Below are 71,889 nucleotides of genomic sequence, written 5' to 3'. Positions count from 1 at the left end.
ACTGAAGCATAGGATAAGGAAGGGCCTTGCCCAACATCATCTGAGAATCCACATCTCCTGAGTTCATTCCTCCAAGGTCACTTCCTCCAAACCAAGACCCCCATCCTGCAGCTACTGCAGCCCCAGGGGATGCACAATCTTGCGCAGGATCGGGTCCTACAGTTTTTGGCTGGATAATATTGTTCTATAGAGTCCTGTGGAAAAGAAAACCCTGCCGCCACCTGAACTCTGGGTCGCTCCAGCCCCACCAAACCAACATGGGATAAGTTCCCTTGGTCCTTCAGGGCACTGGTGACTGAATCCTGGGCTGTCCTATGCAAGGTAGATCTGAGCTAGAAGAGTGAGTCAGGTTTCCTTTCAGTCACACGACTCTATGTTTAAATGTTTGTTCTATTGAGGTAAAAGGTTAGCAAAATATACATATAAGTACACAGGCCCTGCATTATCCCTACTGCAACCCAACAAACATTACTTTGCTTTTTCATTACCAAGGATACAAAGTTTATGAGAGAGTTGTAAATACTGTTATATTAACCTCACATTTCATGATTCTGTCGAGTGATAAGGCAGCATATACTGACCTTGGGGCATGCCGCCTTTACCCCATTTCATATCCAGCCTTGGGATATAAACACCTATGAGCCATCACTGGATTTTTTTTCTCCTTGAGAAATTCAAGCACTTTGCAAACCAATTAAACCAGATATATATTTAATTAATAGATGTTAAGGTCAGATTTAAAGACTCCAAGTGATGGAGACCCCACTATGTCCCTAGATCCATTGTTCTGATGGTTCCTCACTGATAAAAATTTCTAGTCTGATTTTTGTCTCACTTCAGCATCTCATTCAGCCATTGTCTCTTAGATTAAAGAGCCCTAGATCATCAGCAATCTCCTCCATAGGGACAGGATAACAGCAAGCGGCTAAGGGCCGAGTTTCCATGGGAGTTTGTAGAAGAGCGTTTGAAGCCTTTATCGGCACATTACAAGAGTGAACAGCTATTGTGACCTGCACCAGATATGCCACACTCACTTCCTGCCTGAGGAGACTCCATCTGCATGAGGTGTGAGGCTGGCAGCTTGATGGAGGAGAAGGTTTGTGGTCCGGAGGAACAGCTGATCATGTTGCAAAACACCAAGGTTATGGCGAAATTCCTGGGTACTCAGATCCAGCCAGCACCATGGCAGATACCACACTGGGAGGCTGTGGAGTCCAGTGACCAAGGGAGACAAGAAAACAGAAAAGATGACTGGAAATTTGTTATCTCTGGAGGTAGGAGAACCCCAAGGATCTGCTCACAGCTGGAAGTATCAAATCGCTGCCAGGCGCAGAGTAAGGCATCTGAAGAGAGCAACCTCCAAGAACGAACCAGAGGGAAGGACCTACAGACATTAGAGAAAAGAACTGAGAACTGCTGCCAGCTCAGGCTAGACAGACCCAGACAAGCCCAAGAGAACATCCACAACTGGCCAAAGGAGACAGACAGTCCTTAGTGGGGACTGTATGCTAAGAAGAATGGACAGGGCATTCTGCAATAGGTAGAAGCACGGCAGGACAGCTAGCTGCCTTCCGTGAGCGAAGATGAAGAACGCCACCACCAGAATAAACTAGATTCTGAGGTCAGCAGGAGAGACCCCTTCTGCAGTGACCTACAAAGACGCCAATTCAGACACACTTCTGCAGATCCTGGAACGTGCCTGCACAGGCTGGAGGCAGGGCTTAAAAGGGGGAGCAGAGCATCTCAGAAGGGGGCAGGCAGCGGAAGGGAGCAGACCTGTGCTCTGAACTCTTGGGAAGGGGCATCCCAGGAACTCTTGCAGCCTGAGGCTTGGAGATACAGACCTAACCAAGAGGGACGGGGGACTTTTGAAGCTCAGAGATTTTAATTTACCCTGCAGGAAGAGATGCTGGTAGGAAGCGATCCAGGGAGGCAGTTGCATCACACTCCAAAGTGCCGATCTCAACAGCCTACCATTGGGCCCTGGATCAGAGTCCCGTGGAGAGGGTGGGCCCGAGCTCCCCTACCAACCCCTGAAAAGGTGACAATGACAGAAGTCTATCCCTTGGTGGGAACCTAACTGGGGATGATCCTGAAGGTGCAAGGGTCCAGAATCCCAAACCCCAACCCAAATGGGAAGCCTGGGAAGAAGACAACTCAGCACACCTGGCCTGACCACTAGGTGGAGCTGCCAGCGAGTGTTCCCCTTCACATGGTACAAACCCCCAGATATGTAAACCAGACTCAGTGTTATGCATCTGACAAATCCAAGCACAAAGGGGCATGTAAGGAGCACATGTTTAATTATCTCTATATTAATGCCCGGAGCCTGGGGAATAAACAAGAGGCGTTGGAGACACTCAGGTAGGAGAGAGGACACACGACATGGCTGGTATTACTGAAACTTGCTGGCTTGGATTTGTGACTGGAACGTTAAAAATCAATAGTTAAAACTTGTTCCGTCAGGGCAGAATGGGAAAAAGGGGAGAGGTGGTACTTTACCTCAAAGGCGCCGTTACCTGTCCCAGACCATGCAGAATCACAGGACCACAAAGGCTAATGGATTAAAGTTCTCACTGATAAAAGTAAAACTGAGGATATGGGGGGGGGGTGTACTGGTGGGCATCTGTTACAGACCACCTAATCTCACTAGGAAACAGAACAAACTGCTTCTTAAGCATCTGTCAATAACGTGTAGGAAGAAACACTGTTATTATGGGGGACTTCAACCTGGGAAACACTTGCTACACATTTCCTTTGGCTGGTAACAAAACTTCCTTGGGGTGTATAAAAACAATAGATGATAATTTCCTAACACAGAGAATCCTGCTCCCAATGCAAAGGAACTCAGTATGGAACCTCGTTCTGAGGGACAAAGAACAGTTAATCACTGAGCTGAACATTAGCAGTTGCCGAGGTACCAGTGATCATGATCCAGTTGCATTTACTTTGTGCGAACAGAATACGGCACCAATTAGGGTCATGTGTACTTGCAGTTCTAGAGGGCCAATTTCCCAAAGCTTAAAGCAGCAGCTGGCTTAAGTGAGTGGGACCATGAATATATAGTGGGAAACGGTAACGAAAACTGGGAGGTGTTTGGGGAGAACTTACTTGATGACCAAAAAGCTACAATTCTGCAGACACAGAAAAAGTGAGAGTGGGCCAAAACCCAGCCTGGGTCAAAGGAGATGTGGGTTCAGCGATAAAACACACAAAAATCAGTATATAAGGGGTGGGGGAAAGGGGAAGTAACTGGCAATGAATGTAAGTTACAGTTAAACAATGTCGGTATCCTGGATTTCCAGGATGGTCTGTGCCCCCCGGCCTTTACACAGCCATGCTTCATTGTGCTGGGCCTGAGGCCTCCATTGTTTGCCCCATGGCTCTGCTAGTCAGAGATGGAGCCCTTGGGCTCCAGCCCCCCTGTTGTCAGAGGTGCCACGGCTTGTTGGAGGTGATTTAATTATGTTGACAGAAGAGCTCCTCCCACCAGTAGAGAGCGGCTACAAAAGTGATTGTACAGCGGCACAGCTGTATCGGTACAGCTGTGTCACTGGAAACTCGCTAGTGTAGACATGGCCTAAGTTCCGCTTCCAGCGAATGGAGCGTGTTAGATTTTTTCTGCTAGATTGAAGAGCTGATTGTTAAATATTTGTTCCCCATGAAGGTAACTATAGCGTGTAATCAAGGCATCCTTTAACCTTCTTTTTGGTAAACTAAATAGATTGAGCTCCTTGGATCTATCATTGTAGGCATGTTTTCTAATCCTTTAATCGTTCTTGTGGCTCTTCTGAACCCTTTCCAGTTTATCAACCTCCTTCTTGAAATGGGGGCAGCAGAACTGGATATGGTATTCCAGCAGCTGTCAGACCAGTGTCAAATCCAGAGGTAAAATAACCTCTCTACTCCTGCTCAAGAGTTTTCTGTTTATGTGTTTAGCTCTTTTGGCAACAGCATCACACTGGTAGCTCATGTTCACTTTATTATCCACCTCTGCGCCCAGCGAATCCCCGTCCTGTAAGTGTGGCCTACATTCTTTGCTCCTAGATGTATACATTTACATGTAACCATATTAAAACGCATCTTGTTTGCTTGTGCCCAGTTTACCAAGAGATCCATATCGCTCTGTATCAGTGACTTGTCCTCTTTGTTTTTTACTAGTCCCCTTATGTCAGGGTTCCCTCCCCACTCTGAACTCTAGGGTACAGATGTGGGGACCTGCATGAAAGACCCCCTAAGCTTATTTCTACCAGCTTAGGTTAAAACTTCCCCAAGACACAAATTCTGCCACCACCAAGTGATTTAACAAAGAATTAGGGAAAGGACCACTTGGAGTTCCTATTCCCCCAAAATATCCCCCCAAGCCCTTACACCCCTTTTCCTGGGGAGGCTTGAGGATAATATCCTAACCAATTGGTTACAAAGTGATCACAGACCCAAACCCCTGGGTCTTAGGACAATAGAGAAATCAGTCAGGTTCTTTAAAAAAAAAAAAGGTAAAAATCACCTCTGTAAAATCAGGATGGAAAATAACTTTACAGGGTAACAAAAGATTCAAAAACACAGCAGAACTTCCTCTAGGCTTCATTTCAAAGTTACAAAAAACAGGAAAAAACCTCCCTCCTGCAAAGGAAAAATTCACAAGCAAAACAAAAGATAATCTAACACGCCTTGCTTGGCTTTTACTTACAACTTTTGTAATATGAAAGACTGATAGGATAGTTTATAGGAGAAGGAGTTTTCTGACCTGATGCTTCTCTGCTTCCCAAGAGAACACACAAAACCAAAGCCTTCCCCACCCCAAGATTTGAAAGGATCTTCTTTCTCCATTGGTCCTTTTGGTCAGGGGCCAACCAGGTTATTTCAGCTTCTTAACCCCTTACAGGTAAGCAGGAATTCTAGGCTACCCTTAGCTGTATGACACCTTAGTTTTGTGATTTTATGTTTCTTCTTGGTCATTGATAAAAATGCTAACTAACGTAGGGTCAAGAACCGATTCCCTGTTTACTGTTACATTTTGTGACCTATTAGTTAGCCAGTTTTTAATCCATTTAATCTATGGCATGTTAATTTTATATTGTTCTAGTTTTTGAATCAAAATGTCACACAATACCAAGTCAAATGCTTTACAGAAGTCTATTACATCAACACTATTATCTTTATCAAACAAACTTGTAATCTTGTCAGAAAAAGCTATCAAGTTAGTTTGACAGGATCTATTTGCCATAACCCCATTTTGATTTGTGTGACAAAGTGGTAATTTTTTGTAATATTTATATAAAGCCTATGTGTGCCTCAGTTTCCCCTATATGCTGCATTGTTACCTAGTGGGTGGAAAGGAATTGTTTGCTCTCTGGGCGGGCTAAACCAGAGGTGTGAGTGTTGCCTAGCTGTCTGGGCCATGCTTCCCATATCAGTGGAGCATCTCAGAAGAAAATGCCAAATCCAATTGCCAGGACACTGATGCCTAGCAACCAATAAGGCAGGGGGATAAGGATGTGACTGGTTCCCCCCAGCTCTTTGAGGTGCTGCCTGGAACTGGGGTACCACTGACTTTGCCTGACCCACCAGCCTTGACTCCCTTTCACCCTGTAGTGCTGTGACAAGCTGCAGACATGCTCCCGGCCCCACACTTTCACCACCACACAAGTAGGGACACACCTAGCTGCAGAAACACACAGACACTGAAATCATCTTTGCATGGGAAGGCTTAGCTAAGGAATTGCCCAGTACTCAAGTACACACATCCCTCTTGAGGGTAAACCCAAAATTGTTCCGTCTTGCACTGCAGAGATAACTGTACAGCATAAGCTCATGAAATTCACCCCCTCCCTCAGTGTGGAGAAGGCTATACACAGCTTTCTGCCCCAAGTTATGATTTCCACACACTACTTTTAGACAAAACAAGTTTATTAACTACAAAAGATAGATTTTAAGTGATTATAAGGGATAGCAAACAGATCAAAGCAGATTATCTAGCAAATAAAACAAAAACGCAATCTAAGTTCAATATATTCACATAATTGGATATGAGCAGCAAATTCTCACCCTAAAGGCAGTTTACAGAGAGTCTTGAAGACATGCTGCCCTTGCTTGCAGCTTAAAATTAATAGAATCATAGAAGATTAGGGTTGGAAGAGACCTCAGGATTTCATCTAGTCCAATCCCCTGCTCAAAGCAGGACCAACACCAACTAAATCCAACTAAATTCCAGATATTCCAGACACAGGGAAGGCAACACTCTAGCCTGGGTTCAGCCCTTCCCCCTAGTTCAGTCCTTTTGTTTCTCAGGTGTTTCCAGCAGCCTTCTTTCTTGGGCGGGGAGTCAGTGAAGAACGAACAACGATGATGTCACCCCCCTGCCTTAAATAGTTTTTGCATATGGCAGGGACCCTTTGTCTCCCAGTTTGATTCCCACTCCTGGTCAGTGGAAAAACACTAGTATTATCATGAAGTTCAGTACCAAGTGACTTGGTCACATGTCCCTGCAGCCATAACTCAGAGACTGTTTGCAGCGTCCTCAGGAAGGCTCCCTGGCAGGTGACTAGCATCTTCGAAGACCTATTGTTCTCCCTAATGGCCTTTCCCAGCCATCCATCTAGACTGATTGCATTCTGCCTAGTGGGTATTCCCCAGGTGTAAACACATTTGTAATAGATGCATAGACAATATTCCAAACTTCAGATACAAAAAAGATACATGCATACTAGTACGATAATCATATTCAGTAAATCATAACTTTTCCAATGATCTCTCACATGCCTTATCTTGCACAAAATACATCATAATTATGCCATACTCACATCACAGTAATATTACTATAAAGAATATGGGGCGTCATGCCACAATGAACTTCCCCACCTCTTCTTAGGGAGGCTGAACAGCTTCTCCCCAGCTCAAGAACAAAGGATTGGAGAGGTAAGAGGTGTAGGTTAAGGGTGGGCTGAGGGAAGCAGTCGGGACACACATCTGGGAGTCGAACAAAGGGGGTCAGACAGACATGAGAACATCCATACTGGGCCAGACCAAAGGTCCATCTAGCCCACTATCCTGTCAATGCAGGTGCCCCAGAGGGACTGAACAGAACAGGTAATAATCAAGTGATCCATCCCATCGCCCATTCCCAGCTCCTGGCAAACAGAGGCTAGAAATACCATCTCATAATAGCCATTGATGGATCCATCCTCCATGAATTTATCTAGTTTTTATTTTTTGAACCCTGTTGTAGTTTTGGCCTTCACAACATCCTCTGGCAAAGAGTTCCACAGGTTGTGCATTCTGTTAAGAAATACTTCCTTTTGTTTCTTTTAAACCTGCTGCCTATTAATTTCATTTGGTGACCCTAGTTCTCGTGTTATGAGAAGGAGTAAATAACACTTCCTTATTGACTTTCTCCAAGCCAGTCATGATTTTATAGACCTCTATCATATCCCCCCTTAATCGTCTCTTTTCCAAGCTGAATAATTCCAGTCTTATTAATCTCTCCTCATACGGCAGCTGTTCCATGTCTCTAATCATTTTTGTTGCCCTTCTCTGAACCTTTTCCAAGTCCAATATATCTTTTTTGAGATGGGGAGACCACATCTGCACGCAATATTCAAGATATGGGCGTACCATGGATTTATATAGAGGCAGCAGGATATTTTCAGTCTTATTATCTGTCCATTTCCTAAGAATTCCCAACATTCTGTTCTCTGTTTTGACTGCCGCTGCACATTGAGAATCCACTTTTCAGAGAACTATCCACAATGACTCCAAGGTCTCTTTCTTGAGTGGTAACAGCTAATTTAGACCCCATCATTTTATATGCATAGTGGGATTCTGCTTTCTGCCTTTTCTGTATTAGGATTGATTATTCTATTATTTCCCTGTAGTAATGGTCTGGATCAGGGTTCACTTCCCAATGTTTAGTCCTCTCTGCACAGCTCTATAATATGCCTCTTAAGGAACTGGTTACATGCCACCTCCCTCACTGTTTTCTGGAACTAAGCTTGTTTCTACTGTTGCGGTCACTTCTTGCAAAACTTTGCTGTTGCATTCAGCGTCTCAGCTCTCCCGCCAGCTGTCGCTGATTTACAGGTTGCTCTGACCCAGCCATTACAGTCGCTCTGGGACTGCTCCCTTCGTTGTTCTAGGCCTGAGGCCTCCACATTTTGCAATGTGCTTCTCGCCGGGGCTCCCCAGTGAGTCCAGCTGAATGTAGACCCCTGTGAGAGACTCGACCCCTTTGGCAACGATGCAGCCAGCAGGGATTGGCAGTGACACTGCATGGCCTGTTCAGACCACGCCCTCGTCATTGGTCACCTGGACTCCAGGACCAAGGGGGGCAGGTTTGTCCGGGAAAGCCAAACCGAGCTCAGAGCCTGTGTTGGCAGCATCCCCTGCCCCTCTGCTCCAAAATCCCTGGATTTCAGCTCTCTCTGCTACACAGCAGTCATCTTAACACCCCACACACCCACTTGGTCCCTTTCTCTCAGGTGCCGTCCTGCTGAGCACACACGTTCTCCTCTCCTTGACAGTTCATTCAAACCAACCCAGACCTGCCTGCTTATGACCCACACCCCTTGTCTCACCTTGTCCCAGAGGAAATATTAACCCCTTTACACCCAGGCTGTGGCAATACACAGTGAGTGGGGAAACGGAGTCATGCATATTGTTCATAAAAACATTACAAAAATGTCCACATTCTCCACAACAGGTGACTGAGAAGGGAAGTCAAAGGAACCACTGAAATATCAATGGCCAATACGGTTAATGCCAATAACGTCGAGGAAAAAAAAACACACCTTGTGATGGTACAAGTCCTTTGCTAGATGTAGACGGTTCAGTGTCAGGACCCCTGAGCTCTGCTGCTGACTGGTTGGGTGACCTGGGGTAAATCCCACAGCGCCTCTGAACCCCACTTCAAAAATAACCAGAGTTAAAGACACAACTCCTATCAGAGCCTTGCCAAACAGATTTCACCGGACCAAATCACAGTCAGTTCTCTTCTCCACTTCCCAGCCCTCCAGAGACTGACGGGCTGCGGCCACAGACAGAGCAGGAGGGACCGAGATGCCACCAAGGCCTCAGGCCCCTGCAGTGGCAGAGAATTGTTTGGGTGAGACAGGTTCAGATGATCCTAGCAGGATCCCTGCTCCATGCTGGAGAGGAAGCCGAACCCCAACTTCCCCTGCTCCCCCAAGGTCCCTGCCAGTCTGACTTGGGGCAAAATACCTTCCTGACCCCAAAACTGGCAATCAGTGTGACCCTGAGCCTGGGAGCAAGAATCACCAACTGGGCATCTAGGAACAAAGCACTTACTGTAACACCTCAGGGCGGGTGGCAGGGATAGCTCAGTGGTTTGAGCATTGGCCTGCTAAACCCAGGGTTGTGAGTTCAATCCTTGAGGGGGCCATTTGGGATCTGGGGCAAAAATTGGGGATTGGTCCTGCTTTGAGCAGGGGGTTGGACTAGATGACCTCCTGAGGTCCCTTCCAACCCTCATATTCTATGCCCTGGTCCATATCGTCCTGTGTCCTTCCTTCAGCTGTGGCCAATCCCTGATGCTTCAGCGGAAGGCGAAAGAAAACCAAAATGCACTGGGCCAATTGTGCATCTGCGGGGAAAGTATTCCTCCCTGACCCCTGCAGGTGACAAATTGAAGCCCTGAAGCATGAGCATTGATTGTAGAAATTGTCTAAGTGTAAAGCTGTGAGTGTTCTCAGCATGGTGAGGGCCATGCAGCGCTTCCTCTGCTCTCCAAGCCAGAGCAAAGAGTATGGTATTTTATCCTGGTGCTGGAGCCAGAGATACAGGACAGGGGTGGGGTTATTATAAATGATGTGAACTGCGCTTACACCACACAAATCAGACAAGGCCTTGCCCAAAGAGCTCGCAGACTGAATGAGGTAAGAGAGACAAGCAGCACAAATCCATCCCACCTTCTTCTCTGCATTGGGTGAGAGCACAACACGCTCCCTGCACTGGCCCTGTGGGGCTGCCAGGCTTGGTTGCCGGGCTCCCATCTCTTTCTCTTGCCCTCTCTGGCTGCGTGTGGAAGCAGGATGCTTGTGCACTAGGAGACCTGTGGGAACAGATTTCCTTCTGAGAGCAGTAATGCTAATCCCCGCTAGGATGTTGCTCTGCCACCCGAGTCTGTCCCCTAGCAACAGGAGAGACAGCAGTGGACATTGGGACAATCCCCAACATCAGCCCCCCCATGGCATCACCATGGCAGTCCCCACCCTTCCAATTGCTTCTGCCTGCAGGCATTGCTGAATTTCAGCTGCTCTCTCTCCCTCAACCATGCTATGGGTCTGTTTGCCCCGAGCCCTGTTACGAGCCAGTCCGTCTCCTCCCCTTTACAATGAGTCTATTCTGATTCCATTCCAGAGCCACTGACCTTGGGGCCTGAACCCCCGGCCCGGGCCGGGATTTTACACTTGGCAGAAAAGCTTTGAGCCAGGATGTTCCAGTTACTTCAAAGGCAAAAGTGGCTCCAGAGTGGCAGGGTCAATGAAACAAGGTCTCCCCTGCTCTGAGCACATTCTAGGGTCACTCGTCACATCTCTCCTTTATCTTTATCCCCAACCTCCTAACCCTTATCACCTCAGACCTGTTGGGCCCAAACAACAGAGCCCTGGGCCCCAAAGCCCCACATCTATCAGAGATTTCAAACCCAGACTGGGATCTGGGTCCCAATTGACGCGATCTTCACTATGAGGTGAACCACAGCCCCAGACCCCGGCAATTTGGGCTGTTAGAGATGGAGCCCAGATCTGAATTCGGTATCTTGGCCATCTCTTACAGTGACCCATAGCACAGGGTGGGACTAAGGGGACCTTATGGCCTCTTCTTTCACGCACACACACACACACACAGAGGGAGCCAGGGAGAGCTGAAGAATGGTCAGTCACCTCAGTTTACCCCGTCACGCTGTGTGGAGAGGCTCACAACTGTGAGTGCTGACCTCCAGGGCAGTCTGTCAATAACAGGGCAGACACCCCATGCTGGTGCTGTGTTCTATAATTAGATTTCACCAAGCCAGTAACAACTGTGAATTCCTGGATCACTATACCAGCCTTACCATGGAGTCACAGACAGTCCCCTTAGACTCTCCAGTCTATCCTGCCACCCAGACAAACTGGACTTAGTGATAAATGCTCACTTACACCAAAAATCGCACCACATTCAGGTTGCTTCCAGTCCCAAGGCACCAGTCACTTATCCCAGATCAGTTGGTACCTTCAATCTTCTACCAAACACAACGCCCGCAGCCAGTCCTATCTGAAAGTTTATTAACTAGGAAAAAGAAAGAAATAAACAAATGAGTTGCAATCTAGATCCTAAGAGTGACAGAGTTGTAGTGATCTGTCAATTCAAAGTGTCTTTGAGGGCGAACTCAAAAGGCAGCCCCTGGTGATTTCTGACTTCAGTTTGGTGTCTCCAGCCCTGTCAGAGTTCAAACAGTGAATTCGGAACTGTTTAAGAACACTTTGCTAGATGCCCGAAAAGCCACAATAATGACAGATGAACATACTGGTTAAAAAAAAAAAGACCTGGTTTAGAGGGGAAGTGAAGGCAACTATATACATATATATCTCAAATAAATGGAAGAAATGGGGAAGTTGGTAGTAATGAATATAAATCAGAAGCTAGGAATTGTAGAAAATTGATAAGGGAAGCAAAGGGACACAAGGAGAAATCTTGTGGCCAGAAGAGTTAAGGACAATAAGGAGTTTTTTAAGTCTATTAGGAACAAAGCGAATCCTAACAATAGTATTGGTCTATTACTAGGTGGAAATGGTAGAATTATCAATAATAACAGAGAAAAGGTAGAAGTGTTCGATAAATATTTCTGTTCTATATTTGGGAAAAACACAAATGATGATTCATTTCATATGATAACACTCTTTCCATTCTACTAGTATCTCAGGAGGATGTTAACCAGTAGGGACTCATGTTTAATCAGTAGGTCTGGATAACTTGCAAACAAGAGTATTAAGAAAGCCTGCTGAAGAGCTTGCTTTAATGTTCATTTTCAACAAGTCATGGAACATGGAGAAAGTTCCAGAAGAGTCAAAGAAAGCCAACACTGTGCCAATATTTTAAAAAAGCAAACAGGATGACCCAGGTAATTATATACCTGTCAGTCTGAGATTGATCCCAGGCAAGATAACAGAGCAGCTGATACTGGAATTAAAGAACAGTAATATAAGTAACGTCAATCAACATGGGTTTATGGAAAACAGCTCCTGTCAAAGTAACTAGATATCTTTTTTGTTGAGTCTATAAGTTTGCTTGATAACAGCAGTAGTGTTGATTTAATATACTTTAATATTCTGAAAGGCATTTCACTTGGTACTGCATTCAAACTAGAATGATATAAAATTAACATGATGATACACATTAAATGGACTAAAGCTGAATGAACTAACTGAAAGTTACATTTTGAGACTATATATGGTGAATCATCATCAAACAGGTGATTCCAGCAGTGCACCACAGGGGTCCGGTTTTGGCCCCACATTATTTAAGGTTTTTTTCAACGACTTGGAAGAAAACATAAAGTCACTGACGAAGTTTGCAGACGACCCAATGAGTAGGGGATATTTATAACGAACTACATTCAAAAAGCGACATAAAAAGAATTAGCTGCAAATGCGAGCACCAAACAGGCAATGGTTAATTAAGGTTACCCCCGCAACTTTAATTTGGCCCTTGTGCATATGCATTATGACACGGCTTTTAATGCCATGATCGTTCACTATTACCCACAGGACCCTGGCCCCAATACTGGCATTTCCACACTTTTGAGTACATGGCTTTGCAACCTGAAAAAAACAAAATACCACCAAGTGGAGCCAAAATAACCCTCCTTGTGGGACCACAGGAGAGTTGACGCATTTCAATATACAGCATGGACCTCTGCCACTTGAGCTAACGGAGGAACTGGTAGAAGTGGTCGACTCTTATCCTCTCTCTGCACCAGCCTCTAGAGAGGGATGGGACACACGCTTTGCCAGTGGGTTCACAGCTATTTGCCTGACAGCGGAGGAATGCTGAGAGGCAGGGCTTGTCTAAGACGGCGGATTAGTCCACCCTAACGAGAATGAGTGTGGCTTGAAAATGCCTGCGTACACACAACACAAACCCTTAAAGGGCGCTAACTCAGGAATCCTGGGCTCTGTGCCAGCTTTGGGAAGGGCATCTGTTCCGGGGGCTATTGACTCTGCTACCCCCTCCCCCACCCCACCCCTTCTGCCCCTGCCCCTAACATCTCCCTCCTCCTCCCCCTCTCCCCTCTGCGCCTATGCGCCTAGCCCTTATCCTTTTCCCCGACTACTCTCCCCTACTTCTCAGCCCCACAAACAGCCAGGCCCGCTGTGTTCCCTTCTCCCCTCTTTCTCACCCCTATGGTTAGGCTGTTTCCTCCGTCTCCGGGGGAGCATTGAGTGCACAGGAGAGACAGTCTGGGGCCCAGCACCACAGCATCCCCCAGCAGCCAGGAGGAGCCATTATAGGAAAAGCCCTGCTCATCCTTGTAGCCTGTTTCTGGTGATTTCTGGGCCCGTTTTGCTGTGATGCCCTGCCCTGCTCTTTGCACATAGAATCATAGAATCATAGAATATCAGGGTTGGAAGGGACCTCAGGAGGTCATCTAGTCCAACCCCCTGCTCAAAGCATCTGAAGAGGTAAAGTATTGCAGCTAACTACATAGCTTCACCCCACTGCTTCTCTCCCTCGCTTTGGGCCAAACAAAGTCCATGCTGCAGTGCTGGTCATTTTCGGGAACCGCCAAGGTCAGCACCGCCTGGCTGCAACCCGCACCCACTCCCACACTCAAACTCCCTCCCAGAGCCCGCCCCTTTATCCCCTCCTGCACCCCAAACACCTGATGCCCCAGCCCTGAGCCTGCACCCCACACCCTAACTCCCTCCCAGAGCTCTCACCCCTCATCCCCTCCCGCACCCCAAACCTCTGCGGCCTCTGTCCTGAGTCCCCACCCCACAGCCAAACTCCCGCCCAGAGCCCGCACCCAAACTCCCTCCCAGAGCCAAAACCCCCTCCCACACCCAAACTCCCTCGCAGAGCCTGCACCCTGCACCCACTCCCGCACCCAAACTCCCTCCCAGAGCCCACACCCTCTCCCACACCCAAACTCCCGCCCAGAGCCCACACCCCCTCCCGCACCCAAACTCCCTCCCAGAACCCGCACCCCCTCCCGCACCCAAACTCCCTCCCTGAGCCCTCACACTGCACCTCCTCCCGCACCCAAACTCCCTCCCATAACCTGCACCCCCTCTTGCACCCCAACCCCCTGCCCCAGCCTTGTGAAAGTGAGTGGGATGGGGAATGGTATCAGGGCCCGCATCTCAGACAGCCTTCCTGGGCCCTGATACCATCCCCCACCCCACACACTTTCCCTCTCTGCCCCGATCCCATCTCCCGACCCCACACACTTTCCCTCCCCATCCCTGATCCCATCCTGCACCCCGCACACATGCCCTCTCCACCCCTGAACCCATCCCCCACGCACACATTTGCCCTTCCCCCAAATCCTATCCATGTGACCCCAGGGACCTCTTGGTGCCAACTGGCAGAGGGGACAAAGTGGATGCACAGGGTTAACTTGGATCCCCTGGCTCAGGAATAAGTATAATAATTCACCAAAGGTGACATGAAAGGTCTCTAGCGAAAGCCAGTAGCTCACTGGTCATCACAATCACTGTGAAACATATGTACGGATAATAGTTAAGAAGTTATGTATAGATGCTTAAAAATATGTGGTTTAAGTTGGGGGCTTCTTACCAGAAGGTGATTGTGACAGGGCGCTTGCCTCGCACTGGCCCTAAGAGGGTTAAAATCCATCTAGGGAGGCTGAGGGGCAGGCAGCCAAAGGAGGGGCTGCTGGGGAAACAGCCAATTAGGGCAGCGGCTGCAGAAAATTAGGGTGGCAGCTGGAGCAGCCAATCAGGGCCCAGCCAGCCTACATAAAAGGAAGCTGCAGACCAGAGCACATAGTCTGCTGCAGGGAGTCCTAGGGAGAAGACTGGCTTCCTAGAGGGCTATAGAGAGACCAGCACTGGGGAAAGGGCAGGTGCTAACAGGGACTGGGAGAGCTCCTGACAGACTGCCAGGACTTACAGGCTTGAGGCCCTGGGAAAAGGAGCTGGAGCCAGAGGCAGGAGCAGAAGGAACTGAGGCTGCGGGGAAGTGGCCCAGGGAATCGAGACAGTGAGCTGGAAGGAAGGAGCAGCCTGGCTGTGGACTGCCAAGCTGCTGAGAGGAGTGGCTGGATGCTTGTTGGAGGAGTCCCCTGGAAGTGGGGAACCGGATGGTGACATGGCTGGAGGGCTGTGCCACAAAGCAGATGAGAGAAAGGAGCTGTAATAGGTCTGCAGGCGGAGGTGAGAATGGGAGAGCCACCACCCAGAACACACCTGCTGCACTGAGCTAATTCCTGAAATGACCAGCAGGTGGCGCCAGTGTGGTGAGTGATGCCATGACAGGGATAAGCCGGTTCCTTTCAAGCAGGAGGTGAGAGATGCTTCTCTCTCCGTCTGAGCTGGTGTGTGCTGTAAGACTCACACTGGATGCCTATTTGCTTTATGGAGCCTGAACCTAATCAAGAGTTTGCAAAGTCTACAAGAAAGATGCAGACAGGAGAAAGCATCCAGCAGGGGGCATCCTGTTTACGAGCAAAGACAATGGATGTGGGAGGAGGGGTATAACTGGGAGTACTGGGGTACACATATGAGCCTAAAACGAGGGGACAGGCTACCAGCATGCATATCTTACGAAAGGAGGGTCCCAGCTGTTAAGTGCTGAGAGAAAGACTTTGGGTGAGCTAAGCTTTGTTAGACAGGGAAGTTTCTCTGGTTAGTTAAGTTGAGGCTCTAGAAACCATGTTATGATTTTATTTGACAGGTAACTATTTGTTTCCAATATTTGTTACTTGCTGCTTTTCAAACTTCTATTCTTAATTGAACTTATACTTGGCTTCACTGTATAAACATGTCTAAGTGCTGTCTTTCAAGTGGAGCTGTGTTCTGAGGTGTAGCTGCTAAGCTGCAGTGTCTGGCTCCTTTAGGAGCAGTGTAGCCAAAGGCATGGTGAGTGTTCCCCTGGAGAGGCCAGCCCCTGTGCCATGGGACACTCACTCACAGGACTTGGGTTGGAGTGCATTTATTGCTAACCCTCACAATTCCTCTGTCCCCTTTTCCCTCCCCAACATCCCTGTCCCTCCTTCCCTCCTCCACACTAGTAGGCTTGCCAACTTTCTAAACCCTGAAAACCAAACACTCCTGCCCCACCTCTTCCTCTGAGGCCCTGCCCCACCTCTCTCCCACTCCATCGCTCGCTCTCCACCCCAGCCCCCATGACTCATGCCCCTAGGACTTACCTGCTGCCTTGTCACCATGCCTCAGTGGGTCACAACTGAATACCAAATTCAGACCAAACTGCTGAGAAATAGGGCAGATACACCCCAAAACTGGTGGTTATTCTTCCATAAAAGATACCAGATCAGCAACAAAAGTAAACTTCTGGCTAACAAGAAGTCAGAAATTCAGCCTCCTTAGATATTCCAGTCCTGGATTCAACATCCAGACACTAGACTTAATGATGTGTGATTATTTAAAACCAATTTCATCAAACAAAGGGTTCTTCTGATCCCAAAGGAGCAGCCACATACCCAGATCAATATATAACTCAGATCTTACCCAATAATCACGCTGTTGTCAGTCCTTTAGTATCTCATATCTAAAGGTTTATTTATAGAAAGCAAGAGGTGAGACTTAAAATTGGTTAAAGGAATCAAATACATACAATAATTGCAAAGTTCTTGGTTCAGGCTTGAAGCAGGGATGCACTAAACTGCTGGCTTGTTAAATCTCTGGTTGCTTCCAAATGACCCGGGGCCCTTTAAATCACACCCGAGCTACCAGCTGCAGAGGAGGCTGGGAGGCTCGGGAGCGATTTAAAGGGCCCAGGGCTCCAGCTGCCGCTACCGCAGCTGAGCCCTGGGCCTTTTAAATCACTGAGGAGCCCTGGGGGCTCCCGGCTGTCACCGCTACCCCAGGGCTCTGCGCTCTGGCAGAGCTTTAAAGGGCCTGGGGCTTCGCTGTGGTAGCAGCTGCCAGAGCCCCGAGCCCTTTAAATCCCCACCTGAGCCCAGCTGCCCGAGCCCTGGGGTAGTGGTGGCCGGGCTCCATTGGGGATTTAAAGGGCCCCGGGGCAGTAGCGGTGGCTGGAGCTGTGTAAATTTTAGCCCTAGTTAGCAGGGGAGGAAAACTTGCACTAAACCAGGAAGTTGGTCACATCCTTTACTATAGAGAAATGACCAGATCTATACCATGTTGATGGGATTGACTGGCAGGTTCTAAAATTTGACTTCTTGTGCAGTAAGGATTCTGCCCCCTTTCCCCATAAATGCTGATAATGGATTAATATAGTTCAGGGGGCTAGCTGGGTTTTCCACCCAATAAATTGCCACATTGTGAAAGAGTCTGTTTTGTCTAATAGTTAAAGCAGGGGCTGGAATTCAGGGCACTTAGGATCTTTTCCCAGCTCTGGGAGTTGAATGGGGTCTAGGGATTAGAGTCAGGGGGGTTGAGAGTCAGGATTCCTGGGTTCTATCCCTGGCTCTTGGCGGGGAGGATGGTTTAGTGGTTAGAGCAGTAGTAGTCAGGACTCCTGTTTCCAGCCATGTGAAATCCTGTAGTGTAATAAGAGCAGGGGACTGGGAGTCAGGACTCCTGGGTACTAATCCAGTCTCTTCCACTGATTCACTGCTGTGACCTGGGTAAGTCCTTGTGCTTCAGTTTCGCCAGCTATAAAGTTGGGGTGATAGTACCTTGCTCCCAAGAGTGGAAGGGGTGAGGTCTGTGAGGTTTAATGCACTGAAGTTTGTAAAGAGCTGGCAGACCTTGCATGGAAGGGGCAGAGGGCAGCGGGGTGGCTCTGTGGTTATTAAGATGCACTGGCTGTGTTGTGTTCCTCCTGGCCACTGTTTAACAAGTCCACTTCTTTTCACAGATCCAGCCATCCCCATTCATCGTACACGCAGCGTCGTTCCACTTCCCATCTTTGAGCATCATCACACAGTCCTCACCGCTGCCAAAATTGTTGGGCTCCCCTCGATCCCAGTTGCTGGGGATCAAAGAGTAGCAAACTCAGCTAGGCATTCGAGGGAAGCCCTGGTGAAATGCACTCCCTGAAATCCCACTTAAGCCCCCAGAGAGGGTGATCCGGCCTCACCCTCTGGAAAGTGGTTTGAGGCTGACTGTTACAGAGCACTGGATAAGAGCCAAGTGTAATGATATAGGGCCTGACTGACCTCTGTTACTCCAGTTTTAAACTGGTCTAGCTATTAACTTCAATAGAATTTACACTGGTGTAAATCTGGGGTAATACAGTGGTGGATCAGGGCCGTACTGTTACAGTGAGTTACCCACAGTCTTACAAGTGCTTTTCCTGAGTGGCTGAGCACTGACCAGGCTTGGAGGACACCCGCGTGGTTAGTGCTGTGATCTACATTCTCTTTGGTCAGTCCTCGCTTCCAGCCTGACTCTCTACGTGGAGTTAATTCTCAGGATAGAGTCACTTCCTGGGAACACTGGGCTATTTGGGCTGAGGTTTATGCAAGAGGGGACTGAGCTGGGTGCTGTTGGTGATACCTCTGCCCCAGGTCTAGTGTAAATAAACAAGTTACACTAAGAAGGAGCCAGATTCCACCGATTTCTTCTAAAAGGGGAAACTGCCCCGTAAGACCCTGAAAACTGCTACTGCTCAGCTGAAGGTGACAATTTAAAGCTGAGCATCATCCACCACTTTGTTCTCTACCCCACTAGCTCAGGTTCCCTGTAGGGAAACTCTGGACAGTTTAAAGAGCAGAGCAGATGGAAGATGAATCAAGAAAGGGCAGCTCCACCCACTCAGCCAATGACTCAATGTGTTTGAAATGTACTAATTGGCCAGTTGCACCAGAGCCAACCCCCCACCCTGCCCTCATGTACCAGTGAGTGGGATTGGGCTGACCTCTGTGACACAGAACTGTCGTCGACCCATATAAATGTCCCTTCATTGCTAACATCGTGCAGGCCAATCCAGTACTGCTTGCTGTTAGCATTCTTTGTCAAAAACTCCTGAAAAAAGAAAATGATTGATTGCAATAAAATATGGCCCAAATCTAAGGCACCACCCCAATCCCACCTCACACAGCCCGTACTCCTCTCTGTTGTTCTCCTTGTGCCGAGATGTGGCCCATTGGGTTAGGCAGTGACTGAGATCGAGGCCCCCTTGGGCCAGGTGCTTCACAGACACCTAGTGAAAGATGCTCCCTGCCCCAAAGAGCTTACAATCCAACAGACAAAACCAAGGGTGAGAGGGGAAACTAAGGCATGGTGATTTGTGCCAGGCCACACAGAAGGTCAGTGGCAGAGCAGCGAGTAGGACCCAGCTGTCCTGGCTCCCAGGCTTGTCCTGCACCACTAGAGCAGGCTGGCTCCCCTCCCAAAGGACCTGCTGAGGGAGCTGCGGCTCTGGATGGATGTGGAAGCACCATGTGGACATGGAGGCTAGGCAGGAAACATCAGGGAGCTCCCAAGTGACCACGATCTCATGGATCCCAGTCCTCCACCAGACGCTGTGTGTCCTTTCCCCATCACTCCTTACAATCAGGGGTCTCTCTCTGATTCCCGCAAAGGTTCCCTTCCCAGGGACCTTCCCTGGAGCTGTCAGGCTGATTTGCCTGAGGGTCCCCAGCAGCCTGACTGGCGCTTGGGATGAATTGTGCAGTAACTCTTGGGAGTTGGGGGAGCGCCCGAAGTCTGTGTTCTGGGAAGCGGTTTGCTACTCGATCCTGTGCCAATAGATGGTGCTCACGTATATGTAGCATGGTCCCTGGGTTTTGTAGGACCAAGACAATTTCTTGTGCACTGCAAATGGCTACCTCAGAGTGGCCATACTGGGTCAGGCCAATGGCCCATCTAGCCCAGTGTCCTGTCTTGCGACAGTGGCCAGGACCAGGTGCTTCAGAGGGCATGAACAGAACAGGGCAATTATTGAGTAATCCATCCCGTGTTATCCACTCCCAACTTCTAGCAGTCAGAGGCTTAGGGACACCCAGAGCATGGGGTTACGTCCCTGACCATCTTGGCTAATAGCCATTGATGGACCTGTCCTCCAGGATCTCATCTCATTCTTTTTTGACCCTAGTTATACTTTTGGCCTCCACAACATCCCCTGGCAGTGAGTTCCTCAGACTGACTTTGTGTTGTGTGAAGAAATACCTCCTTAGGTTTGGTTTAAACCTGCTGCCTATTAATTTCATCAGGTGATGCCTAGTTCTTGTGTTCTGTGAAGGGTCAATAACACTTCTTTATTCACAGTCTCCGCACCCGTCCTGGTTTTATAGCCTCTGTCACATCCCCACTTAGCCATCCCTTTTCCAAGCTGAACAGTCCCACTCTTTTTAATCTCTCCTCATCTGGAAGCTGTTCCAGCCCCCTGATCATTTTTGTTGCCCTTCTTGTGCACATCTTTACACCAGTGCATAATGTGTTTCCTAGGCACTGAGTAGAGAAACATCAGCTACTATCCTGTCCCCAGGCATCTCTCTCATGCCAAGAGCCTCCCAATTGCTGGTAGACCATCTCCACGCCCTGTCCGGGCTGTGTGGCTGGACTCAGTGAGCCTGACTGACCTGCTTTTGTGGGTTATCAAGAATAATCAGCTCGGCACCTTGGTCTTTGCAGGCCTGCTTGGCATAGGACCAGTGTTTACGCACTGTGGAGAAGTAGTAGCAGGTCCCTGAATTCAGCAGCCAGCCAGCTGGACAAATGCTGCAGGCAGAGTCTGCAATGCAAGACAAGCAGAGGTCACTCTCAGCGCTGGACTGCAACGGACAATAATAGCGTCTGCCCAGTACCCTTTAGCCAATGACCTCAACGCGCTTAGCCAAGGTGGGGAAGCGTCACCCTTAATTTGCAGAGGGGGGGAAACTGAGACAGAGAGAGGTGCAGTAACTTGCTCAAGACCATTCCCAAGCTGGGAAGAGAACTCAGGAGACCTGATTTCCGGCCTCACCTGCTCTAACCACTAGCCCAGTGGTTTTCAACCTTTTTTCGTTTACGGCCCTTTAAAACATTTCTAATGGTGGTGCAGACCCCTTTGGAAATCTTAGACATAGTCTGCAGACCCCCAGGGATCCGCGCACCACAGGTTGAAAGCCACTGCACTGGACAACATTGGCCTCAAGGAGCTGGGAATAGAAGCCAGGAGTCCCAGTGGCCAGCCCTCTGCTCTAACCACTAGACTTCATATACCTCCCAGAGATGGGAATAGAACCCAGGTGTCCTGCATTCCAGTCCCCTGCTCTAACTATTAGACAAAACTGACTCCTTGACAAACTAGGGGAAATCCCAGCTAGCCCCCTGAACATTAACACTGCTTGTGGGGAAAAGGAGCAGGAATCCTAACTGCACGAGGTGCCATGGCCCAGGCCCCCATTTGCTGGGTGCCGTACATTATTTATTACATGGATTATGGCAGTGCTTAGATGCCGCAGTCATAGATCAGGCCCCATTCTGTCAGGCATGGTACAAACACAAAACAGAAAGACGGTCCCTGCCATGAAGAGCTGACAGTCTCAGCAAGTCGAGGCTGGCGTGTGTCTCACTGTTCCTTTTCTGGACAGCATCCAGAATCTTGTAGGCTTCAGCCCTGATGGTATCTCTGTCACTTTTCGCTTTGGCCAGACCCTCTGACACTGCAAACACAACACACTGTCACATGTAGGAATAGGGTTGTACCCCTTTAAGCAGTATGTGAGCCTTGAGTGGCGCTCACCATATTCTGTACTTCAGAAGCTGCCAGAAGCCAGCTAGAGCAGCTGGTGTGTGCAGCTAGGCCTGGCACACCTGTGTGCAGATCGTAAACACTGGGACTTGGGGCCTGGCTGTGACACTGAAGTGGGGCCCCTATCCCAGCAGCAGGAGTCACAGAGCTTGTTACACGGTCAGTCTGACACAGTCATTAGGGACTGGAGACCCGGCTGGAATCACCAGCTGAACCTGAACCTTTCACAAGGGTCAAAATCATTCATCTAAAACCAGGTCCCTGCCCCCAAACCTCAGCAGGAGCCCTGCCCTCGCCTCACACCCAGACACACTGCCCTGCCCCACAATTCCCTTCCTCTGGCTCCCCAGTTTATTACACCTGGGTCATCTTCTGCCCAGCCCTTTCATCTCCCTGCCTCCCCTCAGCCACTAATGAGTCACCATCCCCATCTCCCTCCCCTCGGCCCTCCCCTGCTTCCAAAACACATATCCCCTCTCCTAGCGGTCCCAAGTGAACCTAGGGAGAAAGAAACAGCCAGATCCCCCCTCTGTAGCAGCCCAGCCCATGGGAGTCCTTAAAGGCCAGAGACTCCTGCAGTGACCGGGAATGCACCTGGGGTGAGAATCTCTGGAACTGAAGAGTGAACTGGCTTCCCCAGTTCACCCCAGCTAGTCACACACACTGAGCCTGGTACAAGAGGAGCCCTGAGTGCAGAGGCTCTGTGGGCACTGGCTGTGTCCCTGCCCCTCTGGTGGGTCACCCAGAGTAGGGCAGGGCCCTGATTTCCGGCCTCGGTGACTTGATCCCAAATGCTGCTTGCGCGGGCTGGCCTGGCGGGGTAGGGTGGAATGGATCCCAAATCGCCATGGGAACCTGGCGCTGGGATTCTCCATCCCGCTGTTGCCGGCACCCAGTGCCGAGAGGCTGAACAACAGCTTGAGTTGGTTTGTTACCCGGTGTGCTACACCCAATAATTACAACGGGGTGGAGAAGCAGAAAAGTTTATTTGCAGCTGCAAAAAGGTACAGGGAGAATAAAATTTTAAATCCTGCACACAGAGCAGGAAGTTACATAGGCTTTTATACATTTTTTTTTCTAGGGGCGTACACCGTGCCCTAACCCCTGAGCTCTGTCCCTGTCCCATACCTACAGGGTAACTCTGGGCGTCCCCAGCTTCCAACAGAGCATATAATCCGGATTTTGAAAGGTTTCTACCTTATTCAAGGGACCGGTTCTTTACCGCCGTCCACAACAGCTTCTCCACTATATGAGTGCGTTGCACCGTTGTGCCCTCTGGGGTTGATCAAATCGCGTCTCCTCCGAGGCCCCCGATGAACTCACCGCTGCGCGCTGGGCGTCGGTTCTCGCCGCAATCCTCGACCTCCAGGAGGGGTCCGGGCAAGGCTAAATTGCAGCCTCGTCGCCCACCCAGGTACGCCAAAAGCTATTAATCATAAAATCATAGAATATCAGGGTTGGAAGCGACCCCAGAAGGTCATCTAGTCCAACCCCCTGCTCGAAGCAGGATCAATTCCCAGTTAAATCATCCCAGCCAGGGCTTTGTCAAGCCTGACCTTAAAAACTTCTAAGGAAGGAGATTCCACCCCCTCCCTAGGTAACGCATTCCAGTGTTTCACCACCCTCATAGTGAAAAAGTTTTTCCTAATATCCAATCTAAACCTCCCCCCTGCAACTTGAGACCATTACTCCTCGTTCTGTCATCTGCTACCATTGAGAACAGTCTAGAGCCATCCTCTTTGGAACCCCCTTTCAGGTAGTTGAAAGCAGCTATCAAATCCCCCCTCATTCTTCTCTTCTGCAGACTAAACAATCCCAGCTCCCTCAGCCTCTTCTCATAAGTCATGTGTTCTAGACCCCTAATCATATTGCCGGCACCCAGTGCCGAGAGGCTGAACAACAGCTTGAGTTGGTTCGTTACCCGGTGTGCTACACCCAATAATTACAACGGGGTGGAGAAGCAGAAAAGTTTATTTGCAGCTGCAAAAAGGTACAGGGAGAATAAAATCTTAAATCCTGCACACAGAGCAGGAAGTTACATAGGCTTTCATACATTTTTTTTTTAGCATACTTATTTAATAGCAAGCTGCCCCAAGTATCCATGTAGCCAGCCAATTCAGTTCCCAGCTAGTTTCCTGATTCTTTGTATTATTTGTTAAACTATATATAAAGCTGCTTTATTTAGCATTGTTTTTTTATATTTGCCCTGTTTGGCCTTGCTTAGTTTCAGGCAGTCTGACTCTGCAACATATTGTTGCAGATTTTCAGCATAACTGCTGTGTGTGCCTCCAGGCGGGGGGGCCAAGGACACTTGGGCCTAGTACGCAGAGCTGCTGCGAGTGCCTCCAGGCAGGAGGGGGGGCCAAGGACACCGGGGCCTAGTGCGAGGGGGCTTCATCAACACTCGTGGTCTTCCATCCCCTCGAGTTACCTAGTGGCCATGCCCCAGTGTCCCCAACACCGCTCTCTTCTTTCTGCTGTTCTCCACCCCCTCCTCTGCCTGAGCCCTGCTCCCTGCCCCCCGCCCCGCCATGGGCACTCACCTTCCACTCTCAGCGTGGCCTGGTCCGACTGCAGCCTCTTCAGCTCCGTGGCCAGCTCCACCTCTGAGAGATAAACAGGGCTGATCACGTTCCTGAGAGGGGACCCAGGGCTCAGCGGGAACAAGGAGGTGGCCAGGGAATGGGGGATGTTGGGGGGAGCTTGGAAGGAGGAGGAGTGATGTGACTGGGGTGCAGGAGGTTCGTAGAGGTGATGCTGGGCTGTGGGTCTGTGAGGGCTTCAGTACGTACCAGTGCTGTGCATGGCGGACTGGTTGAAATGAAGTGTCTCCAGTTGCTTCGCTGTCTTGGAGCCTGGAAGACACAGAGGCCGGTGAGCTGGGAACTACCCCTCTCTTCATCTCGTGGGGCAGGGCCGTGTTCCCCAGCAGAGCGTGTCTGTAAGGTACTGGGGTCTCCCGAGGCTGGTTTCCTTCCTGGGAAGAGGCGGCGCGGGTGGATTTTCTTTCGTCCCCTGGCCATGACGGTCCATGACTCAGGCTCCGAGATGGAGAGCGACTTGCCCCAGGCCAGGTAGTGAAGCAAGATTAGAACTCGGGGCTCCCTGCCTCGTGTTCATTCACTCAGACCCCACCTCCAGCTACCAGCCCTGCCTGGGGACAGCTTGTTAGTGAGTTTAGTTAGGGCCCATCCAGACTAGGGAAATTTGTACTAGTGTCACCGTGGACTGGTGCAAATCCCTAGTGCAGACACATGGCACAAGGCTTGCCCAGGTTACCAGGATTAGACCCATTGATGTGAGTCCTACTTTGCATTATCCCAGTGTGTGTCTACATTAGTGTTTTGCATCAGCATTTACCTATCAGGACACGGTCTATAGACAAGGGGCAGGTTCTCCATCACCTGGAATTATTAAAAGATTGTCTGTCTCTTTCTAAAAGTTCCACTCCAGCTTCACTGCCAGATATGGGCTGGATATAGGAATCGCTGGGTGGGATTTTCTGGCCTCTGCTATGCAGGAGGTCAGACTAGAGGCCCATAACAGTCCCTTCTGGCTGTAACATCTATGAGCAACGATGGTGCAAACTTCCCTAATGCAGACAGGAACCTAGCTAGTTAGATAGACCCTGAGCCAAACACCACTGAAGACAATGGGAGCCTTTCTATTGGTTCGGTGGGTTTCAGATCAAACCATTAGTTAGTTAATAGGAGCAGAACAGAAAAGAAGAGAGGTTTGGTATTTCTTGTTTCCTTGTTTCCCTTTGCCTGTCTGTCTGTCTCCACCTATCATCCCATGTCTTACACTTAGGTTGGAAGCTCTTTGGGGCAGGAACTGGCTTTGTGTACTATGTTTGTACAGCACCTCACACAATGGAGTCCTGGTTCATAACTGGGGCTCCTGGGTGCTGCCATAATACACCTAACAGGCGAGTCTGGGATCCATAGACAATCACAGTCCTTGTTATAGCCAATGAGTGCTAAGTATCCCCTTTTAGACACAAGAGGAGGAGCAATCAACCTCATTTATGTAGTGAAACAGCTGCAGACAATGAAAGTGACCACCCAAGGCACCAGGCTGCATGGCAGGAAAGAGCTGTGTGGGCCGAGGGGCACCCTGGTTGTAGCCCCAGGTGTTCGGAGCAGCCTGTGTGTGAGGGAGGCTGAAGGAGCTGTGAGCGGGACCCTGTCAGGAAGCAGAGATGGAGTTTCTTGGGCACAGAGCTGAAGGGGCAGAAGGGGCATTTCCGAGACAGGGAACAGCCTGCAGCTGTTTGTTCCTGCTGTGTTCAAGGGAACAAGATGTTCTAACTAAACAAGATCACAGCGAGAACAGACCTGCTTGGGAGCAGCGATTGCTCCCCCTAACAGGAACAAACCCGACAGCACCTCCGATTTTGGCTTCTGCCAAAGGGGCAACATCAGTAATACAAATACACGGACACTCATAAGTAAACTGAATTGTTACCGTTGCCTCTCAGTACAGATTGACCAGTCCGCAACTGCTCCAGCTCCTTGGACATCTCCGAGTCTAGACAGAAGGACAGATGCCAGCTGTTGTTTATATGGTTTGGGGGGGGGCGGGGGGAGGGGGGCTGAGTTTTTGATTTGGGTTCACAGCGTAGAGCGACATGCCGCATTTCTACTTTCCAACTTCCCCCTGTGGAGATAATCTCTGAGGGTGATATCCCCAAAGGGATTTTGGCATTGCAATGCTGAGCACCACAGTGCCTAGAAAATCCCAGGAACACCCACAAAGCCGAGTTACATGCCCAGGCTCCGATACAATGACTGGGGAGAGCAATGCATCTGAGTGCAATCCCCAAAACGCAGCACGCTAGGTGGGGAGCTGTGTAAGTAGCCAATGGGAGATACTGATGAGCCATCCCCACCCTTTTCTCAGAGCTAGGCATGCTAATCCAGGCTGCAGGAATGGGAAGTATCTAGCTCTGCTAGTGATCCACAAACAGGAACTCCTCTCCTGGCTTAGGCACCTAAGTAGTGTCTTTTGGGAATGAGTTAGGTGCCTGCCTCGTTCTACACAAAATGCAGGGGAGGAGGTGCTGCTGCCCACCTTATAATTTATAGCCCAATGGTCAGAACACTCACTTGGGATGTGGGCGACCCAGGTTCAAATCCCTCCTCCCTGGCAGAGGAGCAGAAAGGATTTGTATAGGGGTTTAGGTGGGAGACAAGCATCCAGATGCCTGGAGGGAGGCAGGAGTGTGCATGCCTAGAGGTGTCGAGTGAGTTTAGGTGCCTACAGTGCTCAGTGGGAGTTTTGTGGATTGCAGTAGGAGCCTTAGGTGCCTCACTGGCTTCAAGGATTTCACCCAGAGTCCCCTCTGAATGACCTCTGCCCTGGCGCAGTCTGGCCAACTCCAGAGGTTAAAAACCAATCACAAGATTGGCTTAAAAATCATGAGATTTGTGAAAAATAATAGACTTTACTTTTCTTTTCTTTGCCTCCTGGTTTCTGAGCCATTACATCGCTTTCCCAAGCTTTTCTCTGCAACTAGAATCCGTCTCAGTATTTTTAAATGAAGGCTCAGATTCTCACCTAATCACAGGACACCTGGAGCTGGGGCTTTAATTCAAACACCACCTAGAGTTCACAACGCTGAGGCTGCTGTGTGTAATGACACCCACCAAGGCTCCTCAGCAGGATGTGAATCCCTGCCACAGCAAAGACCTTTTGAGCTACAGGAGCTACTCTCTTAACTGGCAGGAGTAGTTAGGCTGTTATCCTGCGTGGAGCAGCTGCTAGAGGGCATCCCAACACACATTGTACTTACTTGTACCTGTGAATACATTCAAGAATCAAACACCAGCGTGTTCCTGCTCACAGTGTGGGCTCTGGGAAGGTGCCCCACTGCTGTGAATTGGAGGGCAGGTGGCCTGACTTAATGAGCCTTGTCTTACAATTAGCAGCACTATGGCACAATGAAACACATTGCAGGGCCTATATCCCTTCTCCTGCAGTGTCTTGACACTGGCCATTGCCAGACACAAGGGGACCTGGCTGGGAGGTACTCTTGGCCTGAAATCCTGGCCTTGCTGAAGCCAATGAGAGTTTGGCCATTGACTTAATGGAGTCAGGATTTCACCCCTGGTCTTTTCCACTGGTCCATTCCTGTGTGATAGTCCTAAACGCACTCCGGGATACTTACACTTGCCAATCACCATGGCGAGGAGGATGACCCATAATACAAACGACAAGGCGTTCACAGCGTTAAGGGGTAATACTGACCTTTCCTCCCCATTCAGGCCGCTACCGCACTGCAGCAAGGAATTCCCTGGAAGGCAGGAGCAGAGACAGCGGGGGTTAGAGCATTGGTCCCTGCCCTCTGGCGAACCAGTGCTGCGGGGGCAGGTGTGCTCGAAGCCTCGCAGGGAAGGCACTAGGGGAATTCAGAATTAACTATTATTGTAATTCATAAATAGAGATGGACGTGCCACTGGGGTCAGGAATCTCTGTGTAGCACAGAGCATGCAGGGGAATTCACACCCTCTATCTATCTATTCCTATAGAATCATAGAATATTAGGGTTGAAAGAGACATCAGGAGGTCATCTAGTCCAACCCCCTGCTCAAAGCAGGACCAATCCCCAACTAAATCATCCCAGCCAGGGCTTTGTCAAGCTGGGCCTTAAAAACTTCTAAGGATGGAGATTCCACCAAATCCCTAGGTAACCCATTCCAGTGCTTCACCACCCTCCTAGTGAAAGAGTTTTGCCTAATATCCAACCTAGACCTCCCCCACTGCAACTTGAGACCATTGCTCCTTATATCCACCCTATCTATCTATCATTTGCCCACCTGGATTTCCATTGAGCCTAAGCCCCAGAAGTAAGAGAACCCCATTTCCTGGGAGTTCCCTCTGTTTTCCCAAGGATCCTTTGGGGGAGCCAGGCCATGAGATCCATGTGAGATGCTGGGATGATTCCCTGGGGTTTCACCTCCCACCCTTTCTTCTCTCTGCTTTGACTGCCTTCCACCATCAGGATACAGCTCCGCGGCTGCAACCCCTGCCTACATCTCCCCCTCACCCCCTGTTCAGTGCGTGCTCCCCTCCTGATGGTTGCTTGTACCACCTCCCTATGGCCAGCCCTGGCCTCCCCCCCAGTGCCCTATGCTCTCCCATACACTGTCCTCTAAGATTCCTCCCCATCTTGCTGCAGACTCATGCGCCATGAAGCCTGCCAGGCAGAAAGGCTGCCCCCCGCTCTGTGCTGCTCTGTCCCATCCACTGTAGCCTCCTCCAGGCAGGGACAAGCCCTTGGTTCAGAGCGTTGCTCCATGCACAGTACCATGTACTCACCAGCCAACCCCCCCTTCCTCCACTGCCCCAGCCCACTGTGCTGCTGTCAGTGGGGAGGGGAAGGAAGCAGCTGTGTCTCCAACGCCTACATCTCAAATCAGCGCCCCCTCCCACACACACACACACACATATCCCCCTTCACTTTCCAGGAATGAAAGTAAAAAAAGAGGAAGAAAAGAAGCACAAATCTGCTGTAAGCACAGAATTGCACGAGGCATGTTCCTATTGCACAACGCAGGGACATCCCGCCTGATCAGCAGAACTCTGGCTCTGAAATGCCTCTCGTAACACGTCCACCCCTGGGCCTGGGACAGGGATCAGGGCCAAGGCTCCTGATGGTATAACCTGCAATTGTGTACGACGGGCTCCAGCGCCCAGCAACTCGTACATTGTGGACACTAGTCCTGAGTGCAATATGGATGCAAAATGGATCTATTTATCCATTTATCCATTCAATCCCATAAATGCTAGCCATCCCTATATAACCCCATCCAGCCATCCCCATACTCCTCCATCCGTCCATCCATCCAGCCATCCCCATACACCCCCCTCCATTCATCTCCATATACCCCCCATCCACCCATCACCATAAACCCCCCTCCATCCATCCATCCCCATACACCCCCCTCCATCCATCTCCATATACCCCCCCATCCATCTATCCATCCCCATACACGCACATCCATCCCTATCTATCTCACAATCTCCATACACACCAGTTCATCCACATCTATCTATCTATCTATCATCATACAGCACCCCTCCATCCCCATACACTCTCTCTCTCTCTCTCTTGCTCCCCCGCTTTTAAACCCCTCATTGCCAGAGTATGCAAGCACCAAACATAAACATCTGATGAAATGCTGCTGAGACAAGCCTGGAATTCTCAGCCTGGCTCTGCCCAGCACCTCCTGCTGTGATGTATGAAACGCCACCCTCCCAGAGTACAGACCTGCCTTCGAGTCTGACTTCGCTGCTGAGCACTATGCCGCTCCATAAGTAGGGCCCAATCCTGCAAACCTCGCTGACACCGCCCTCCTCTTGGCTTCACTGGGGTGTGGAGTCTGCAGGATCAGGGCGTGTTATCAAGGAGTGAGCTGATTAGCAGGAAATGATTGCGCACTCTCCCACTAATGCAGCCTGGGGTTACCTGCTCTCCCAAAAGCCATTTCTGTCTCCTGTTCCTTGAGCGTCCCTTGGTCGGACTCTTCGCACTTTTGGTAAATGCTGCCTGAAGGCATCACTCTGAGCCTCTTCCTACCCCAATGGCTCAAACGGCTTTTATACCAGCTGAGGTTTTGAGCATCTTTCCTGGAAAAGGAAACACATGTACCCAGCCACTCTTCCTCTCTTCAGAACACAGAGATCTGTGACCCTGTCACTTCTCCTCTAGCAGCTGGGAGCCTTCATCCAATCAGGATTCCTGGTGCAGCTGACAAACAATAGCCACCCACCCAGTGACCCAAGGAGCACAGACAATCTTTAAGTGGGAGGATCTTTTCAGAGCTGGGCATGTCCTTACCCTGGGCCCGGCAAGAGGGGTTCTCGCCTGTGCAGTCTGTGAACATTGCTGTTCAGGGAAACAGAATGGTGAACATCTTGCAAATAAACAAACGGCACTAAGAAAACACCTGACTCCATGTCACCGATTTCTGCTCCAAACAGGAAGCCAATCTACAAGGGCCTGAAAAGCCACTTGTCAAAGGGCACCAACATCTTTCTCTCTTTTCAGGGTCTTTGTGCCATTGATGGCACTTGGCATCTTGTCAGTTTCACTGGTTTCCAGCCCTGCATAGGCTGTGAGTCGGGTTCCCCTGTTGTTTGCATTGATCTCTCTCACAGCACCAGGGAGGGGAAAACAAGGAAAATGCAACGGTAAAAGTACAAAAATTGGCAGGAGTACCCAGGGGAGGAGTAGGAGCTGAAACAACTTGTGTAACTAAAATCACTAGGGGGAATATTTTCAAAAGCACCTAAGGGGATGTCTACACTGCAGCAAAAGCCATGCGGCATGGCTGCGGCTGACCCAGGTCAGCTGACTCAGGCTTGTGGGATGCAGCCTGCAGGGGCTAAAAATTGCAGTGTAGACATTTGGGCTCGGGTGGGAGCCCAGGCTTTGAGACCCTGCCCCTCACCATGTTTCAGAGCCGGGGCTCCAGCCCAAGCCCAAACGTCTATACTGCAATTTTTAGCCCCACAGCACAAGTCCCAGAAGCCCGAGTCGATTGACCCCAGTTCTGTGGCTCAGTGCAGTGGATTTTTTATCGCAGTGTAGACGTACCCTAAGTAATTTAGGAGCATAAATCCCAGTTTCAAAAGGCACTTGGGGCCAGATTTTCAAAGGTATCTGGCCCCTAGAGATGCAAAATCACCTCTCCAGCCCACAGACTGTAACAGTGATGTTGGTGTCTCAGGGAGTTCTGTTCTGAGTAGAGTTCTAAGAAAGGGGATGATATCTTGGGTTCTGGAACCGGACCAGGACTCCTAGATGCTACTGTAATACAAATAAATAATAATCGTCTGTTCCTCAAGAAATGGCTCTCATCTCCAGCTGGCTGACTCCAACGCCAAGATAGCTCAGGACAGAGACACTGCCAGTGACAGAGCTGCAGAATACCTCTGAAAACTGGGCTGAGAGGGGAACCCAGCGGAGAAAGAGGAAAAGGAAGATCTCACCTGGGCCAGCAGGTAAATGATTGGCCTGGCTCCGCCGCCTCTCTGTGGGCTGCTCTGCCTCAGTTTTTGCACCAATGTCACTAAGCCCTGGTCTACACTAGGACTTTAGGTCGAATTTAGCAGCGTAAAATCGATCTAAACCTGCACCCGTCCACAGGATGAAGCCCTTTATTTCGACTTAAAGGGCTCTTGAAATCGATTTCCATACTCCACCCCTGACAAGTGGATTAGCGCTTAAATTAGCCTTGCCGGGTCGAATTTGGGCTACTATGGACACAATTCGACGGTATTGGCCTCCGGGAGCTATCCCAGAGTGCTCCATTGTGACCGCTCTGGACAGCACTCTCAACTCAGATGCATTGGCCGGGTAGACAGGAAAAGAACTGCGAACTTCTGAATCTCATTTCCTGTTTGGCCAGTGTGGCAAGCTGCAGGTGACCATGCAGAGCTCATCAGCACAGGTGACCATGATGGAGTCCCAGAATCGCAAAAGAGCTCCAGCATGGACCGAACGGGAGGTACGGGATCTGATCGCTGTATGGGGAGAGGAATCCGTGCTATCAGAACTCTGTTCCAGTTTTCGAAATGCCAAAACCTTTGTCAAAATCTCCCAGGGCATGAGGGACAGAGGCCATAACAGCGATCCGAAGCAGTGCCGCGTGAAACTTAAGGAGCTGAGGCAAGCCTACCAGAAAACCAGAGGGGCGAACGGCCGCTCCGGTTCAGAGCCCCAAACATGCCACTTCTGTGACGAGCTGCAGGCCATTTTAGGGGGTTCAGCCACCACTACCCCAGCCGTGTTGTTTGACTCTGTCAAGGTTCCTTCCCCACTCTGAATGCTAGGGTACAGATGTGGGGACCTGCATGAAAAACCTCCTAAGCTTCTCTTTACCAGCTTAGGTCAAAACTTCCCCAAGGTACAAAATATTCTACCCTTTGTCCTTGGATTGGCCACTACCACCACCAAACAAATACTGGTTACTGGGGAAGAGCTGTTGGAAATGTCTTTCCCCCCAAAATACTTCTCAAAACCTTGCACCCCACTTTCTGGACAAGGTTTGGTAAAAAGCCTCACCAATTTGCCTAGGTGACTACAGACCCAGACCCTTGGATCTTAAGAACAATGAACAATCCTCCCAACACTTGCACTCCCCCTTTCCAGGGAAATGTTGGCTAAAAAGCCTCACCAATTTGCATAGGTGACCACAGACCCAAACCCTTGGATCTGAGAACAATGAAAAAGCATTCAGTTTTCTTACAAGAAGACTTTTCATAGAAATAGAAGTAAATAGAAGTAAAGAAATCCCCTCTGTAAAATCAGGATGGTAGATACCTTACAGGGTAATTAGATTCAAAACATAGAGAACCCCTCTAGGCAAAACCTTAAGTTACAAAAAAGATACACAGAAGGAAATAGTTATTCTATTCAGCACAATTCTTTTCTCAGCCATTTAAAGAAATCATAATCTAACACATACCTAGCTAGATTACTTACTAAAAGTTCTAAGACTCCATTCCTGGTCTATCCCCGACAAAAGCAGCATATAGACAGACAGAGACCCTTTGTTTCTCTCCCTCCTCCCAGCTTTTGAAAGTATCTTGTCTCCTCATTGGTCATTTTGGTCAGGTGCCAGCGAGGTTACCTTTAGCTTCTTAACCCTTTACAGGTGAGAGGAGTTTTCCTCTGGCCAGGAGGGATTTTAAAGGGGTTTACCCTTCCCTTTATATTTATGACATGCCCCCCAAATCTCAGCTAGGGTGAAACACTGGCTGGGATTTCTTCCTGGAGCTCTAGGAAAAACAGAGTTAATAAGACACATGCATCTCTAAATATACTACCAAGTACATAAAGACTAACAATATTTTCCACATCTCCAGGACGATTTTAACCAGTTGATTCTGGGAAACTTTCACGGGAGAGTGCATCAGCCACTTTGTTAGAAGCTCCTGAGATGTGTTGGATGTCAAAATCAAAATCTTGGAGAGCTAAACTCCACCGAAGAAGTTTTTTGCTATTTTCTTTGACGGTGTGAAGCCACTTCAGTGCATCATGGTCGGTTTGCAGGTGGAAACGCCGTCCCCAAACATATGGGCGTAGCTTTTTCAGAGCGTAGACAATGGCGTAACATTCTTTTTCAGTGACTGACCAGTTGCTTTCCTTCTCAGACAGTTTTTTGCTGAGAAACACTACAGGGTGGAATTCTTGATCAGGTCCTTTCTGCATTAAAACTGCTCCCACACCACGCTCGGACGCATCTGTGGTTACTAGGAATGGTTTGTCAAAGTCTGGGGCCCTTAGTACAGGGTCAGACATGAGTGTCACTTTAAGCTTGTTAAAGGCCTTCTGACACTTTTCGGTCCACTGAACAGCATTTGGCTGTTTCTTTTTGGTTAGGTCTGTCAGTGGGGCGGCGATTTGGCTGTATTGCGGTACAAATCGTCTGTAATAACCGGCCAAGCCTAAGAAGGATTGAACCTGTTTCTTTCACTTTGGGACAGACCACTTTTGGATAGCATCCACTTTGGCCTGTAGGGGGCTGGTAGTTCCTTGACCCACCTGGTGTCCAAGGTAAGTCACTCTGTTTAGGTCTATTTGACACTTCTTAGCCTTAACAGTTAGTCCTGCCTCCCTTATGCGCTCAAGGACTTTTTGTAGATGTTCCAGGTGGTCTGCCCAGGAATCCGAAAATATGGCCACATCGTCAAGGTAGGCGACTGCATATTCTCCTAATCCCACTAGGAGACCATCTACAAGTCTTTGGAAGGTGGCGGGTGCATTTTGCGGCCCGAAAGGGAGTACATTAAATTCATACAGCCCAAGATGTGTGGTGAAGGCTGACCTTTCCTTGGCAGATTCATCTAGTGGTACCTGCCAGTACCCCTTGGTTAAGTCCAAGGTAGAGATGAACTGGGCCCGTCCCAGTTTCTCTAATAGTTCATCTGTGCATGGCATTGGATAGTTGTCTGGGCGAGTTACAGCATTTAGCTTACAGTAGTTCACACAAAAACATATCTCCCCATCTGGTTTGGGAACTAGAACCACTGGAGATGCCCATGCACTTCCAGAAGGGCGGATTACACCCATCTGTAACATATCCTGGATCTCCCGGTCTATAGCAGTTTTAGCTTGAGGAGACACCCAGTAAGGTTGGACCCTAATTGGGTGAGCATTACCTGTGTCAATGGAATGGTATGCCCGTTCAGTCAGTCCTGGGGTGGCTGAGAACGTTGGCGCGTAGCTAGTGCACAGCTCCTTGATCTGCTGTCGCTGCACATGCCCAAGGGTCATGGAGAGGTTCACCTCTTCCACACCACCAGCACATTTCCCTTCGTAGGAGACACCTTCAGGCCACTCAGCGTCGTCTCCTCCCTGGGCTGTAAACTGACAAACCTTTAATTCTCTGGAATAAAAGGGCTTGAGAGAATTAATATGGTACACCTTAGGCTTTTTGTTGGAGGTGGGGAATGCTATGAGATAATTAACAGCTCCCAGGCTCTCCTGGACCGTGAATGGCCCTTCCCACAATGCTTCCATTTTATGGGCCTGGAGCGCCTTTAAGACCATGACCTGGTCCCCTACTTTGAAGGAACGCTCTCTGGCATGTTTATCATACCAGGCTTTTTGCTCTTTTTGAGCATCCTGTAAGTTTTCTTTAGCAAGGGCTAAAGCGGTTCAGAGGGTGTTTTGTAGGTTGGTTACAAAGTCCAGAATGTTCGTTCCTGGAGAAGGTGTAAATCCCTCCCATTGCTGCTTCACCAACTGTAATGGCCCCTTAACCTCACAGCCATATACAAGTTCAAATGGGGAAAACCCGAAACTGGGATGTGGTACAGCTCTGTAGGCAAAGAGCAACTACTGCAACACTAGGTCCCAATCACTGGAGTGCTCATTTATGAATTTACAGAACATGGCCCCCAAAGTTCTATTAAACTTCTCCACCATGCCATTTGTTTGATGGTGGTAAGGAGTGGCAACCAAGTGATTTACCCTCAAGGGATTATGAGTGGTACACTGTCAGTAGCAGTACTGGAATAGATGGGCAAAGGAGGGCGGGTTATGCTGTTGTGACCCTCCATGACACTGTGGAAGCTGAAGGTTTGCCTGCTGGGACCTCTGCCCAGCTTGCCAAACTAATAGCCCTGACCCGTGCACTTGAACTTTCAAAAGGAAAGCAGGTCAACATTTTTACTGATTCAAAGTATGCTTTTGGTGTGCTACATGCTCATGCTGGCCTATGGAAGCAAAGGGGAATGCTGACAGCCCAAGGCTCCCCAGTCAAGTACGGGCCCCAAATCCTCCAGCTCCTAGAAGCCGTACAACTTCCCTCGGAAGTGACAGTGGTACACTGTAAGGCCCATCAAAGGGAGGATCAAGATGTGGCCAGAGGTAACGCCCGGGCAGATAGAGAGGCTAAGCATGCTGCCACCCTGCCATCCCCTCAGACTGAGAACGCCCATATGCATGCCCTTATGCCATCAGTAGGGGAGCTTCCAACCCCTCAGTACTCTGGGGAGGAGAGACAGCTAACTGACAAACTCGGTCTCCGGGAAAAGGAGGGATGGCTCCATTCCCCAGAAGGGAAGGTCCTCTTACCAAAGGGCCTGATCCAGCCGGTGCTGCAAAAACTACATCAAACCGCTCATGGTGGCAGGGAAGCACTTATCCAGCTAATGGGAAAATACTTTATCACTTCCGGACTCCGACCCCTGGCTGCCCAGGTACAAGCGGACTGCTTAGTCTGCCAAAAGAATAACCCCTGACCGGGACATCCTGTGCCACCAGCTGCCCTAGAACCCACTCCGGGCCCCGGACAAGTGTGGCAAATAGACTTTACTGAGTTTCCCCGGACCCAAGGGTTCAAATAGCTCCTTGTCATAGTGGATTGGTTCAGCGGATGGCCAGAAGCCTTCCCATGCCGTAACTGCACTGCCAGAACAGTGGCCCTCAAGTTTGTTAAGGAGATCTTTCCTCGCTTTGGACTCCCCCTGTGGATGGAATCTGACAACGGGACACATTTCACGTCAAAAATCATTCAAAGCATCTCACATGCCTTACAGGTCCCCTGGAAACTCCCCTGGAGACCGCAGGCCAGTGGGGTAGTGGAGCGTACCAATCAGACCCTTAAACGGCATCTCTCAAAAGTGTGCCAAGAAGCCTCACTGTGATGGCCTGATGCTTTGCCCCTCGTCCTACTTCGTATCCGCATTCTCCCGAGGGTAGATTAGGGCTTAGTCCCTTTGAAATTATGTTTGGAAGGGCATGCCTTATGAATGGTACCTCGGTTCTGTCAGGGGAATGGAGCTGGGTAATGGTTTTTTGTCACAGTATATGTGTTCCCTGTCTGCTGTTCTCTTGTCTCTTCACAGGTATACCAAGGATTCCCAGCCTCTCCCCTTGGACTCTCCCTTCCACTCCTTACAGCCCGATGACTCTGTGCTTGTTCGTACCTGGAAAGACGAGCCTCTCCAGGAAAAGTGGAAAGGACCCTATACCGTCCTGCTGATCTCCCATACAGTGGCAAAGATCGAGGGACACAAGAACTGGATCCATCACTCTTGTCTGAAGGCAGTAACCGCCCCCTCGTCAGCAGGACAGTGGACCATCCAACCTGCTGACTCCTCATCTAGTGATGATCTCTGGCTAAAGCTACTGTTTAAAAGACACAAATAGTGGGCATCTTAATGTTAAAATGGGCCCTCCCAGGTCCTGGAGACCCTGGGTTGGGATAATTAATTGGGTAAGATTGTTATTCTCTGTATTGTTATTTCCAAACTGTGCATATCGGGAGCATAACTCCCTTGTTTCGCTTGCGCACCATGTTGCTACTTTAACAAACCAGACTGATTGCTGGGTATGTGCTCCAACTCCACTGTCCCCCAAAACGGGAATGCCCCTTGACATGCTGCCCTTGACCCTAGCAGAATTAGCCGCCACCAAAGAGCAGGAAAGAACAGACTCGCCGTTCTGGAATAAGACTTCTTTACAGCAAGCCGCCTATCAGGACCAGGAGTATTCAGTTGCAGTACTCACTGAGGGAGTGTTATGTTTTACCCAAAACCAATCTGATCACTATGGGCGTCCTGTGGGAAAAAGCTCTTGTGTTATTACACAGTGGGCTGATGGGTATTGGGTAAAGACCAAAAGGGGAGGCCAACAGTGTGGGTGTAATGGTTCCTCCCCTTTTAGGGAAACTCTTACAAATAATTTTACCACAAAAGAAAGGTTTGGAAATATAACTTGCCGTCCAGTTAATATCTCCAACGTAGCCCTACAGGGTCACTATTTTGTATGTGGCCGAAAGGCTTACAAGGTGCTGCCAGCCAACTGGACAGGTAGCTGTTATATAGCTCATGGAGTTCCTCACCTTTCCATAACTGCCACACTGTCCAAAGGAAAGATTAGAAATGCCCGAGACACCTCTGTTGCGTCACGAGAAAAGACCCTGCGGCGACTGACTACGGCATTGGAGGGCAATATGAAGAATTCCCTCACAACCGAGAAGCTTGTAGGGTGCTCTGTACTGGGAATAGCGCCACTGTTTACCAGGCCAGCCACGGCATGCATAGGCCGCTATACTGCAAGGCCGCAAGTGGTACTTGAGAAAGTGGCCTTCGAGTTAGAGGACATGGTTAGTGATTTAGGATCAGCAGTAAAAACATTAAATAAAGAGGTACAGCAGCTCAGGACGTTTTCCCTCCAAAAAAGGCTGGCTTTGGACTAATCTCTTGGCATCCCAAGGAGAGGTTTGTGCCCTCGTCGGGCCCCGATGTTGTGTATATGTCAATGATAGCAGTTATGAGATCTATGAAAAGGTGGTACAGGTTGAGGCCCATGCCTGAGCCGGAGCACAGGTTGCCTATACTGTTCCAGAGAGCGCTTGGTTGCAAACCTTGTTTTCAGGCTGGGGTTTGTCGTCTTGGCTTGGTGGTATATTTAGCCTGTTATTGAAACTTTTCTTTTCTGTATTGCTTGTATTACTGGTATTATGCTGTGCAGTATCATGTGTTAGGGCCCTTTTGCAAAAGTTAATAAGTCATTCTTTTCAGGGCTATCACAAAGTGCTTATGCAAAGTCCTATTGTAAAGAAATAAGTAGCCCAAGTGAGAAAACTCAGAGCCAAGGCTGTTGAGTGTTCTCAAGGGAGGGAGTTGTTGGGGACACTGGGGCATGGCCACTAGGTAACTCGAGGGGATGGAAGACCACGAGTGTCAATGAAGCCCCCTCGCACTAGGCCCAGGTGTCCTTACTTTATGTTTCAAATGTGAGTGGTGTCTGCTGTGTCAATTAATTTTTTTAAATTATGACCATGATCTAAGATCCACATTTTCAGAATTTTCTTACATCATTCATATGCTCGGATGAATAAGGCTGCTTTCCTGAACTGTGGTCCATATTTGGAACTGTCTTTCTAGTTTAGACTCAACCACCCTTCTTATACAGTTTGGAAGTTGTTCGATACTCCCTCGGGACCAGATTTACTCTTCTTTACACAGATTTGGGCCCTAGTCGGGGAGCGACATACTCATGTAACCGAGGAGCAGAATTTGGCCCTCATATGGGTTCAGTCTCTCAGTTAGGCCTGTCTTTTTATCTTATCTATTGATATAGCATCCATCCCGAGAGTAGAAGAGCAGCTGTCCCATTTCAGATGAGATACATCAATACCTATATTGATTATTCACCATGTTTTTATCTTTGTTGTACTGTTCCTTTTGAGAAATAAGAAAATAGAGTCAAAGTAAAATGTACTTTTTCTCCCAAATCTATGTGCCATTCCTGATCTTGATTGAACAGGGGAGAGCGTCTTTCCTCTGGATTAAGAATCCAGCTGAGACAACTACCCCAGCCCCACACATTCTACAAGGGAATCCAAAGTCAGAGCAGTGGCATTCAGTGAAGGGTAGCTGCTCTCTTTGAACATCCTGATAGATGAAATAAAGGACTGGGGGTTATCATTAAAAGTACCTTAAATGGGAGCTCAATCCCCAGAGCAATGATTGCCGAATCAGGAAAAAACAAGAAAGTATGTCCTCTCAGGGATTGGCATATTCAAGTTTACAAGAGAGACGATAAAGACTGGCCATGACGTAGAAAAATCATAATTCAAGTTTGCCAGTAAGAAAAGAGCCTGAGTAATAGTCAGCTAAAGAATGGAAGGGACCAGTTTACCCAGGAAGTTACAAGAGCCTTTATTAAAATGGAGAGCTACTTTTGTCCTTCTGTCTGCTTGCTTCTGGCAAAGGTTCTCAGGAATAGAGGGGGAATCTCTTGGGGTCCAGCAACTCTGCTGGCTTGGGAAAGTGTGCACTGCATCACCCACTCCTCCCTGTGTGAGACAATCTCTGTGCCTCTGTTTCGACAGTTCAAAACCTTGAAAAATATCTTGCTTTACAGCTCAATACAGAAATTGCCAGAACCTAGTCCTGTACTTTTTTCTTTAAAAACAAACAATGAAATGGGGATGTTTGCACGACAATGACATGAATCGATGTCTGTATTTTTATATCTTTAGATGCCCAACAAATATATAAAAATCTGCATGAAAATAACAATTAGTAAGTTTGCAAAACTGAGCAATGGAAAGTTCGGAAATGCCAGGATTCAGGGAATCTGAGTACTGTGCACGTGCATTTTGACACAGTCTTTAATTGCACAATTGTACTATTTTTTTCCACAGGCCCCTCATTCAGTGACCATTGAAGTGTTGTTTGTTGTTTGCCTTCAGACACTGTGTACATACTTCTGCAACGTGAACACATCAAGTCAGGTTCCAGGTCGCAGTCCTTCTCTTCCAGGGGCTCAGTGGCCAGGGCCCAGTATATCTAAAATATCAGGTAAATCCCTGGGATTAGGGGTGTGGCTGACAGGGCCTATTTCTCAGGCACCATGAAGTGTTCTACTCTAAGGATGAGGCTTGTCTGTGCAGTAGATAGAGCTTTCTCAGGGGACAGTCTGTGACAGGAGAACAAACTCCCATGTCATTCCGAGGCTATTAGAGAGACAAGGTGGGTGAGGGAGAGGGTGACCAGATAGTGAGTATGAAAAATCGTGATGGGGGTGGGGTGGGATTGATAGGCACCTAAACCCCGAATATCTGGACTGTCCCTATAAACTTAGGACATCTGGTCACCCTAGCTGAGGTAATATCTTCTGTTGGACCAACTTCTGTTGGTGAAAGAAATAACCTTTCAAGGACCTGAAGGAGAACTCTGTGCACTCCTTTCCCCAACAGAAGTTAGTCCAATAAAAGATATTACCATGACAGATGTGAGTCATATTATTAATGTACTAGACGAAGCTGCTCAGATACTTCATTGAGGAGAACAGTGGAAAAACCTAGATAGAATAAAGTGAAGGAGAAAGAGAGAGCCTCTTTCTGAGATTATCCTTTTCCTTCTCCCTAATGATCCTATTTGCTAACAAAGATATACATTCTTAGTGCTGTTGTGGCTTTGTGCAGAAGTGTGAATTGTCTCAGTAGATTCGGATGTATTTTATCTTTTAGGCAAAGATATCGAAAACAGGGAATACAAACAACACATGTTATGCAAACCCGTACCACTAGGTGGAAGCAGATATTTTGAGTTGTCATTAATTGAGAAACCATTTCAAAAAGCAAAGTAATGTTCTTGGAATTCTGCTTTAAGCCACAAGGCACACAGCTAAGCAGAGTCATCTTTTGAGTGCTGGATCTTTAATTTTTTTTCCATACGAGAACCTGCTTAAAATCCCATTAATAAACTGTGTTCTCTTCACTCTCCTATTTGTCTGTGCTGTGACGGAAAAATCTAATTGTCTGTCAATAATGGCTTTTATTTGAAGCAGAGAGTTAGAAAACATGTGTGTAAAATGCTTTGAAGAAGAAAATCTCTCTAGAAATGCAAATTATTATTATTGTTCTTATTGGGTCAAATTCTACAGTAGGTATTTAGGCTCCTAGCTTCCACTGATTTCAGACAGACAGACACAGACACAGACCCTTTGTTTTTTCTCCCTCCTCCCAGCTTTTGAAAGTATCTTGTCTCCTCATTGGTCATTTTGGTCAGGTGCCAACGAGGTTACCTTGAGCTTCTAAACCCTTTACAGGTGAGAGGATTTTTCCTCTGGCCAGGAGGGATTTTAAAGGGGTTTACCCTTCCCTTTATATTTATAACAAATGCATTTTCTGTATTTACCAGCTTTGTTTTCTTGCATCCTCAGTCATTTTGGGCCTTGTACATAATGTGTATAAATGGAATATTTATCATCCTCTCTGACTGTAATGTGTTTTAAGTGATGGTATATTGTCAAGCTGCATTCAGTATGGGTTAATCTGTTGATCCTCATTAGTGAGAGAAGTGTATGAATTACGAGCCCAAGCAGGATCCCGCTGCTCATTGCTGCAGCTCAACTTGCACTGCTGCAGAACACTATTTGTGTGTGTGCACAACGCTTTTGTGTTGTGAAAACCTTGCCCCCTGTAAATACACTCAAAGTCAACCTCTGATCCAGCTCTTGTCAAATGCAGCCAGTTAACATCATGGTGACCTCGGGTGTAAAGCTGTGGCCTCTTCCTTTTGAGGGTCTACTGTTGCCCAAGTTCTAAGTCAACTGTGGCAGTGTTTGGGTGATGATGTGCTAATTTATGAGCTCCTTGATGCCTCCACAGTGTTTGTCATGGCTTTGCCACACATCCTCTTGTTCTGTTCTTGATCTTAATTTGTTCTGTGGCATGACATAGTTCATGGTGTTACTTGTCACATGCACGAACACTCTTCCCATCACTGGTCCATCCGTCGTGGACTTATATGTGGATGCCTTGCCCGGATGTTAACAGCTGCAATGAGCAAGCATTCTTACAATTACCTGTGCTCCTACCTGATGCTGCATTTTTGAAAGGCCCAACTTTATGGAGCCAGGTGTAGACAGTGAGGGGTGCAGAACACCAGCACAGAGACAGGCAAACTCTCTGTGCTGACCATGCCCTTAGCTTCTTGCAGAGCGGCCTGCTGTTTATGTACTAAAAATGGAGTAGGCCTCAACTGTGTGCCACTGGATACTTTCCATCTTGTGCAAATGTACGAGTCCCCAGTTTACACAATGGCATGAAACAGGGGCTGAGTCACATCAGACCCTGACTCAGGAAGAAAGTTCCCGAAATAGGTAGCACTATATTAGTTATCTGCTGGCGCCTGGTCAAAGGGGGCTTTTTGCTTGCTTTATTATCCTCTTGTCTATTTGTTGTGCTGTTAAGATGTGTTAATTAATTAATGACAGTTAAGGACCATCTTGTTCTCTGTTTGTACAGGTCCTAGCGCAATGGGATCCTGCTCTGTGACTGGGACTGTGAGGCAGTACTGCAATACAAATAATCACATGCTGATCTCCAGAAATATTTTTATAGCATGGCCATCCCCACTAGCTTAAGAGATTAGTCACGGTAAATGGAAGTATGTGAACCTGACATCTGCAGTTTAACTCAGTCCCCTTGTCTCCTGCACTGAGTGTTCTTTCTGCTCAATACACACTCAATGGTAGGCATGCCCACAGAATAGGGTTATGAAGATGGGTCTCTGGGAGGCTTTGACTTCCTCTACCATGGGATGCTATTGCAGGAAGGAGGTTTGCTGGGAAGAGATGGGGTCCATCTGATCAAGAAGGAGAAGAACATCTTCATGCACTGACTCACCAACCTTAGGAGAAGAGCTTAAAACTAAGTTCAGAGGGGGCAGGTGAAAAAAGCCACCAGGTAAAAAAAGGTGGCCTTAATAGAGAACTAGCTGTGTGGGGAGAAGTAGATGTGGAAAATTGCAGTAGAATTACAGGAGAAACAAGAGGGAAATCCATGGGGGCATCCGCTTAACATCTTAGATGTCTGTACACACAAGCAAGGAGTAATAATAATGGGGAATAAGCAGTAAGAACTGGGAGTTTTAGTACATGAATCTTAACTGAGCTTAACTGCATCACAGATACTTGATGGGATAAATCTCATGACTGGACTATTGGTATAGAGGGCTATAGCTTGTTGAGGAAGGACAGGCAGGAAAAAAAAGAGAGGACATATTGCATTGTAAACCTGTTCTGAGGTCCAGAAGGAGGTGAGAAGCAGACCAGTTGAAAGTCTCTGAGTAAAGATAAAAGAGGGAATAAACAGGGGTGAGGTCCTGGTAGGGGGTCTATTACAGACCACCAAATCAGGAAGAGGAGGGAGATGAGGCATTTCTAGAACAAACAACAGAAATATGCAAAACACAAATCCTGATCGTAATGGGGGACTTTACCTACCCAGACATCTGCTGAAAAAGGAATATGGTAAAACCCAAAATTACCCAATAAGTTCCTGGAATGTACTGGGGACAATGCTTTGTTTCAGAAAATGGAGGAAGTAAGCGGGGGGACAGCCATTTTAGACTTGATTCTGACCAGCAGGGAGGAGCTGGTGGTGAATGTGAAGGTGGAAGGTGATTTGGGTGAAAGGGATCAGGAAGGATAGATTTCATGATTCTAAGGAAAGGAAGGAGTGAGAATGACCGGAGAAGGACTGCCAAAAGCAGACTTTAACATCCTCAGAGAATTGGTAGGTAGCGACCATGGGGAAAAAGTCTAAGGCATAAAGGAGTTCAGGAAAGCTGGCAGTTTAACCTCCAGGAGACAATATTAAAGGCACAACTGCCAATGCAAAGGAAAGACAGGAAGAATAGTAAGAGGCCAATGGCTCCATCAGAAGTTTTGTAATGACCTGAAAATCAAAAAGAAATCCTACAAAATGGGGAAACATGGACGAATTACTAAGGAGGAGTACAAAAGAATAGCATGTCCGTGTAAGGGCAAAATCAGAAAGGGTAAGGCACCAAATCACTTATACATAGCAAAGGACACATGTCATTGGAATTCTTTTTCCATATGGTTTACTGCAAAGAGTGTCATCACTCTGAATGCTTTGAAGGCAACATCATCTCCAAAATCAAGTGTGGCCTCTACATATGGCCATACATATGACACCACACTGTATTAAATACAACAAAAAATAATTTAGTTGATTTGTTTGGCGGGACATGGAAATGAAGAATAAATTTCAATTCATTGTAAAACAATATAAAATCAATATTTGTAATACAGTCCAATAAGATTTCATCAAGCTTTTTAATCAACCGAATTAAAAAGCAAAGGAAACCAACCACCCACACTCAAGTGTCACTGTGCATTCCAACCAACCACCCACACTCAAGTGTCACTGTGCATTCTCCAAGGCAGTTTCTTCTCTTTCTTTGTTCGGTGCTTTTATTTTCTATCCATTCAACCAGGAGCAGATTTTCCAATAAAACCAATATTGGAAAGTGTGGCAAACTGAGAGAGGGACGGAACCAAAATTCAAAATGATTTAGAGCGAATGAGAAATTCTACACTGGAGCAAATTTAGCCACCTATTGGACTGCGTACATGGATGGGCCCAGATATTGAAATGTATTTAGGTTCCTCACATCTATTGATTTCAGTGCGAGTTAGGAGCCTAAATATCTTTGAGGCTCTTGTCCATGTCATCACAGCACCCACCTGGTCAGCAGCAGTTTATGTGCTATGTCACAGTCACAGCGATGTCATAATAGTGCTTGCATTATCTGAACTGGCTATCCTGGACAGGACAGGACAGCCTGAGAGGCCAGCTGCCTATCAGTACTGGAGCTCTTTGGAGAAAGGACTGGAGGAAGTGTTGAGGAAAGATTAAAACATGAATAAATTTGTGAGTGAGCAGGAGGTAACCGACAGAGGTAAGGGTCAGCATTGTATTCTCTATATCCATTCTATATTCACACACACATGTAGAAAGCATAGGCATGCAGATTAGCTGTAATGTTCTCCTTTTGTATGAGCAGAACCTCAGCTGCTGGAAACCAGTGTCCCTCTGTTGACTTCCTTGTAGCTGTGTTGATTTACACCAGTTGAGGAGTTGGCCTACAGCCTCTGGACCTGGAAACTTTCCTGAGAATCTGAGTTTCTAGGGAATGTTATGGGGGAGGTCTTCCTTCTTTTCTCCCAGTTGTTTTATGTTTGTTATGGGCCCTCATTTTGTGTCTTCTGCATCCATGGAGCCAACTCCATCAGAGAGAGGGGAAATTAGAACAAAAAAGGCAGAAGGACTTCTCCTCTAGCTGTCTAAATGAAGCTCTGCTAATATCTTAAATGCAAGAGTACAAAGCATGGGGTCACATTTCTTAGCAACACTAGTGCTCCTCATCCCACACGGATGGGCAGTGTAGGTTACAGTTATGATTCCGTTTGCATCTGGGTGTTACAACTGAAGGATGCAATTTGCATAACGGATGGGCAGTCTTTCCTGGGAAGGGGAAATCTTGTTAGTTCCTCCTTCATGTTTGGAATGCTGTTACAATGGAGACAGATAAATACGGCATTTCAGATTTCTTGTGAAATATTAAGTCTCCTGGAGAATTTCTGCTCAGAACGAAGAGATACATGGGAGATCAAATCCTGTTTTTTTTCATACACCAGCTATTTCATTGTTTCCTAGAGTTTAAGGCCAGAAGGGACCATTAGATCATCTAGTCTGACTTCCTGTATTTCACAGGCCACTAAATTTCACCTAGCAACCCTACCCTGAACCCCAAAACTTGTCTTGGACGAAAACATTTCAGTCTTTAGGAGACAAAACTGTTGTGTGCCATCAGCAGAGGACAGGAGAGACTGAGGTTCCACCAATGCCTGAGGCCCTTGCAATGGTCGAGAATTGATTAGGTCAGATATACTCAGATTATCCTAGCAGGTGATCAGTGCCCCATCCTCCCACTCAAAGGTCCCTGCCAATCCGACCAGGGGGAAATTCCTTCCCACCCACAACTCTGGAGATCAGTTGGACCCTGAGCATGTGAGCAGGACAGCTGAGGAAACAGATTCTCTGAACCATCTTAGAGCACTGGTCCACCCTACCAGGTGTCCCATCTCCTGCTATGGTCAATCCCTGACGCTTCAGATGAAGGTTGGAGGGACCCACCCCACCCCACCCCACTCACAGTGTACACCTTGCCAATTGTGCATGGGGGTGGGGGGGGGCGGGGGAATTCCTTTATGACCTCTACAGGCAACTGTACAGGGGGGAGGGATAGCTCAGTGGTTTGAACATTGGCCTGCTAAACCCAGGGTTGTGAGTGCAATCCTTGAGGGGGCCATTTAGGGATCTGGGGCAAAAGTTGGGGATTGGTCCTGCTTTGAGCAGGGGGTTGGACTAGATGACCTCCTGAGGTCCCTTCCAACCCTGATATTCTATGAACTGGATGAACTCCGTTCCATGAGTCTTCTCTGCAAGTATTTAAACTACCATAAAAGAAGATTGAAGGCTTTCTTCAAAACAAGGGGCCTAAAGTTAGGCTTCTAAATTCATACTGAGGTCTCCAACAGTGGCCTGATTTTCAAGAGATACCGAGCCCCAAAAGTTCCCAGCATAGCCAATAGGTACATCTGGGTGCTGAGGATTTTTGAAAATGGGGCCCTGACTAAGCAAAACTCTTAAGCATGTGCTTAACTTTAGCTCTATTTCTTGGCTTAGAGTTAAATTATTACTCTGTATGCTATCAAAACTCATCAATTGACAGTAAAGAGGGAAAGGAAGATTATTTTACGGGGGGATCTACTTGAAAGGAGCATATTTGCTTCATTATGATTTCCCCCCAAGCACACTGGGTAGTTCAGCAAACAAACCTGGTCATGAGGAGGAAGGAAGAGGATTTCCAGGATTCCCAGGTCTACTTCTCACAGTGTTGGGGCTCCTGCAGAATCTTTACTGGATAGTGAATTAAAGAGGCCAGCACCAATTTCTGCTATCCTTTTATTTAATTTCAGGTGTTTATAATGAGGTTGTTTCCCTCCTGGCACATATGGATGATCAAGATAAGGGCAAAATTGCCCTCAGGATTGCCTTTATAGCCGAGACCAAGCTGGCTATCGTTCTGACAGTTCTGCTCGAGAAACTGCAAAAGGATGAGGTAGGGCAGTTTCATGAAATTACATCCGCTTTCCAGGTGTCCACACCAAATTCTGCCTGACTTCATGGGGGTACAGGGGACTGCACGGGGATAATTCAGTGTAGAACTTGGCCTGGCGCACCATCAGGAGAATCAGTATTCGCCCTTCTGTCCTCAGGCGTAAACTCATCATGCAAAATGCTGTTCTTACAGATCAGGATGATATAATGCTCTATAAAGAGAGCATTGTCCTTTTACTCACAGTGGAGTACATGGGCTGTAGACAGTAAAAGTACACCATCGGACTAGCAGTAATCTCTTCTAATAATACTTTGCCCTTCTTTCGCATCTTCATCCAAAAATCTCAAAGCACTTCCCTAATACTAATGAATTAAGACTCACAGCACCCTTGTGAGAATGGGAAGCATTATCCTCATGTACGGATGACTTGTGTCACAGGGAATTAAGTAACTTGCTCAACACCACTTAGCAAGTTAGTCAAAGAATGTGAATAAAACCCAAGTGAACTGACTCCCTGCTCTAAATCCTAGCCAACACTCCTTTATTATGATGACATATTATTGAGATTATAGCATTGAAGGGACCCTTATCTATATATTTTCTACGGGGGGAATTCTGCAAGAAAAAAATAAAAATGATGCGTACAATATTTTAGAAGTTCTGCAAAATTCTGCATATTTTGTTTGTCAAAATATTACAATATAATTACACCCGTTAAAATTATTTTTGGTTATTTATTTCAAAATACCTGTCAGCAAGTATGTCTGTATGAATACAGACAACAAAAAGGATTCAGGAAATGTTTTTTGACAAACTGATTCCTTACTATGCATGTTAATACAGAACTCAGAGTAATAATTCATTTAAACTCAATACAGAACCATATTTCTTGCACCCCTTAGGCACAGTGCAAAGGCTTGGTAGAGTCAGGGGTAATGGAGGAGCTGAGGGAGAGGGAAGTAAATTGCTGGGAAGGAGCCTGGGTGTGAACTTGGAGCGTTGCTGGGTACGGGTGGGAAAAGTCTGGAACAGTTTTTTTGGGAGGGGAGGGGAGGAATTGTTAGGCAGCTCCCCCCATGCAGACCCTGTCTGACCCCTAACCTCTCCCATTCAGTAAGGCACATCTGCCCCTGTCTCCATGTGTTCCTGCACACCCGTGGGTCCTGGCACCCCCTGTCCACATGTGTCCCTCCACCCCCACTCAGAAACCCACTCCCGTGTAGATCTAACGGCTGAGCTCATTGCCCCTGGGAGCGGCTGAGGACTTACTGCAGGAGTTGGGTATTTTATATTCCACATTTACAAATTCTGCCTGGAGTGGCTAGAGCAAGGGCAAGGTGCTCATTTTTATTGTTTGTTCTGAAGAAATGAAACTAGAGAAGGGGGCAGTAAAGGGCGCTTCCTCTGGCTCTTTTCTCTCCAGGAAGATTAAACGATGTCAGTTGCTCGGCTGCTTCTGAAGCGCTGCTCAGTGCGGTGCTTGTGGAGGGCTGGGCACGTTTTACACCAATTAAGCCACCAATTAGGGCAGGGGCTTATTAGCCACATTCCTGTCTGGTCGGCAAGAAAGAGTTTTCCCAATTCTTCTCTTTTATGTTTTGTCCCCAGCAAAACAGAGTAGACATTTACTGTGTCCTGGAGAAAGTCTTACAGCAGGACACCCAGGGCCTGGAGAGAAGGCTTGCGAAGAAAATAATAACACTAGCCTCAAACCACATGAGAGAGACTCAGGTAAGTTAGTTCTCCCGAGATACCAATCAAAGGATCCAAAGCTTTAACTCATTCAAACTCTCTTTTGGGGGGATAAACTATATACTGAAATGAAAATGTATTCTTCTGTTAGAGGCCCACACCTTCCTCCAGACCAAAGCCCAGGTCCTAGACAGCACTTGTGCACATGCATAAGATGGGACAACTCACGTGCTGAAAGTTACACATGTGCTGAAGTGCTTTGCAGGATCAGGACCTGAGACACATGATCTCAGACCCAGAGACAGGCCTATGGTGTCTTAAGGAGCAAGTCTTTCCCGAAGTCTACTCAGGATTTCATTATTGAGACTGATTTTATGGGGAAGGCGCTCTGATACTGTAGCGATAAATGGCAGTATAAAGCCCCAAGACAGACAGAATCTGAGCTATCTCCAAAAGAAGCAGCATTGGATTTAGAATATAGTTTGCCAGCAGGAAAACCCATGGAAAAATCCCTCTCTTGTTCCAAAGGAAGTCAGCCTCCTTTTGGGGGACAGTTTATTCCAGGAAAGCTCTCGGAATATCTTGAAGCTGCCCAGTCTGTGTCTCACTTACCGCCTCAGGGAAGGGCAGGGAAAATATCATGTGACTATGGTGACCAGTCACCCACCACAAGTAGCTAACAGTGAATAGGCTAACGAAGCAGCTTGCAAGCAACTCGAAGGCTGAAAACTGTTTAGCCAAGTGACTCAAGGAATATTTATGACGAATGACTCTACCCTCAGAAAGTTGGGTTGGTTCATTCACAACTTGTGCACAGAAATAAGAACTTGACTCATGTAAACAACTCTGGCTAGTGCAACCGGCTTCAGTCACCTCAGTCTCTCTTTTTTGGTTTTAGGAAGCAAGAAATGAACTAAAAGTGGCAGCTAGCAACACCTTAGTGACTCTGGCACGCTGCTATTTCAGTGATGTCATGTTAGAGCTGATGTATCATCTGGAGCTGCCTGAGGAGTTTATTTTCATTACGTTGGGCAACCTGTCATCCGCCTATGGTATGGTCACTTCCCTCTTTTCTTTCAAAGTGATAGTTTTTCATTTAAGGACAGGGGATTATCTCTCTACCTAAAAATGTTACCGCTAAACAGAGCTCTGTTTGAGTGTGTGTGTAGAAACACAAGATTAACTGCTGTTGCTAGTTCTGGCCTCCAGATCATGAGCGATCCAGCCGGAGGTGCAGGCTCTAACTTATGCCCCTGAGTGAAGTACCTGAAGGATGGGAATGAGTGGAAGATCAGGTCTAGTGGAGCTCTTCTCCACCCCACTTCCCATCTCGCCCCAGTGCCCTCTCCCCTTACTCTGGGAGTGAGTTGGGCATTGGGCACAGCTGTACACTTGTGGAGGATTCCCCCCTTCAGGGTGAATCCCCCACTGGCTTTCAATGGCTGATTTAAAGCCATTCTGCTTTGCTTACGCAGCGCCAATGGCCTCGGAACCCATAGCATCCTGCCCCACAGTGTTTCTAAGTGTGTTGTAAGAAGGCAGAGAGCAGCTGATTGTCTGTCTTCCTTCTCTTCTGGCCTTTCTCTGCAGCACTTAAGTGTATCCCTTTTGTGGGAATGATCCTGAACGTCATGATCTCCATGTTGGAGTTAGTCAAGGACAGCAGGATGAGACAAGCATTTTGTGGTGGTAAGTGCCAGCACTTCCTGTAGGTGCCCCAAATGGATATTTAGGGGGTCTTGGTACAGATTTAAGTGACTGAACCAGTTTGCAAACAGGCCCTGAACTGTGCTCCCTTCCCTGGATTGCACCAGGTGCTGCGTTCCTTGGCTCCCGTGGCACTCAGTGAAGTTGAGAATGCTCCTTACTTTGCAGGAGGTGCTGAGCATTTGTAAGTTCAGGCCCTTTGTGACTCACGCATATCGTTTAAAATAAACAGACACAAAGGCTGAAGCTTTGGAGGCTCCTGGGGGAGGAGGTGAAGGGAGCAGATTTCATTACTGTACATTTAAAAATCCCCTGTTTCCCACTCCTCCACCCATTCTCTCTCCTTAGTTTCTTCATCATCATCATCATCTCCTTTCACCCTCTTTCTCTGTCTTCTCTTCTTCTCCACTTCTCTCTTCCTTTGCTTTTCAGGTGATGCTCAGTAAGGGGTTAATCCTGGGCCCTTGAGGGAAATGGGAATTTTGCCATCCACTTCATAGAGAACAGGATTGGGCCCTAATTCGTCTTAGCAAGGACACTAGATACACCTACTTTTAGGGCAAAGTGCTCCCCACTACCTTCAAATCCCACTAAAGCCAATGGCAGTTAGGGGCACTGAACATCTTTCAGACAAACTGTAACTCAAGATGTAATCATACAGTGTTCGGGTTGAATAAACAACAACTGCAGAGGACGCGAGTCTTCAAATGATGGTAATTGAAAAAAGATGGAGAGATGTACAAAGAAAAAAGCCTTTTAAGAAACAAGAAATGGAATGGGGGAAAGAGAAATAGCTCCAAATTGATATGGGATTTCAACATCTAGTCCTGAGAGGAGCTGCCATGGAATTGGAGTAAACAATAGGCCTGGGTGTCTTCTCTGAGAAAGCAACTTCTCCTCATTATTACTATGTCCTTTTCATATTGCCTGTCTTCTCTCCTTCCGTGCAGTTCTGGAAAAATGCTCAAGGGCAGTGAATGGATATTTTACGAACTGGGAAAAGTGCTCATTCCCCAGAATGGGTGAATCACGATTCTGCAATCAAATTCTTCCCTTATATTGTCATGTCACCAGCAACTGGCTGACCTGTGAGGAGCTGGAGGTGAGAATTGCTGACTTTTTAAACCTTTAGCGGAAATTGTGATGTTACATTCTGTGTGTCTGGCACTCTTTGTGATGATGGCATTTAATGGTAGGTCCTTTTGGATGGAACAGAGTATCATGTAAAACATCGAAAACCCATATGTTTATAATGTCACCACATCATGGAAATTCGGTCTGTACCTAGTGTACATGGATTCTAGTTTTGTGTACCTAATGTGCAGATGAACCCGGGATAGTGGGCTAAATTAATTCCTGGTCTAAGTCCATTCAGCCCCAGTGCAGTTACAGCAGGGATGAGTTGGCCTAGAATGCATATTAATCTGGGGAAATATTTTACCTGCTCTAGTTGTGAGGTGCATTAGAATATAATCCTGACACCAACCCTACGAGTCCTGGTTCTTTACCAGGAAATATTGGGATAGGACCGTTCCGACAGTGGAACAAGGGAAATTGCACTCATTAGAAGTAGAAAAGGTGTGCCTATTGGAAGATATTGAATGAATTCGTAGGAACATAAATTCTGTGTCTCATCTATGCAGCTCAAGCAGGCCATCATCAAAGCCCTTGGTCCCATGATGGGCATCCTACTACACAAAAAGGAGCCACCAAATCCAATATTTAAGGAGATCTCATGGCTCCTTGAGCAATATAAGGAGGAAATTGATGTTTTTCACGTCACCAAGGTGAGGTACCACTCATTAAGGTAACTGTCTCTGTGTGTGCATGTGTGAACTGCAGGAGGAATTTGCTACCAGTGGGGTTTCCTGGTCTAGATAGTGACTTGTTAGATAATAAAGATGCACACAAGTTCTGGCTTTATACACATGGTGACCCAGGCAACAAGATTTGTAGGTAACTGCCTCTGATGAAAAGCATCCTCTGTTTCCTGGGGAGGAGGAGAAGGAGATAAAAAAACAAAACACCTGCACAACAAGATACTCCCTCCTTGTGATTTCCCAAAACATCCTGTCAACTCTGTGTCTCTCTTTTACATCCTAAGCTCCTCAGAGCAGGGGCTACCATATGTTGTCTCTGGTGGGTACCAAGCCAACTGTCAACGGTTGAAAATTAATAACAAGGAGGCTTGAGGGTCATTGTTTTGCACTGCATAACTAGATAGATATAAAATCATTGCCTGTCTGTTTCATCTACCGTTCTATGCAGTGCTGTTGTAGCCATGTTGGTCCAAGATATTGGAGCGACAAGGTGGGTGTGATAATCTAATTGAAGATATCGTCTCACTCGCCTTGTCTCTCTATTTCATCCACCCTCAGTACCACATGAGCAAGAAGTAAGGGGCCATATTCTGTCTTCAGTGGGGCTACACAGTTGTAAATGAAGTCATGAGACAGCTCTAACTTCTTGGTAGTGATATTTACTCACCGTCTATGTTGGTTGAAGCTTTCTAGTACAGAGTATGTGGTCACTTTGGGGGTTGAAATACTCATGATTTGGAGGGAACCAATGCATCATGGACTTGTTTGATAGCATCAGGGCACTACACAACTGTGTAAACATAGTAAAGTATGTAGATGGCATCCGAGACATTCTGGAAGCTTCAAGCAGCAACGGAGAAAAGTGTGTTAGATGCAGGAAGGAATTCGATTTTCACCTTTTTTTAAATCAATAACCTGGCAGAGGACATAAAATCATCACTGATAAAGTTGACAGGTGAGATAAAAATGGGGGAGTGGTAAATAATGGAGAGGACAGCTCACGGATTCAGAGTGATCTAGATCACTTAGCAAACGGGGCGCAAAGAAACAATATGCCTTTAAATATGGCTGAATGTAAATGTATGCGTCTAGGCACAAGGGATTTAGGCCAGACATACATGATGGGGGATGCTGTCCTGGGAAGCAGTGACTCTGAAAAAGATTTTGGGGGTCATGGGGCATAATCAGCTGAACATGAACTCATGCTGTGGCCAAAAAAGCTAAAGCTGGGATGCATCAAAAGGGGAATCTCAAGGAGGAGCACAGTGGTTATTTTACCTCTAAATCTGGCACTTGTCTGACGACTGTTGGAATCCTGTGTCTAGTTCTCGTGCCCACAATTCAAAAAGGGTGTTGCTAAATTGACAGAAGAGCCACAGTGAGGAAAGGATTAGAAAATATGCCTTACAGAGGGAGAATCAAGGAAGTCAATCTATTTAGTTTAATACACAGAAAGTAAAAGGGTGTGTGATGGGGTTTACCTACCCCGCATTAGTTCAGCAGGGGTTAATCATGCTTTGTGGGCTGAGGAGGTCATGCCCCCTCATCTCTGCTCGGCATGCTTCAGCTGGACCCAGATACAAAAGAGAGCCGCTCAGCTCAGGCTGGGATGGCTGCCAAAGGGAGCAGAGGCGCATTGCAGGCTCCTGCAGAGAGAGTGCCAGTGCTCCAGGATTCAGAGGCCAGCCGGACTCTGGCTGCAGCTGACCCCCAGCCACCCAATGCCAGAGATGGAGGAGAGACCCCAGAATCCCTGAGACTCCCAGCTGCGGAAGAACGGGTGGGAAGCAGCCTAGGTGGACGAAGCATTGATCCACTTGAGGTAGCAGGCTTGACTCAGCATGCTTTGGAAGGATCCCCGCTGAGTTGGTGGCAGATAGCCCTGCGCCCTGGGCTGGGACCCTGTGCAATAGGTAGGACCCAGTGGAGAAGGGCTCACCACTAGGCAACACTACCCTGCCGCAAAAGGTGGTTCTATCGACTCTGGCCACTAGGCCGCATTGCCCTGCAGCCAAGGGTGGGTCTACTGACTTTGGCCACTAGGCCGCACTGCCATCCCGAGAAGGGCAGCCCAAGTGACTCAGGCTGTTGGGCCGCGGTCCCTCACCCAAGGGCTGCTGCTGTTCTGATCCCGACCATTAGGCGATGCTGCCCTAGGAGCCCGGACTGCTGTGGTGGCTAGGGAGACTAGGCCAGTTGGGCCACTCCAGATCTACTTCAATTCCTCCTCAACCTGATACCACCCTGACGGGGTGGACCTATCCTGTGACAGGGTGACTTAATTACAGTCTATAATATCTTACATGAGGGACTCCTATTATCTAATGGGCCCTTCCGTCTAGCAGAGAAAGGTGTCACTTGATCCAATGGCTAGAAACTGAAGCTAGACACTTTCAGACTGGAAATACGGTGTACATTTTTAATGGTGAGATAATTAACCATTAGAGCCATTTCCCAAGGGCCGAGGCGGATTCTGATGATTTTTCAATCAGGATTGGTATGTTTTTCTCAAAGCTCTGCTCTGGGAATTATTCTGGGCAAGGTCTATGGCCTGTGTCATACCGACCGGAGGTCAGACTAGGTGATGGCAAGAATCCGGTCTGGCCTTGGAATCTAGGAATCCCCTGAATCTGCTTCAGTCACTACATATGGCTCCTTTGTGTGCCCACCATCTGACTTTTGCCCTCTGTTGCAGAGTCTGAGCCAGCTCTTGGAGGTCTCTGTTGAATATAAGATCCCTCTACCTAAAGGGAAGTTTCAAGCCATCTGCAGTGCTCTGCACAACCAGGTGAGGGGTGGTTTTGCTTGGATCCCTTCAGCTTAGGCACAGCAGATCTGAAGCATATTAACACTAAAAAATCAATGGAATGATCGTGCAGAGCCTGGGGACCTCCTTATGCCTTACTGATTTCTGCAGGCTCAAGAGTAAGCAGGGAGCGGTCTCATTTTCTTAGCTACTATCCAGCTCAGTTTGTAAAGCGATTGCACCATAAGCCGATTACCAGGGGGAGTCAGAGTTGTAAAGTAAAAACTGTGGCTGTGTCTTGATTAGGTCAGCTCTGCTGCTCAAAACACTTTAGCTTCTCTTATCTAATGTATTGGTCATTGTCTTTGAGTCTTGCTGTGCATGCAGGACCATCTCCCTGGGGTTCAGACCTCTAGTTGGACAAGCAGGAAGTGGAAGCTTAGAAATGAATTGAACATTTTTCTTTTCCCTTGCTTCTGATTAGTTTTTCTTTCACCATTTCCCTTCTTCCCACAGATCTGTTCTCCAGCTAAGCAGCTCAGCATAGAAAACCACAAAGATCTGTTCCATTGTGTACTTCTGCTAGGTAAGGGGAAGAGACTCTGAGTTACACAGTGGTTTCTTTGTAACTTCCTTACCTTTGTGAGGTACGGTAAGAAGAAGAGTTCTGCAGACAGTGAGGATGTGATTTCTTCCCTTGCAGCCCGTTCTTCTCCTGATGATCTGCTAGCATTTCTACACGAGCAGCTGGAGATTGAGCATGAGGCCGTTCGTGTGGCGTCTTTAGATTTCCTGAGAGCTATTGTGGGTGCTGACTGTAAGTAACACAGGAGCAACTGTGCCAGCTGCCCTCTTGGCCGACATGCTGAGGGTTGAGTTGAGGACATCCAGAGCTAAAAGCTTGAGCTACTAGAGATTGAGCTAAAGAACCAAGGCTTTGTAGGCACGGCAGGGCTGCAGCAGACTCATCACCTCTGCAACTGGGACACAGAGGCTCTAGAACACACAGTCACCAGTGGTTTGGAGATCCCCTAAGGGACCAAATGCTGCCCTAAGTTACTCCCATATGGCCACACAGAAATCAACAGGTTCAACTAAGTGCTGAATGTAGCCCAAGATATTTGTCAAGGTCTTTTTCAACTTCAAATACAGAAGTTAACTTGGGGCTAATGCATGTTAACAATAATCAGATAAAAATAGAATAATACTCCTGACTCAAGAATCCTAAGTATTATCTAGACTAGATTCTGAGTTCTGTTATGCCGGTGTAAACACAGATTAACTTCAGTCACCTCAGTCTATCAAACTCCTTTATAATATTTCCATCATGGTAGTAGGATGATGGCACTATTTAGAGAAATGGAATTACTTTAGATTTACACTGGTGCAACTGAGACCAGAATCTGGTCCTATGTCTTCCCCACTGATTCTGTAGAGGAGAGAAGCTTGATACTATTCTTAACTAGGGCCCTTTGAAATCCAGGATTAATTCCAATGTGGAAAGTGAGTGTGTGTGGAACAAAGAAGCACAGTACACCTCTCCTTATCTTTCAGTGCCTGAGACAAGAGTTAAAAAGCTTCTGATTGTGAAGGCAGTGAAATCTACTCTCAGTGATCAGAATGCTACGGTAAGATTGTGTGTGGAACAGTGAACTATTTCAACTTTTTCAGTGTTATGGGATGAATGGATATCTGGGTGGAGCTTTCATTCCGATCCAGATGAGAGACTGCAGAATAGAGAAGGCATGTCATTCTCCTACCGGTGTTAAATGTATCCATGTTTCTAATCCAAGGAGACAAAATCAAAAGCATAAGGACTCTCATATCATATCCTAGCTCCTATTTCCGGCAGAAGGGCTAACAAGAAGTGCTGTGTGTAATCTCTACCCTTGCAGGTGAGGAAGGCAGCTCTTCATTTCATCAGGACGCTGCTCAGTTCAGGAAGTGTGGAGAATTGTGCAGCATGGGATCTGGTAGCATATGTTTTCAGCGAGTTCAGTGTGTCCACCAGCAAACTGGTAAGGAGAGTTCTTAACACTTAGGACTCGGTCCTACCATTCTTGCATGCTGATTGCTCCCTTTGACTTCAGTGGGAGTTTTGACTCCAGGACAGCTGGACTGAATGAATAGAGCCAGAATCGGATCCGTTATATTGGTGTAAAGTCAAGGTAACTCCACTGACTTGAGTGGTGTTACTCTGGATTTATACTAGTGTAACAGAGACCAGAATCTCACACTGGGTATTTCCATCTAACAGAGTTATCTATGCTGCTCCAACCTCTGATGAGTCATTGAACATTCAGAAAACACCATTTTTCAGTGAAATATTCCTGTACAAGGAAGCACATCTTTTTGTTTTAAATGGACTCTCCAAAAAACAGAACGATGCCCCGTTCTGTGGCTGTCAAAGCAGACCTAAACTATCAGCAAAACACTCAGGTTATGCAGGTTGCATAAAAATATCTTCAATCCGTATTTCTATCCATGGACACAGCCCCGGGCCCCAGACACTTTGTGCTCCATGACTGAATCCATGATATGTATGAACATAAACAGTTCAACTTGACAGTAAGTTGTTGAAGATCTTAGCTCTGCCTGGCCCCTTTTCGACAACGTTGGAGCTTGTGGCAATACACACTCACACATATATCTTAAAGAAGGCTGCTTTTTCTCATCAGGCCAGTTTTGGTCTCCTTTAAACTGAAATCAGTAGAGAATTAGGCCCATTGATAGAATCACACTCACTACACACAGAATGACCAAGCTGGTTGGGGCATCAGAACAAAGAGATTGGATCCCCCTGGTTCTGCAAATTTATTTCCCCTGGGCAGAATCGGAATGGTTTTCCTCAGAGATCAAAAGATGAAACAGTTTTTCAAATTTTAAAAAATTGAACACTGTTGGGGGAACTCTTTTGTGTTCAGTGAATCATTCCCTTCATTTTAGGGTTTTCCTAAGCCTGGGATCTGACCCACCAGTTCGGAGTTTCTATTATTCTCTTCCCTTCAGACGTTTGTGCACTTCCAGTGCAGTATAAAAGCAGGCATAGGTCAGTGCTCAAGATGGCTTTGTAAGAGAAGGACACTGGTTCTATTGCCAGTGTCTTACTACTAGCGAATAAGTTCTATGTAGCTATCTCACAGCAGTGTACAACACTTCTCACCCAGGATGTTGAGGAAGAAAGCACGATCCAAACCCTGTGCATTGACATCCTGCAATGTCTGGACACCTCAGTCAATGGAATGACCCAAGTAAGTGACCTCTTGCTACTGCTTCTTGAAATAGGGACGTTCTTCCTTACGTTCCTTGTACCCCTCCACAAGGAAGCCTTCTGCACAGTCAGCATAATGGAGGATCAGCATGTCAGATTCAAGTCAGGGATGATGTGACCCCTTCATCATGGAGTAAGCGGTTCACAGTAGAAAAAAGATATAAAGCAACTTAACTGGAAGGAATCATGTTGCAGAGATCGTCTCTTAATTCTTTCCACTGTCTGAGTGCAACTTCCCCTTAGATCCCCCATGAATACTTCTGAAATGTAGAGTTGGTGATCCTAGATTTGAAGAGATATTGGGGCTGGGACTGTGCCTTATATAGGTCTGTCAAGTTCTGGGTAAGCTTATGGTACTATCTAAATATCTCCATAATGCTCTAATGCTGGGAAAGAGGCTTCATCTCTGGGTGAGAGCCCAATTGCTCACTGTTAGGGGGCTTATTCCTTCACCCACTCACTTCCCTGGTCCTTCTCTCATGAACAGAGAGCAACAATACCCGAAGTCCAAAGGTGCAAACAATTCGATGTTTATTGGGGTGAACTTCCAGCAAGCATGATTCCAGTTTCCTTCCTTAGTATCCTCCTTCCCAGCTCTGACACCACAGAGCCTTACACCTGTGTCCCTGTTCCCATTCCTGCCCTTAGCCAAACATGATTCCAATTTCCTTACCCCCATTCCCTGTTCCCATTTCCCCCACCCCCCTACTTCCTGATTGACTGCAGACTATATAGTAAAACTTGACTTCTGCTTTGCTATACCTTAACCAATCATGTTCCTGAAATTTAACTAACCAATCCTAACATATTGTAACATGATTATGTAATCAATTATATCCCACCACCTTAATTAGTTTACAGCCAGCAAAATTAATTATACAGCAGACAGGAACAATCACAGAACCAAACAGAGATTATACAGACAAACAATAGCAAAGTGGGAACTATAATGGGGGGAGGGATAGCTCAGTGGTTTGAGCATTGGCCTGCTAAACCCAGGGTTGTGAGTTCAATCCTTGAGGGGGCCATTTAGGGATCTGGGCCAAAAATTGGGGATTGGTCCTGCTTTGAGCAGGGGGTTGGACTAGATGACCTCCTGAGGTCTCTTCCAACCCTGATATTCTATGATTCTATGATAATGACAAGACAATACAGAAGTGAGGATTTCACATCCCAGTATTGGTAAGTGAGTTCTTGCCAGACAGGAAGCTATCAAACTAAGTTTCCTTTTACATCTTCTAGGCCCTTCCCTTTCTCTGGAGGTGATAGGCACTATCAGGACAGGATTGTATTCCTAACAGCCCAATAGCACCTGATTTCAGTGTGACTAGTTTGGAATGTGAGGATGTGACTGTTCGCTTCCTAGCTTATGGCTGCCTCTGCTGCTTAGCCAAAGGCCTTAGCGTAAGAAGAGGGCCTCAGACTGTCACAGTAAGAGAAAAAAGAAAAGGAGTACTTGTGGCACCTTAGAGACTAACCAATTTATTTGAGCATAAGCTTTCGTGAGCTACAGCTCACTTCATCGGATGCATACTGTGGAAACTGCAGAAGACATTATATATACACAGAAGAAAAGGAGTACTTGTGGCACCTTAGAGACTAACCAATTTATTTGAGCATGAGCTTTCGTGAGCTACAGCTCACTTCATCAGATACATACCGTGGAAACTGCAGCAGACTTTATATATACACAGAGAATATGAAACAATACCTCCTCCCACCCCACTGTCCTGCTGGTAATAGCTTATCTAAAGTAATCGTCAGGTTAGGCCATTTCCAGCACAAATCCAGGTTTTCTCACCCTCCACCCCCCCACACAAATTCACTCTCCTGCTGGTGATAGCCCATCCAAAGTGACAACTCTTTACACAATGTGCATGATAATGAAGTTAGGCCATTTCCTGCACAAATCCAGGTTCTCTCACTCCCTCACCCCCCTCCAAAAACCCACCCCCATACACACACAGACTCACTCTCCTGCTGGTAATAGCTCGTCCAAACTGACCACTCTCCAAGTTTAAATCCAAGTTAAACCACAACATCGGGGGGGGGGGGGGAGGAAAAAACAAGAGGAAATAGGCTACCTTGCATAATGACTTAGCCACTCCCAGTCTCTATTTAAGCCTAAATTAATAGTATCCAATTTGCAAATGAATTCCAATTCAGCAGTTTCTCGCTGGAGTCTGGATTTGAAGTTTTTTTGTTTTAAGATAGCGACCTTCATGTCTGTGATTGCGTGACCAGAGAGATTGAAGTGTTCTCCGACTGGTTTATGAGAGAAGGCTCTTACACCAGCAGACAGTGATTTTGATTCTTTCTTTTATACCTCTATAACTAGCCAAGTGATAAGAATACACCTAAATTCTTAAAGTACAGGCCTTTGCAGACAGGCCTGAATATCTATATCCTAACACTCACCAAACAAGATAGTGTGTTTAAAAGACAGAGTGAGGGGGCACCAGACAGGTAGAGTGAGCTAATGGGGAGAGAGAGATGAGGTGATAGGTTAGGGAAGGGTCCGTGATGAATCGAAGGAGAAGCTACATGACAGGGAGGGATTCAGACAGCAGGATACTGGAGGTGGGGGGGGAAATAGCTCCGTACTGAACAGTCTCGCTCTTCTCTGCAGGTGTTATGGCCAAGGCTGCTGGAGTATGTGGTGCCAGCTCAGTACACGGGTACTTTGAAGCCTCTTTGCAGATGCCTGAGGGAACTGGCTGAGAAAAAGCAGCAGGAAGGAGAAGCAGCTGCTTGCCTCGACTACAGTGGACGAGGTTTATAAGAGAAACTCTTTCATTTCTTCTCTCCAGGCACTATGAAATGAACAGGTTCAGTCTGCTCCAGTTCTCTCATCTGCAATCAGGAGGCTAAAATTAATGAGGGATGGTCTTGGGATTACAACCCGGCCATGGGAGGGACCTAGGAAATGTGGGTTCTGTTCCCAGCTCGCCACCAAAATTCGGATGTGACCTTGGGGAAATCACTTGATCTTTCTCTCTCAGCTTCCCCACTTGTGAAATGAAGGAGTAATTCATGCCAACCTCACAGAGGTGCTATGAGGTGGAATTCATACATGTTTGTAGAGCATTCTGAGATGCTCAGACTGAAAGCACTATGGAAATGCAAAATATTATCAGCTGTATTCAACATTGGTGGGCATGTTGGACATGGATAGGTGAAGAACATCAGCAGGACTCTCTGCAAAGCCTGGCATAATTAACGCTATTCTGTTTCTTTCCCTAGTGCAACTCCCTACACCCCAGGGGCTGCTGGCACGACTCCTGGTGAGTAGACCATGAGAATAGGTTTTCTGTGGAATGGGACAGTTAACTATACAAATTGGTTTTGTAGCTAGATGCTTGACTTAGGCTGAGGGATGTGTATGACTGGGTCTCTCTCTCTCCTCGGCCTCTCCTGAGACACACTGTCCTGCATCCTCCTACTAGCTCGAATGCTTTCTTCTTCAGGAAGGCACTGCAGTAGAAGCAACAACTCTCTTGGATTGTCTCCACAATGAGAGTCTCTGAACTATTCCCTCCCTCAGGAACAAACTGGTATTGTGCTGACAAAACTTAGCCTGTTCTTTCTCTCTCATTGACAGGTAGTAGCCTCATCCCCTTATGAAAGAGAAGGACACGGATGTGCTGCCTTGCAGTTACTAAAGGCCCTGCACCAAACTGTCCATGCAGCAGTGGGTGAGATGTGGGTAGTAAAGATCCCATCTCTGCTGCAGTACATTGAAGGTAAAGTGTTAGTTAGGAGGAGTGTGGTCCATGGAGAATAGAAGGGAAGCCAGAAAATGCAGCTTCGTATTGACGTGTGTTGTGCCATTCCTGTTGCAGTACGTGGGAACAGTGGGGAATTGAAATGGGGCTTCTAGGCCCACACTTTTCCTTCCTCTGGATAACTGTGAACCACTGAGGCCAATTCAAACAGGGCAGAATCAGACCAGGAAGGTTTCAGCTGAATGGAAATGTCACAGCACTTTCCCCCACACCTTTGCAAGGTTATTTTTTGGGAAGGTCAATATGCATGAAGCTGGAGGTTAGTGAAAGATTTTGGGGTTACATATAGTCTGATTTTGCAAACGGACTTTTTCTGAAAATTAAACCCCACGTTTACTTTCAAGGGGGATTCAATTAAAAAACCCAGAGTTTGTCTTTCTGTAAGGAAACCTGCACCATAAAAGCTAGGTTGGCCAAGTGGGTGCCCTAGGGAGAATCTAGGTATTGTGGGCCTAATAATGTCTTTCACCAATTTTACAGTGGTATGACTCTATTGACCTCCATGGAGAAAATCCTTCAGTCAGCGCAGGCTGTGTCTACACGATGGCGTTATGCCAGCAGAGCTCCAGTGACGTAGCTGCGCCTGTCTAGTCTCTGTGGAGCAGGACAGACCCTAAGTGCAGCACAAGCCCGCTATGTTTCTCATGAACATCGAACCCCCCCATGGACAAGCGGGTTTGATATTTCAAAAAAGATTTTAAAAAATGAGCTGTATCTTCCCTCCTGGCTGCGGCTGTACAGAGTCCCCAGCACTACACTGTGCTGACATTAAAGAAGGCTAGGTTAGAGCTGGACACTCAGAAACAGGGCCAGATTCTCAGCTGATGTAAATCAGTATAATTCCATTGACTTCAGTGAAGCTACACGATTTACATCCAGTTCGGATCTAGTCCAGAATCTCTGATTCTGCAGGAAAAGTTTGTATTCCTACTAAACCCAGTCTTCTGATGTGCTGAAGAGTTTTGTGAGGTGCTCAGCACCCTCAGCTCCCATTCAAGTCAAGAGGAATTGGGAGTGCTCAGCATCTCACTCCTGGTGGGTTGACGGACCCTGAATAAAAATGCCAGCAGGGTACGTAACATCTGACGAAGTGAGCTGTAGCTCACGAAAGCTTACGCTCAAATAAATTTCTTAGTCTCTAAGGTGCCACAAGTCCTCCTTTTCTTTTTGCGGATACAGGCTGAGACGGCTGCTACTCTGAAACAGGACATTTTCTGTTGGTCCAACAAAGAACGTTGGCGCAGGTCCCTGTGACGGCGCAACGACTCACCCCTGCAGCGCCTCCTGCTGGCCATCTGGGAATTAGCTCTTTCCAGCACAGAGCACCCTCTGCAGGCCCATGTCCCTCTCAGACCCCGGTGCCCTTTTTACCCAGGGTGCTGTGCCCTGGCAGTACCCCCTCAGTCTCTATGGGTCTCCCTTCTCTGGGGAACGCCCAACCCTCTAATCCCCACCTTGCCTCAGTCTGGACCCCTGCACCTTGGGACAGATTGCAGTATAAGAGCCAGTCACCACAGGCAAGGGGGTTTGGGTCTGCTGCCTTTCCCTGCAACCCAGTACCCCTATGGGCCTTGGACCAGGCCCGATAGCCTGGGGAGTTGCCACCCTAGAGCTTCCCTGCTCCTCTGGCCTTTCCCCAGCCCAGCCCAGCCCAGCCCAGCCTCATTCCCAGTACCCTTTCTGCAGGCAGGCCCTACTCCCTTCAAAACTAGAGAGAAAGACTTTCTCCTACTGGCCCACGGCCCTCTTATAAGGGCCAGCTGGGCCCTGATTACCCTGGCTACAGCTGTGGCTGCTTTCCCCGTCAGCCCAGCTCTTGTTAATCCCTTTCATAGATTCATAGATATCAAGGTCAGAAGGGACCATTATAATCATCTAGTCTGACCTCCTGTACAACATAGACCACAGAATCTCACCCACCCACTCCTGCGAAAAACCTCTCATCTCTTTCCCTCCTACAGCCCTCGCCCAGGGCTGTTTTAAGCCCCTCAGGACAGGAGTGGGGTGACTCTCCCAGAACCCAATAGGTACAGTCCCATTTCGCCTTGAAAGCCCAGGTATGTTACAGCTTGGCAGACCAGGAGTTTTAGAAGGACTGATTGGAAAGGAGATACCTGGGATGACTCTTCTTGCTAATCTAGGTGACACTGTTGTTTTTCCTCCTGCTTTATAGGAAACACAGAGAATTCCCTGGACCATGCACGGTGGGAGCATATGCTGCTTCAGGTAGAGGATGGCTTTCAGATGTATTGTCACAGTCCTCTCTTCCCCCTCCAAATATATCAGCTGGGAAAAAAATTAATGATAAATTATTCATTATAAGCAGAGCTGGTCAAACCATTTCATTTGCAACTTTTGTTCAATTAAAAATGGCCTTTTTATTTTCATGGGACATTTTCAAATTTTTCAGGGTTCTTTTTTTTTTTTTAAACACACACACAAAAAAACCCCAGAACAAAATAACCCCAACCCAAATAGAAAATGTTTAGTTTTTTGAAACTGAAGCTGATTTTTTTTTCCAGTTGCTTTGCTGTTTGTCTCCTTCCCCCTTCCCCCACACCCCCTCCCCCGCTTTTCAATCACAAAGTGGAAGAGGGGGAAAAAAGCACGGGGATGAGGGATAAAGGGAAGGAAATGGGGAAAACAAAGAATTGAATAATGGTCATCTTTGATTTTGAAAAGCAAAATATTTTTGTGTTTTCACTTTTCATTTGTATGTTGAAAAATCAAGAAAACAAAAAATCCCACTTGTTTTGTGAAATGGCCTTACTATTGTTCAACCAGCTCTAGTTATAAATCCCTCTGTATTACCCCTGGGAACAACACAAAACTTAACCAGAAACCCAGCATGCTAATGGTGCTAATGCATCACTGGGGGACGTCTAAAGGATTTTTTTTTCTATTTGCCACTCAAAAGAAAACTTGCTCTGAGAAACCCAAAAAGGAAAAGAGACAAGACAAGGTTTGGTGTCTGTATCTCATGGAGAAGCCTTTGTGGTCAGAAAGAGCTCTTTACAGCCTCATGTAAATCCAGACAAGGAAGATTTTTATGGCGAGGGCTGAAAATGAAAGGAAAGGACCTAGTGACAAAGAAGCCCCAGAAGGTTTGGAGTTCCATTTGGGGTTGGATTACACTCTAGAATTTCCCATTCCAGATCCAGCCTCATTTGAAATTCTTTGGGCTCCAAAATCAACTAAGATTAGGTTCTCTTGTGAGGTTTCTGATATTTCCTGGCTGCTGTTCAAAAGTCGGGCCTGAAACAGCAAAGTGCTGAGAGTTACTAACCTCTGGCTGACTTCAATGGGAGTTGAGGGTGTGACCCCGGGTCCTTTGTGTACCCACTGGCAGAGGCCACAGGAGTGCATAGGGTTCCCAGGATTCCCTGGATCTGATCTCTATATCATCAAAGGGTGTCATGTAAAGCCTTTCCTGGATGCCTGTGCCACACTGCATAATCCTCATAATCATTGCACAGTGACTGGATGGATAATATCTAAGGCGTTATGGTTGTCTACTGAAATTGATGCTTTGAAGGTCTGTGCGTTGGGGATGGTCACCAGAAGGTGATAAAGAAGTTTCTTTCAGGCAGAAGATGCTTAGCTGCTTGAATGGCTGTATGTCGACTGAGTAATTATTCACAGTGGATGCTAATCAATAGAGCAAAATTCTAATCAAGTGATTGCAAAGTCTCCAGAGGAGATTCGAGACAAGAAAAACAAACAAACAATAGGGGGTACCCTGTTTATAAGCGGACAATGGATGCTTGGAACTCTATCTGGAGGTCCAGAGGTATCCTGCACCAGGTATCCTTCACCTATTGGACAAATTGCCAGCTGGCTTGTCTTATGAATAGAGGATCACATTTGGTCTGGGTGTTTCCTGCTGGGAGAGAGATTTGGGGGAGCTATCCCTTGTGAGACAGGGGACTGTTTGGTTCTTTAAGTTGAAGCTCTAGAAGTGTGTTAGGATTTTATTTTTATGTAACCATTTGTTTACATTAATTTTTCTTGCTGCTTCTCAAATCTCTGATCTTGGTGAATTAAACTCTACTTCTTTTCACTGTCAATGTATCGAAGTGTGTGAAATGGAGCGGTGATGCTGAGGTGAAACTGGTAAGGTGGTGTGTAGCAAACCTCTGAATTCTGTGAGTGTCCAGTGGAACAGGGGCTGGACATTCTGGGGATGTCCAGAGGGCGAGCGGTTGGAGTGTACTGATTGCTTATCTGTGGAAGGACAGTGGATCCTGGACGGGGTGAGAAGGGTGTGCTTGTGTTTCCTGTGACTGGCAGAGTCAGGAGCTGACACTTGGCAGGTACAGAGAAGGCTTCCTCATGCTAAGGGCAGGTGGTAGTGAGGTCCCTCACAACCCTGGGTACCTCGGGAGGTGTCATAAAGGGTCCAGAGCACTTCAGAGAAGGTGCCTGGTTCTTCGTAGTCCAGGGCCCTTTGTTCAAAGTTGACTAGAGCCATCGTCCATCCACTGGAAAATCACTCCTCGATGGTCAGACGTTTTGGCTCCATCTCATTCTCCAATTCACTGTCCATCTGGGTTTGGGGACTGAGAGGAATCCTCAGGCAAAGGTTCAAGAACAAGAGGCAGAGGAAGTCTGGGTTGTCAATGTTTATAGTTCTCAATAGGGAAATAATCTTCCCAGGACACCTGAATATTGGAAAGTGTACAACAGAACAAGGAAGCAAAAACCAACCAACCAAACAAAACCCCAAACCCCACAACAGCCCCCACATTCTTGCAATTAACCATCTGCTTTAACTCTGGTTTTACACGCAGTTCCTAAGAACATCTCTGGAGATGATAGACGACAGTGCCTGGAGCAGCCAGATATCCCTTGAGTTGAGCTGGCAGATGGCCGGCTATGCCAGCCCCTCCAAAGAGAAGGTTTGTTCTCTGTTAAGGTTTAGTTTCTAGTTACTTTCCCCTGAAATTCTGATTGGAGGGCTGCATAAGGCTTCTCTCAAGGTTTCATTATTTGATATTTTATTCTGCGTCTAAAATTTGTTTGTACTTATTCCCTGCTCTCTTGCCCCCCTGCCCTTCCAATATTTGCTTGGACAGGCTGCTTGTCTGTCCTGCATTGTTGGTTCTCTGGCTGGGCTAGACGATGGGATGTTTCTGTAGCATGGGTGCTTGGACTTGGCTGTCTTGTTCCTTCCTGAGTGTTGCTGAGCTGGGTCTGTACTGACAGGCACGTTGTGTTGCTGATATCCCAGGGCTGGTCTCTTTCTTTCAGAGTTTCCTGTATAAGGCTCTAGGAACGTCCTTAGCAGCTTGTCAGGACCTGGTCCATGTTAAATCACAGATTCATACACTTCTGACGACAGCAGATTATATGGAAGCCCCTGAGAGACAGGTGAGGCCTCTGTCCCTCTCCCCATTTTACCAAGTAATCCCTGAATGCTCCCTGTGGGGCTCAGCTCCGAGTTGGCCTGGGACAGATGCCATTTTGCTTCCTATCCTCTTGATTGCTATTTCACTCAGCGCCCGCTCCCCATGTGTCTCAGGCCTGATTGGCACTTTACACCACTTTGGGTGAAAGGAATGGACTCGTGGGCTCTATCAGACACCTGGTTCGATCTTAACCTGTATTTCTCTTGGGTGACAGGGAGTCGTCTCCATCCTCGCAGTCTGTGCTGCGAGCCACTTGGACCTCACCTTGAAGGCACTTCAGGAGTTTGGGGCTGCAATGAGCCAGGTTAAGATTTCTGGGTTCGTCAGCCGCCTGAAGGTAAAGGAGCCAGGGGGTTCTCTCAGACTTCCTCTCCCTCTGAAGCAGGGGCAGCAGCCCCGCGGTAGTGTCTGCTCCGGTCAGCTAGCATTGTCCCCCAATGTCTGCGTTCTACGTGATGCCGGCCGTTAAGCAAACAGGAGCACAATGTGGAGCTGGGGTTCTCTCAAATGATTTTTACCTTCTGATGTCTCATGGCTTGAGCGCCCCTCCCATGCACAATGTGTGGGAACTACATCAGTTGCTTGCATGGAAAAGCATTGAAGGTATTTTTAACTGTTTTTTATCCCAGGTTAGTAGCTGGAAATGAGGAGGTGTTGCAAGCAACATGTGGCTTACCAACCCGCTTTAGGTAGACCACCAGTGGTCTACGGATGACAATTAGGGAACCTCTGATTTAGAACAGTGGTTCTCAACCTTTCCAGATTAGTGTCCCCCTTTCAGGAGTCTGATTTGTCTTGTGTCCCCCAAATTTCACCTCACTTAAAAACTACTTGCTTACAAAATTAGGCATAAAATTATAAAAGTGTCCTAGCACATTATTCCTGAAAAAAAGACTGCTTATTTTCCCATTTTTGCCCTAGAATTAGAAAATACATCAACTGGAATCTAAATATTGTACCTGCATTTCAGCGGGCAGTATATAGAGTAGTCTAAAGAAGCCATTGTATGAAATTTGAGTTAGTAACTTTGCAAGTGCTTTCTTTGTCATCTGCTGTAAAACTAGGCAAATATCTAGATGAGTTGATATACCCCCTGGAAGACCCCTGCAGACCCTCAGGGGTACAGAAGTCCCCCTGGTTGAACACCACTGATCTAGAGGATAGAGCAGGAGACTAGGCCTCTGGGCTCCCATTGCTGGCTCTGCCATTTACTCACTGTGCAGCCTTAGGCAAGACATTTAGCGCCTGATCTTGTACCCACCAGTGTCAATGACTAAGCTCCCATGTACTCCACTGCTGTCGGTTCAGCCTTTTCGGCTCTCTGGGTCAGAGTTACCCAGTGGGAATGATGGCGATGGGGCGGCGAGTTCTATGGGCTCATGGTGCCCGGGCTCCAGCAGTATTCAAGGCTCGGGGGCCCGGCTCCACCAATGTTTGATTCATTCCAAGGCCAAATGAATCAGAAGAACTTGTCTCTAGTAATGTTTCCGATTGTCTAGGATTACCACCATGGGACAAGAGGCAAGACTCGCCACACCCTGATGCTGACATACAGCAACGTGGCTGTCCATGCTCCAAAAGAGCAGCTTCTCTCCCGAGTAGAGGCAGACATCACAGGGAACGTCCTTCACCATTACAGAATCAGTTGTCAGGTAAGAGCTTTTGCGTGACAACTGTGAGGAGCATTACCCTGAAGTTATAGCATTGCCTCTGAGCTTATAGAGAGAGGGCTTGTATTTTCTAAAACTCTCCTTTGAGCAATAATTTGTCACATGTCTCAAATTTAAAACTGTAATGGATGGAGCGTGAGCTGTCACATGTTGTATCACTTTTGTTGCTCTTCTTTGTATTTTCTCTAGTTTTTCTATATTCTTCTGAAATTCTGTCGAGCACAGCTGCACAGTAATTCAGATGCAGTCACACTCAGGCTATTCAGAATAACACTCTAACTCCCCTAATATGTATGTGTATCTAGCTCTATCTTTTGCTAGCCAAGAGAGAATGGTGCTAATTTGTATTTATTTCTTTGCTGTCACTCTGTTTCTTGGACTCACTACTTCCCTTCCCTCTTCTCTGTCGTCTTGTTTGTCTGTGTGCTCGTTATTTCTGTTCCCTAGATGTCTGACTGCTGGTACTGACTCTCCTCTCAGTGCAACCTCGCCACGTCACTTTGCCATTCAATTCTGCCCTGTCTAAGTGAGAATCTCATTTAGCCTTTGTCAAAAAAGTTGATATCCTCCAGAAGTTCACAAATGCAAATATTCCATAGGATGGCCCCTGATCTTGACCTCTGCAAAACACCCCCTCTGGATACATTTCCTGCCTTTTGGAAGATTTAACAATCATGATTTCTCTCTGCTCCATATTCACCAGCCAGGCCATTTTGAGGATGTGTGTTATGTGGGACTATAGACATTGCTAATAGCTGTTTTGCATTTTGTTTTTCAGGTGCTGGGCATCGCTCTTACAAACAAGGTAAATTCTAAATAATCTGCCCTCAGCTCTTGCCTTTTCTATCCACAAGTTGCTTGTTTAAATTGCACAGAGCTTGATTTCCTTGCTACATCAAGCAGAAGTCCTGGCTGCTCTGGTGTAAGTGGCCCTGGATTTCTTTCATGAACCTGGGTTTTCTCTTCTTCTGAGGTGGGTGCAGAGCCAGGGTCCTCTGCCTTCTGGGGTCTGTGGACACCTCTCTCCTCTCCTGTGGCTAGATTTAATTCCTGATCTTTATCTTCTGGACTCTGGTTCTTCTCTCCGTTTCTCATCCACATCCTCTTGTTTCTCCTTCTGGATTATGTAGGACATGCACCTAAAATTAACCCTCATCCAGAATGTCACGGAGATTAGCTGTGCCATTTTGGAGACCAGAGACTCCCAGGAGTTCGAATTCTCTTACAAACTGGAGCTCCTTGGCTACATGCTGGTGAGTGATGAGGAGCTTTGAGGACTGAAGTACAATGGAGTTTGTTGTAATGTCATCAGACTGGGTTTCCAGGTAGATGTTGTTTTATCCATTGGCTGTGACTGTACCACTGCAGTCTCATGAGCTACCTGCACGGCACCCAGAATGCTGCTGGGTCCACTCTGAGCTTGGCAGGGATGCCGACCTATTGTGGGCTGTAAGTGGCAGGAATGGCTTGTGTCTGGGGAGTTATCTTTCTGTCCTCCGTATAGCCTGCAGATGGCCCTACAGTCCATTTCTGAGGCAGAGAGCCTGCCGAGCACGGTGTCTGTTTATTACAGACCTGGCATATGGCCCTGTTTCAGGGTGTGAGAGGAAAGCCTCTCTGCCTTTCAAATCCATTTCCCATTTTTTTTAATTTCCCTATTCGTGCATTTCAGGACTTCATTAAAAAGGAACCACTGGATTCCCTGGCATCTCCAGTTCGCTACAAGGCAATTCTTGCCATTAGACATCTGAGGTAGGCTATTTTCTGCCATATTTCCTGGCCCTGTGACATCGTCTTTGTTAGTTCATGAGTGCCAGGTTGGGAGCAGTTTGATGCCTGCCGGGTTTGGCTCACATGATGCTCACCAGCAGAACTTTAGTTCTTGAGGGTTTGAATGTGTCCATTTGGAGGTTTGTGCTTGAAAGACACAAACTTGGAGGTCGTGGGGCATGCAGTCCAATGCAGGAGAGTTC

At 47.4% G+C, this 71,889-nt stretch overlaps 1 protein-coding gene across 1 annotated transcript; it reads right to left on the bottom strand.

Moving 5' to 3' along the window:
* Positions 1–17,996: 17,996 nt before the first annotated feature.
* LOC144277889 (C-type lectin domain family 4 member G-like) lies at positions 17,997–67,309 on the bottom strand. Its single transcript, XM_077838912.1, has 10 exons — positions 67,216–67,309; positions 30,314–30,511; positions 28,013–28,138; positions 26,311–26,373; positions 24,636–24,698; positions 24,387–24,449; positions 21,665–21,754; positions 20,690–20,841; positions 19,024–19,130; positions 17,997–18,135 (listed from the first exon to the last, which is right to left on the bottom strand). Exons 1-10 carry the CDS (start codon positions 67,307–67,309, stop codon positions 17,997–17,999), a joined length of 1,095 nt encoding a protein of 364 aa, XP_077695038.1.
* Positions 67,310–71,889: the final 4,580 nt, after the last annotated feature.

Source organism: Eretmochelys imbricata, chromosome 20 (assembly GCF_965152235.1).
Source record: "Eretmochelys imbricata isolate rEreImb1 chromosome 20, rEreImb1.hap1, whole genome shotgun sequence".
NCBI classification, from domain to species: Eukaryota; Metazoa; Chordata; order Testudines; family Cheloniidae; genus Eretmochelys; species Eretmochelys imbricata.
The sequence above is the reverse complement of the archived record's forward strand: the minus strand, read 5'-3'. Positions and strand labels throughout refer to the sequence as shown.

Excerpts from the sequence above, each read along its gene's own strand:
- LOC144277889 (XM_077838912.1), bottom strand. The coding sequence starts at position 67,309 with ATGGCTCTAGTCAACTTTGAACAAAGGGCCCTGGACTACGAAGAACCA. Across the intron at positions 30,512-67,215 it reads CCTTTATGACACCTCCCGAG|AGGAAGAGTGGCTGGGTACA; the intron begins GTACCCAGGGTT and ends TGTTCTGAAGAG. Across the intron at positions 18,136-19,023 it reads GACAGTTCTGTGTCACAGAG|CAACTGGGATCGAGGGGAGC; the intron begins GTCAGCCCAATC and ends TTTGATCCCCAG.